Here is a 72,089-nt window from a genome sequence, read left to right on the forward strand (position 1 = left end):
CATCTGTACTTCTGAAATGTATAATTTATTATTTCCTATTATTTATTTATTTATTTCCTTGTTTAAATAATTGATGTACATTTTGAATTGCTATGGGGTAAAACAAAGTAGATGTGTAAATATTTGTGACGTGGGTCGATTATGTGTAAGCTTCTGACTTGTGGATAGGGGATTAAATACGTTTGTTTTTCTTCTTCCCACTCTTTTTCGAATATGTAATGGACAATGACAAGAGTTAGAAAGTCTATGGCTGTAACTATTGTCAATTAATTTGTGTTATTCTTATCCCTTTGATTTGTCTATTTGATTTTCATTTTTTTGTTGGATGTTCTTTTTTTACATAAATAAAAAAAATATATATAAAAAAATAATAATAATAATGAGAAACTTTCTCGTAATAATGACTTATTGCCAGTAATTTAGAGAATTTCAAGGCACTCCTCCTTTTTAATTGTTTTAAGGATTGAAATAAAAATGTAAAATCTTTTTTAAATGCCGCAAAACATAGAGAAACTTTAACAAATGAACATTTGTGTACGGCGTAATTATGAGAGATGAGCAGCAGAGCCTTTCGATGTCGATGACATTATAAAACTGTCAACTTGGTCAGTTTTATTGGAATAAAGCAAAAGTAACAGCAATTTTTGTATGATTTAAAAATGTGTGTGTGTTTGTGTGTGTGTGTGTGTGTGTTTGTGTGTGTGTGTGTGTGTGTTTGTGTGTGTGTCCACCAGAGGGCAGCATCCCCTCAGTCTCCTCATGCGTGTGTGTGTGTGTTTGTGTGTGTGTGTGTTTGTGTGTGTGTGTGTGTGTGTTTGTGTGTGTGTGTGTCCACCAGAGGGCAGCATGCCCTCAGTCTCCTCATGCGTGTGTGTGTGTTTGTGTGTGTGTGTGTGTCCACCAGAGGGCAGCATGCCCTCAGTCTCCTCATGCGTGTGTGTGTGTTTGTGTGTGTGTGTGTGTCCACCAGAGGGCAGCATGCCCTCAGTCTCCTCATGCGTGTGTGTGTGTGTTTGTGTGTGTGTGTGTTTGTGTGTGTGTGTGTTTGTGTGTGTGTGTGTGTGTGTGTGTTTGTGTGTGTGTGTGTGTGTGTGTTTGTGTGTGTGTGTGTGTCCACCAGAGGGCAGCATGCCCTCAGTCTCCTCATGCGTGTGTGTGTGTTTGTGTGTGTGTGTGTGTCCACCAGAGGGCAGCATGCCCTCAGTCTCCTCATGCGTGTGTGTGTTTGTGTGTGTGTGTGTGTCCACCAGAGGGCAGCATCCCCTCAGTCTCCTCATGCGTGTGTGTGTGTGTTTGTGTGTGTGTGTGTTTGTGTGTGTGTGTGTTTGTGTGTGTGTGTGTGTGTGTGTGTTTGTGTGTGTGTGTGTCCACCAGAGGGCAGCATCCCCTCAGTCTCCTCATGCGTGTGTGTGTGTTTGTGTGTGTGTGTGTTTGTGTGTGTGTGTGTGTGTGTTTGTGTGTGTGTGTGTGTCCACCAGAGGGCAGCATGCCCTCAGTCTCCTCATGCGTGTGTGTGTGTGTGTGTTTGTGTGTGTGTGTGTGTGTGTCCACCAGAGGGCAGCATCCCCTCAGTCTCCTCATGCGTGTGTGTGTGTGAGTTAGGGTTAGGTCAGTTTCATTGGAATACTTTGGAACACACACACACACATCTATATTACTAATAGGGGACTATCACTCTACACTGGCCAAGATGGGACTAGTGTCTAGTCATTTTGAAGAAACAAAAATAACATACAAAATTTTCTTTTAAAATGAACCCAGACTATTAAGACACAAAGGCCTAAATATGCTACAATTGCTCTCTCCTACAAAATATATAGTTAGAAATACATAATTTTTTTTTGTTATTTACAAAATCCTCACAGTGTTTACAGAATTTTGGACTACTAAGGCAGCCATTATTTTTGCGCGCGCAATGCATTCTGGGTCGATGACGTATATTGGTTGTGTCGGTTGTGTTCAGAACAGAGAGAGGTGAGCTAATGGCGCTGAGTTTAACTGTAGCTACATCCTAAAAGTGAATATAATGCCACATTGTGCAGCGTTTGGTTGTAATTTCCAGTCCAAGGTAAGCCTCCACTCCTTTCCAAAGGAGAAGAAAATAAGAAAAGAGCGGGAAGTTGCTGCGGACGAGTACAACTCCCTAAAGACCCACGGCTGTGTTCCCGTCACTCCAGCCCTGATGTGTTTGAGGCATTTAGTCGGCAAAAGAGCTTACAGGTGCAGCTAGTTACAAGCGAAGACTAAAACTAAACGCCGTGCCTTCAATTTTCCCCCACAAGAAGCATAAGCGTCCGCGCATAGCGAGTGAAAGCCGCGCTAACAAACGACAAAGGCAAGCGACTCTGGACACTCTCCTGCTAGGATGTAAACAACACGAATCATCGGACACTACGCCGATCATGGAGGTAACCGACAATCCACCAGATGCTGTTAATGGATCCACTGTAACGTTAGGCCTACAGTGTTCTCCAAGTATGGCTGATGCAGAAACGGAGCCGGATGCAGCGGTACAGTGCCCAGCTGATGTGGACTACCCGGTAAAAATGGACCATAGTTACACAGGTAAACATGAAATTGAGATGGGCAAACGTGTACAGGAGGATGACATTATTAACTCCCAGGATCTGTTCCTCTCAGATGATGAACTTGGCGAACAGAGTCAACTACAGTACAGTCACTTTGTTCCGGAATACATTGTAAGTTCATCTGAGTTTTCTCAAAGCACCCAGGAATCACAAGCTTCAACTAATGCCGGGCGTACACCAAAGGATTTTCACAGTCCCAGACTAAAGACCGGCAGTCTTTAGGAATCTTACTGGAGTCTCGGCGCGCTCCCGTCGTCTCGATCGTTAAATGCGAGGTGATAATCTCAGTGGCGGATCTAGAAAATTTTACATGGGGGGGCAAAGGGGTGGCAAGAGGTCTTGGCAGGGTGGCAGGGGCAGACGGTGGGAATCCCTATGTGAATTGCTTTAACAAAACAAATTATTATTGTTTAATCATGCCCTTACACACTACAAAGTTTTTTAATTCACAACAGGAATGAGCCCAGTGCAGTGTTCAAACAAAACAAAACCGTGCATCATTTAAAAAGTAAAATTATAACAAGCAAAATGAAAATATAAAAAAACAAAGTACAATAATCGTGTCCAAGGACTTTTAGCGTTAATGGTTAGGCTCCTGCTACTTTCTTCAACTACTCTTGCCTGCAAAAGTCAATATGTGAAAACCTCTGGTTATCCTTGGGTTAGGGGTGGAACGGTACACAGAAGTCACGGTTCGGTTCATACCTCGGTTCAGACGTCACGGTTCATACCTCGGTTCAGACGTCACGGTTCAGACGTCACGGTTCGGACATCACGGTTCAGACATCACGGTTCGGTTCATACCTCGGTTCGGACATCACGGTTCGGTTCATACCTCGGTTCGGACATCACGGTTCGGTTCATACCTCGGTTCGGACATCACGGTTCAGACATCACGGTTCGGTTCATACCTCGGTTCGGACATCACGGTTCAGACATCACGGTTCGGTTCATACCTCGGTTCGGACATCACGGTTCGGTTCATACCTCGGTTCGGACATCACGGTTCGGTTCATACCTCGGTTCGGACATCACGGTTCAGACATCACGGTTCGGTTCATACCTCGGTTCGGACATCACGGTTCAGACATCACGGTTCGGTTCATACCTCGGTTCGGACATCACGGTTCGGTTCATACCTCGGTTCAGACATCACGGTTCAGACATCACGGTTCGGTTCATACCTCGGTTCGGACATCACGGTTCGGTTCATACCTCGGTTCGGACATCACGGTTCAGACATCACGGTTCGGTTCATACCTCGGTTCGGACATCACGGTTCAGACATCACGGTTCAGTTCATACCTCCGTTCGGACATCACGGTTCAGTTCATACCTCCGTTCGGACATCACGGTTCAGACATCACGGTTCGGTTCATACCTCGGTTCGGACATCACGGTTCAGACATCACGGTTCGGTTCATACCTCGGTTCGGACATCACGGTTCATACCTCGGTTCGGACATCACGGTTCAGACATCACGGTTCGGTTCATACCTCGGTTCGGACATCACGGTTCGGTTCATACCTCGGTTCGGACATCACGGTTCATACCTCGGTTCAGACGTCACGGTTCAGACATCACGGTTCGGTTCATACCTCGGTTCGGACTTCACGGTTCGGTTCATACCTCGGTTCGGACATCACGGTTCGGTTCATACCTCGGTTCGGACATCACGGTTCGGTTCATACCTCGGTTCGGACATCACGGTTCATACCTCGGTTCGGACATCACGGTTCATACCTCGGTTCAGACGTCACGGTTCAGACATCACGGTTCGGTTCATACCTCGGTTCGGACATCACGGTTCATACCTCGGTTCGGACATCACGGTTCAGACATCACGGTTCGGTTCATACCTCGGTTCGGACATCACGGTTCGGTTCATACCTCGGTTCGGACATCACGGTTCATACCTCGGTTCAGACGTCACGGTTCGGTACGAGTTCGGTACGATGGAGTGAAAAGCAAAACAAAAATGCAGAAGGCATTTTTATAAATGTCTTAAGCCTTGTATTTTTTAAATAAGTTTTATTAATAAAGGCATAGAACCAGTTTATTTGTAGTGCACTGACAATAGTTTTATATAATTTAATTAGTTTATTAATTAAATTAATAAAAAGACAAAGACCTTGCGATATGTTTGGTATGTTTGAATGAATTTAAAATTACTTTGCCATATTTCAGATCAATATATTTGTTTTTCTTAATTTTAATTAATTTGAGTTTCTTTTTTTAATCAATGCAGAATGTGTAATTTAAAAGTACAACTGTGTGTGTGTGTGTGTGTGTTCGTCCGTGCGAGCGACTTTGGTTGGGTGATAGTTGTAGGTTACAGTTTGACAAGAGAGTGTGACAAAAGCACAATGTTGTGTTTAATTGCGAGTGTACACAAATGTAAACACTTTGCAGTTTGAATTATATGTTTACGGAGTATGTTTTTGTTTCCACTGTTCGATCGCGCTCGCGCCTCTCTCTCTCTCTTCTCTCTCTCACACACGCACACACACACAGTTCGATCGCGCCCGCGCCTCTCTCTCTCTCTCTCTCTCTCTCTCTCTCTCTCTCTCTCTCTCTCTCTCTCACACACACACACACGCACGCACACACACACACACACGCACACACACACACGCAGTTCGATCTCGCCCGCGCCTCTCTCTCTCGCTCTCTGTCTCTCTCACACACGCACACACACACACACAGTTCGATCGCGCCCGCGCCTCTCTCACTCTCTCTCTCTCTCGCTCTCTGTCTCTCACACACACACACACGCAGTTCGATCGCGCCCGCGCCTCTCTCTCTCTCCCGCTCTCTGTCTCTCACACACACGCACACACACACGCAGTTCGATCGCGCCCGCGCCTCTCTCTCTCTCCCGCTCTCTGTCTCTCTCTCACACACGCACGCACGCACACACACACAGTTCGATCGCGCCCGCGCCTCTCTCTCTCTCTCTCTCACACACGCACACACACACAGTTCGATCGCGCCCGCGCCTCTCTCTCTCTCTCTCTCTCTCTCTCACACACACGCACGCACACACACACAGTTCGATCGCGCCCGCGCCTCTCTCTCTCTCTCTCTCTCTCTCTCTCTCACACACACACACGCACGAACACACACACAGTTCAATCGCGCCCGCGCCTCTCTCTCTCTCTCTCTCTCTCTCTCTCTCTCTCACACACACGCACACACACAGTTCGATCGCGCCCGCGCCTCTCCCTCCCTCGCGCGCGTACACACACAGTTCAGCATTGCAATATTGACATCGCAGTCTGTTCAATATGCTGCCTTCAAACCAAACACGATTTGAGCGAATTTTATCGCTATTTAGAGTTTTATTTATTTTTATACCGTTTATTCTACGTGTAAATTCGTGCACCGAACAATTGGATTTGCTTAGCTAATCAAATGATCGATCTCCTAACTGGCACTGTATTGTGTGTTGTAACGTAACGGCGACCATCAGTAAACGTTATTGATACAAACAGAACGTTATTGATACAAACTCTATAAAATGCGGAAGCAGAAAACAGGAATAAAGCGAGCATTTGCTTTATAGGCCAAACCTGAAAAAATGGCACCATCTGATAAAAAAATACCTCGGTTCAGACGTCACGGTTCGGTACGAGTTCGGTACGATGGAGTGAAAAGCAAAACAAAAATGCAGAAGGCATTTTTATAAATGTCTTAAGCCTTGTATTTTTTAAATAAGTTTTATTAATAAAGGCATAGAACCAGTTTATTTGTAGTGCACTGACAATAGTTTTATATAATTTAATTAGTTTATTAATTAAATTAATAAAAAGACAAAGACCTTGCGATATGTTTGGTATGTTTGAATGAATTGGTATACCATCTGATAAAAAAATAGTAAAAATGTAAATTTTGAAGTCTTGCCAACAGAATGAAAGCCTCTTAACAAAGATTGCATCATTTTATAGTTAAATGGCACTGGGATTAAAAATCACAGTTTTAATGGGTTTCAATGGGGCCCATTTTTGGCAAAACGAGACTAAGAGTGGGTATTTTTTGTGTACCTAGTGCAAAATAGATTTTTTTTAAAGGAAATGGGGTGCAATATTAAAATTCAAATAAAAATTTTATGCAGTTAGCATTAACACAAATTTATCAAAAAAATAAAACCGAAAAAGCCAAAATGTCCACAAAGGGTTAATAAATATTCCATTCATTATGATTTGGCAAGATGTGACTCACATATTTTAATAGTTTATTTCAAATTCAAATTTGTTTCAGGTGTATCACTCCATGTTCCTGAAATACCTCCCAAAGAGAACACATTTTGGATATTATGAGATGATCCATGCCTCCATGCTTGATGCTCTGGATCATAACAACAATGTGAACTGTAATCAATCCTATCCCTTGCAAGCACTATGTGACACTGGATATTGCACATCAAACTGTTCCTAACACCTTCTATCTATTTTCCATATTTCTGTTTTTGAACAGGCAGTTTTTCAAGATGGGGAGAGTGTTGGTGAACCCAAGTTCAAAGTCTCATGGAGCAAAGTCCACAAGACATTCAGAGCAAGACCAGTGCCTGTTGAAAAGGACTATAGCTACATGACAGCTATGATTGTAGATGTTCTCTCCTCTGTGTTAGATTCAAAACAGGTCATGGACATGAGAGTTAATCCAACTTAATTGGATTTGGTAGACCAGCACTATGCCGGTCATGGAGGCTGACAAGGGCAGCCCATAAAACATCTTGATTGAGGCAAACTGCGTTAAAGTTTTCGTGTGCTGTGATACACGGAGTATCTGTAAATATAACCAAAGCATCTTGTTACAGCGTTTAACTATATATTCTCATCAGAATCACAATCAGCTTTATTGGCCATTTGACTCTGGTAATCTTTGCTCTCAAAGTACAATACTCACTTAAGAATAAAAACATAAAGGACAGTAAGAAATATTTTAAAAAATGACTGAAGTATGCAGTATAACAATACTATAGAATTTACAAATGTACAAAGAAATATACACTAACAATTGGAGAGGGAAAAAATAGTGCAAATCAGAATTATCTGAGATTTAAGATTTTAAATATGTAGTTCAAGGCAATTCAATTATTAATTAATAACTGCAGTTCATTATTAATAACAATTTTGTAATTGTAAGATTAAAAATGTAGAGGTAGATGAGCAGAACACTGTTGACTTTGTTCGGGGGGGGGGGGGGGGGGGGGTATTTCTGTGCGTAGTGACTGCTTGGGGAAAATAAAGCAAACGACGGCGGTAGATGACTTATTAAATTATTTATACCGCTAGTACGATCGTCTGCTCTTATACTTAGCCTACCCAGGACAGCTGCTGACAAAAAGTGGAGCTCTTTACAGCAAACGCTCTCGTTCTCGCTTGGCATTGGCAAGCAGTTACCGCACAGACACCATCTGTTTTGCCCTACTCTCGCATCCTCAACTCTCTGATAATCTTCATTTTCATGTAACTCTTGAGTGAGCCTATCGTCTTCCGCGTTATTCTCCTGATTTAAGCCTACGGTGCGCTCGGGTTCAAACTGAAAAGGCTGAACGGCAGACGTGTTCATCTCGCTACCTGTCAAAACGTAGCTTGCTAGCCGGTACGTTGGAAAAAGAATAACCGAAGCAGCTACAGCGGCTAGGCTACAACCAGGCAACAACCTATACATGTCACTACCTAGAATGCATTGAGCCGTAAATAACTATGGCGGCCTACGAGTGAACGGATTTTCGGCTTTTTTTAATAAAAACAAAAACATTTGGAGTGTTTTTGTATCACCTTTTTATAGCTGACGCCCACGTTAATCTTATAAGGCCAACATGCTGCACTAATCGGGGTACCCTTTAAGCTCTTTTTTCATAATATAACTTTAATTATGCTTTTTTTTATTTAAAAAAAAAACATTCCAAGTGGGGACCTGAACGATGTCTACCTATCGAACAGGGGACTCCCATAGCCTGCAATGGAACTGTGTGTGTGTGTTAAGAGTGAAGTCTGTCTTCATCATGTAACTTATTTATATATATATATATATATATATATATAATGTTTATATATTCAGAGATACATATATACCATATACAATTAAAAAAGAATGACCAACCTCATCCGTTAACAAAAATGAATTGCTTGAGGAGAGACAATTTAAATCTACAACGGGGTAAAAAATACAGACGGCAACAGTTCAAAAGCAGAGGCGAGAAGACGCCTCTTATCATTCATAATATTATTTTTCTTATTTAACGCTCTCTCTTCATAGATGCTTTCTATGCTTGGTTATGCAGTCCCTGACAATTTACTTGCCATTGTTATGTGCCATTGCACACACACACATTCATGTCTAATGTCACGAATCTGGTCCTTGCCCTTCCGGTTGGTCACCACCAGAGGTCACCCACTCACAGCATGGATTCTTGCACTTCACTACAATCCCCATCATGCATTGCATTGACGAAACACAGCTGATTCCAATAATCACGCTCACACCTGAGAACTATCTCACAATCTTCATAAGTCTTTAGCCCAGCCCCAATTCGCATACTATCCGTCCTAAATAGTATTCGAAAATAAAATTGGTACGTCCCAAATCGTAGTATGTTGAAATGAGTGTTCCAAAGATACCCGGATGGTTTACTATTTCCGGTCAGAATCCGAAGTGCAGATTGATGCACACTCTAACGGTTAACATTGCCCACAACCCATCGCGCAAAAAAAAGTGAAAAGTGTTAAAAAACTACAGACATGGAGGCAAGTCTGGCGGTTATGTAGAGAGGTTTAGGTAAAGGAGTTTGAGTGATTAATTATCAGTATCTAACCTGAAAAAAATGTATTTATTCAATGTTGTCTACATTATATTGCACCTGCAGCAGCATTGTGGGCTTTTGTTAAGATACGTTTAGCCATTACCTTTTAAATGCATCTTTATATTCAAATTGCAAACACATGAGGAGAGTCTCCACATGAAAGACCCACGACTGCAGAAGAACGTGCTCTCCGAAACGGTAGGAAATCAAATTAGATTGAATGAAGGATTTTAACTGTGACAAGATGATTGACAGGGCAGTTTACAGTGACAGGATGCACGCAAATGGTAAATGGACAGCATTTATATAGCGCTTTCACAGACCCAATGGCCACCAAAGCGCTTTACATATTTGCCTCTCATTCACCCATTCACTCAGTCATTCATACACCGACGGCGGTGTCAGCCATGCAAGGCGCCACTCAGCTCGTCGGGAGCAGCTGGGGTTAGGTATCTTGCTCATGGATACCTCGACACTTGGTCAGGTGGAACCGGGGATAGAACCACCAACCTTTCGGTTTGTAGACAACCTACATGAACCACTGAGCCACCACTGTCGCCCGCAACATATCTGTCTGTTAAAGATGACATGATAGTATGTCCCAAAGCTTGCCTACTCTTTTGCTACACACTCAAAAGTATGTACTTTTTCTTCACAAAAAGAGTACATACTTTTAGGTCATAGTATAAGTAAGCGAATTGGGACTGGGCCTTGGACTTTCTCTCCCTGGGGCCGAGTATTGTATTGCATTTAGCGCTCCCCTATTGTTCGCTACTCTACCGAGCCCATCCTGTGTCCATTGCCTTGCCTGTTTTCGGGTGTTCTGATTCTTGCCCTTCTTTCCTGGATTTACCCTTAGCCTAGCCCTTTGGACTCTGTTAGTGCCTCGTTTGGACTATTGCTACTTACCTGGATTATCTCTCTTTGCCTTGCCCCTGTTGGATATTGTTCGCTGACCGTCGACCCACGCTTGCCTTAGGATCATTCTGTGTTATACCTCCACCATTCCTGTTTGCTGTTTATTGACCTTGCCTGTAACATGTCTTGGAATAAAGCCCTGCATATGGATCGACACGTCTCTCGTCTTGTTCAGCCCGTTACAGCTATATTAGTAAAAGAGCACTATCGCTCTACACTGGCCAAGTGGGGACCTGAACGATATCTACCTATCGAACAGGGGACTCTCATAGCCTGCAATGAAACTGTGTGTGTGTGTGAAGAGTGAAGTCTGTCTTCATTTTGTAACTTTTTATATACATATATACACTCATCTAAAGGATTATTAGGAACACCTGTTCAATTTCTCATTAATGCAATTATCTAATCAACCAATCACATGGCAGTTTCTTCAATGCATTTAGGGGTGTGGTTACAACCGAGGTATGCAGCAAAGCATTTGTGAAGCCACAACACGCACAACCTTGAGGCGGATGGGCTACAACAGCAGAAGACCCCACCGGGTACCACTCATCTCCACTACAAATAGGAAAAAGAGGCTACAATTTGCAAGAGCTCACCAAAATTGGACAATTGAAGACTGGAAAAATGTTGCCTGGTCTGATGAGTCTCGATTTCTGTTGAGACATTCAGATGGTAGAGTCAGAATTTAGCGTAAACAGAATGAGAACATGGATCCATCATGCCTTGTTACCACTGTGCAGGCTGGTGGTGGTGGTGTAATGGTGTGGGGATGTTTTCTTGGCACACTTTAGACCCCTTAGTGCCAATTGTAAATGCTCATCAGTAAATGCTTTGAGAGACTAGTCAGAGATTACATCTGCTCTGTTCTACCTTCCTCACTGGACCCACTGCAGTTTGCATACCGCAATAACCGCTCCACTGATGATGCTATTGCATCTACAATACACACTGCTCTCTCCCACCTGGAAAAGAGGAACACATATGTGAGAATGCTATTTGTAGACTACAGCTCAGCATTCAATACCATAGTGCCCTCCTTGCTTGATGTGAAACTCCGGGCTCTGGGCTTAAACAGCTTGCTGTGCAGCTGGATCCTGGACTTCCTGTCAAACAGACGCCAGGTGGTTAGAATAGGCAGCAACATCTCCTCATCACTGACCCTCAACACTGGAGCCCCACAGGGCTGTGTTCTCAGCCCACTCTTGTACTCCTTGTACACATATGACTGCGTGGCAACTCACAGCTCTAATTCCATCATCAAGTTTGCTGATGATACTACGGTCGTAGGTCTGATCACCGACAACGATGAAACGGCCTACAGAGAGGAGGTGCTCACTCTGATGCACTGGTGTCAGAGGAACAACCTCTCCCTCAACATCAGCAAAACCAAGGAGCTAGTGGTCGACTTCAGGAAGAACGACAGAGAACACAGCCCCATCACCATCAATGGAGCACCGGTGGAGAGAGTCAGCAGCTTCAAGTTCCTCGGTGTCCACATCACAGAGGAACTCACATGGTCCGTCCACACTGAGGCCGTCGTGAAGAAGGCTCATCAGCGCCTCTTCTTCCTGAGACGGCTGAGGAAGTTTGGAATGAACCGCCACATCCTCACACAGTTCTACACCAGCACCGTCGAGAGCATCCTGACTGGCTGCATCACTGCCTGGTATGGCAATACTACCAGCCGTAACCACACAGCCTTGCGAAGGGTGGTGCGCACTGCCAGCCGTATCATCGGAGGTGAGCTTCCCTCCCTCCAGGATATTTATGCCAGGCGGTGTGTGAAGAAAGCTCGGAGGATCATCAGAGACTCTAGCCACCCGAGCCATGGGCTGCTCTCACTGCTACCCTCAGGCCGGCGGTACCGCAGCATCAGGACACACACCAGCCGACTCCATGACAGCTTCTTCCCACAAGCAATTAGATTTCTAAACTCTTGATCCCTCATGATCAATAACCATAAACATTCTAACTGTCAACACAGCACAACATAACCTACTGCATTTACATAATATATATATATATATATATATATATATATTTGCACCTTACGATTATCTACTCTATGTATAATTACCTCTTTTTGTATTTTTGTATACTGTTGTATATGTAAATTGTTGTATATTGTATATTGTTGTATATTGTAAACTGTTGTATATTGTACATTGTATATTATTTATTGTTCTGTTAGTGTATATGGTACTGTGAGTAATTGTGCGCACATTAGATGTGTAATCTATGTAAATCTGATGTTTGCTGTAATTGTTTTCGTCACATCGTGTCATACTGCTATGTTGCTCGGAACTGCACCTAAGAATTTCACCCACTGTTGCACTTGTGTATATGGTTGTGTGACAATAAAAGGATTTGATTTGATTTGATTTGAATTGGGCATCGTTTAAATGCCATGGCCTACCTGAGCATTGTTTCTGACCATGTCCATCCCTTTATGGCCACCATGTACTCATCCTCTGATTGCTACTTCCAGCAGGATAATGCACCATGTCACAAAGCTCGAATCATTTCAAATTGGTTTCTTGAACATGACAATGAGTTCACTGTACTAAAATGGCCCCCACAGTCACCAGATCTCAACCCAATAGAGCATCTTTGGGATGTGGTGGAATGGGAGCTTCGTGCCCTGGATGTGCATCCCACAAATCTCCATCAACTGCAAGATGCTATCCTATCAATATGGGCCAACATGTCTAAAGAATGCTTTCAGCACTTTTTTCAATCAATGCCACGTAGAATTAAGGCAGTTCTGAAGACGAAAGGGGGTCAAACACAGTATTAGTATGGTGTTCCTAATAATCCTTTAGGTGAGTGTATATATATATAGCATATTGTGATCTCTGATGATAGTGTGAACATTATATATATAATGTGTCTGTGTGTGTTCACACAGGCATCAGAGATCACAATATGCATAGATAGAAAAACATATTCAATATACAATTAAAAAAGAATGACCTAAACATCAGTTATCAAAAATTAAAAAATTAGAATTTTTTTGAGGAAAGACCATTTGAATCTGTTTTTCAACGGGGTAAAAAAAAATACCGGCGGCAACAGTTAAAAAGCAGAGGAAGGAAAACGCTTCTTATCATTCATAATATTATTTTTCTTATTTAATTCTCTCTCTTCATAGAAACTTTCTATTCTTGGTTATGCAGTCCCTGACGATTTACTTGCCATTGTTACCACTTTTCTTACTGATTTCTTCAGTATGTCATGTGGATAGCAGATGAACCCAAGCGCAGACGGTATGCAAACACACAACGTTTATTATAACACTGGAGTGGCGGGAAGGTCTGGGCCGGCCTGTTGGCGTTGCGGGGACCCTGGTTATTTTATCGATGAGGTGTGTGCACGGGGAAGTGGTGGATTATCCCTTAATGCCGGTCACGATCCAATTCAGGGGCCAAGAGCATAGGGTGGAGGCAGCCGTAAGTCAGCACCTTCGACACCCGCTAATTTTGGGGACCAATTGGCCGGGGTTTAAAGTTTTATTGGGACATTTATGTGCGGGTGTTTCTGGGCTTAAAAGGAAGCGGGGGAGGAGAGCGGTCGCTCAGGTGGGAGAGGCTGTACCGGGACCAGAGGATCGGAACGCTATTGAAAGACAAGATCTTTCTGAGCGTGATGACTTTCCTCTGGAGCAGTCCCGAGATGAAACGCTTAAAAATGCCTTTGATCAGGTCCGCACGATCGACGGGCAGCCTCTCCACCCCGACTGGCCTCTTTCATATCCTTATTTCGCAATTATAAAAGATAAGTTGTATCGGGTGACCCAGGACGCCCAGACAAAACAAGATACAACACAGTTATTAGTTCCGAAGAGCCGTCGGGAAATGCTTTTCCAAGCGGCTCATTGTAATCCGATGGCTGGGCATTTAGGGCAGACAGCAACACTAAATCGTCTAATGACCCGTTTTTTTTGGCCGGGCATTCACGAGAACGTGCGCAAGTGGTGCGCGTCTTGTCGCGAATGTCAGTTGGTAAACCCACCGGCCAACCCAAAAGCACCATTGTGCCCCCTTCCCTTAGTAGAGGTCCCCTTCGAGAGAATTGGCATGGACCTCATCGGGCCATTAGAACGATCCGCACGAGGGCATCGCTTTGCATTAGTCCTAGTGGATTATGCAACGCGATACCCAGAAGCAGTGCCGCTTCGCAATGTTTCCGCCAAGAGCGTAGCGAGCGCACTGTTTCAGTTAATCTCCCGGGTGGGAATCCCAAAGGAGATTCTCACCGACTAAGGCACGACGTTTATGTCACGTACTATTCGCGAACTTTACGAGTTATTGGGCATTAAATCGGTTCGCACCAGCGTCTATCACCCACAAACAGACGGACTGGTCGAACGCTTTAATCGCACGTTGAAGTCAATGATTCGGAAGTTCGTACAGGAAGACGGCAAAAATTGGGATAAGTGGCTAGAACCCCTCTTGTTCGCTGTACGCGAGGTCCCCCAAGCCTCCACGGGGTTTTCCCCCTTCGAGCTTCTTTATGGGCATCAGCCCCGCGGGGTGCTGGACGTGCTTAGAGAGACTTGGGAGGACGGACCTTCGAATAGCAAAAATGAAATTCAATATGTCATGGACCTGAGAGCAAAACTCCACACTTTGGGGCGGCTGTCAATGGAGAATTTGTTACAGGCCCAGGACAAACAATGTCGGCTGTACAACAGGGGGGCTAGACTACGCGAATTTGCACCGGGAGATAAAGTACTTGTATTACTTTTGCGCATGCGCGTGCGATGTTTGTGTTTGGAGCTCCGTCGAATTGATTCATTAATCCCTGATTTCTTCTTTACCACTCATTTATAAACAAGCACTTTCTATTTTTATATCATGTGAACTTATCCTCGACACTATTCCTTATAAAAAACAATCGGATTGCTTTGATATCGCTACTTAGATCCAACTTTCCGAATCTCGGCTACTAGCCTTTAGCCCGCTAGCATTTCACGCGTGGCCTCGCGCCTATCGACCCTCTCATTTTACACCCGTTTCACTGAAAGGATACGTGTTATATCCATCATTTCAGTCCTAAATTAGTAGTGATATTGGTGGTATCACTACTAATTTACTGTTCATCTGTTATAATGGCGAACATATCGGATATGTGTCTAACGTTACCTCTGAGTGCAGGTGAGGACACATTCGAGCTGTTTTCGGTACGATTGGAGCTGGAGTCGGTGGAGAAGCAGATCCGTGTTCTGCTGGTGAAGCAAGCCGAGCTGCGAGATCGGCGATCAGCGCTTGAAACATCACGCGCCGATGCTCACAAGTCAGTGGTTAGTAACTTTTTGACTCCGACTTCGTCTACTCCGTGCGTTTCTCTGCCCAGGAGGACGCGATCATCTCTGCCTTCATTCACTCCGGCACCGAGGCAACACCATGGACCCTGGGTGATCCCACAGCGGAAGACACGAGCCAGGACCAGACCAAGGACTTCCCCGCCCCTCCCGGTCTTCGAGATCTCCACCCGGAACCGCTTCTCCCCTCTTCGCGAGCCGGAACGTGACGCCGCCGTGATCATCGGCACTTCCATGGTCCGTCATGTCCGTGCTACCTCAGGTAAGCGTAAGGTGCGCACTCACTGCTTTCCTGGTGCTCGTGTTCTTGATGTCGCTGCACAGATTCCCGAGATCCTGAACGGTGACGAGCGCAGAATCGGAGCGGCTGTTCTGTCGGACAACATCTCCAAGACGTTACAGACCATATGACTAGTAAGTCAAAGTCCAAATCACAGTCTTTGCTGTCCCAACTTAATTGATATAAGTAGTGTAGAACATTATATGGAAACTGTGTCTATTCCTCGCTTAGTGAGGCCAAACAATAAATCTAGTGTAGGATCTAGCAAAAATCTTATTGTAATTAAACCAGAAAATCTAAATATCAGTGAACAAAAACAATTTCTAAAGCTAGGTCTTCTAAACATTAGATCGCTCACACCTAAGGCGGTTATTGTAAATGAAATGGTCACAGATAATAGTTTCGATGTACTTTGCCTTACTGAAACCTGGCTTAAACCAAATGATTATTTCGGTCTAAATGAGTCTACTCCACCAGGATACTCTTATAAGCATGAGCCCCGTCTGATCGGTCGTGGCGGCGGTGTTGCAACAATCTATAGAGATATTCTTAATGTTACTCAGGAAACAGGTCACAGGTTTAATTCGTTTGAAGTACTTATGCTAAATGTTACGCTCTTAGATGTAAGAAACAAATCTATATTATCTCTAGCCTTGGCTACCCTATATAGACCTCCAGGGCCCTATGCTGACTTCCTAAAAGAGTTTGCATACTTTCTCTCAGATCTATTGGTCAATGTCGATAAAGCAATAATTGTTGGAGACTTTAACATACACGTAGATAATACAAATGATGCGTTAGGGACTGCGTTTACAGATTTATTAAACTCCTTTGGGGTCACGCAAAACGTCAGTGGTCCCACTCATCGTCTAAATCATACACTAGATTTAATTATATCATATGGAACCAATCCAACTGATATAAATATTATACCGCAAAGTGATGATCTCACTGATCATTACATGGTATCTTGCGTAATACGTACTGCTGAAATTTGTCATGTTGCGCCACGTTATCGACCAGGCAGAACAATCCTTCCAACCACTATAGATAGATTCTCAAATAGCTTACCTGATCTATCTCAGCTGCGCAGTGCACCCAAACAAACAGATGAACTAGAGGAAATGACTAGCAGTTTGAGCACCATGTTCTCTAGTACACTAGATATTGTTGCACCAATTAGATTAAAAAAGGTTAGAGAGAAAACTAAAGCACCATGGTACAACAGTGCTACGCATGCAATCAAGAGAGAAACTCGTAACTTAGAGCGTAAATGGAAACAAACTAATTTAGAGGTCTTTAGAATCGCGTGGAAAGACAGTATGTCACGTTATAAAAAGGCTCTAAAAGCAGCCAGGGCTGAGCATCTCCGCAAACTAATAGAAAATAACCAAAATAATCCAAGGTTTTTATTCAACACCGTGGCTAGACTAACAAATAAACAAACATCACCAGAGCAAAATATTCTGTTACAATATAGTAGTAATGATTTTATGAATTACTTCAATGAGAAAATAGAAAGCATCCGAAACACAATTGTAAATATACAATCCTCTATGATGTCTTATGATTCAGCCTCAATTATGGCCCCTCTAGAACAACTACACCGCTTTACAACTATAGGACAGGAAGAGCTAAATAAACTTATCATTGCATCGAAACCAACAACATGTTTATTAGATCCAATACCCACTAAACTACTGAAAGAAGTGTTACCTGTAGTGGAGAGCCTCTTCTTAATATTATTAACTCGTCTTTATCTTTAGGTCATGTTCCAAAAATATTCAAGCTGGCAGTAATACAACCTCTCATTAAGAAACCGCAACTAGATCCAAATAACTTAGCAAATTACAGACCCATCTCAAATCTTCCATTTATGTCTAAAATACTAGAAAAAGTTGTGTCCGCTCAATTGTGCTCTTTCTTGCAAGAAAATGATATCTATGAAAAATTCCAGTCGGGATTCAGACCGCATCATAGCACAGAAACTGCGCTAGTTAAAATTACAAATGATTTACTTTTAGCTTCTGACCAAGGCTGTATCTCAATACTAGTTCTACTCGATCTTAGCGCTGCGTTCGACACTATCGATCATAAAATACTCTTGGATCGACTACAAAACTACACTGGTGTTCAGGGACAGGCATTAAGCTGGTTTAGATCGTACTTATCAGACCGTTACCATTTTGTCTGTTTAAATGGGGAAAAATCAAAGATAACGTCAGTAGACTATGGAGTGCCGCAAGGATCGGTGTTAGGCCCTCTGCTATTCTCAATATACATGCTGCCACTTGGTAATATTATAAGAAAACATGGAATTAATTTCCACTGTTATGCTGATGACACTCAATTATATATCTCATCACGACCAGATGAAAACACTAACTTATCTAAATTGACAGAGTGTCTAAATGATATAAAATGCTGGATGACGTGTAATTTTCTGCTATTAAATTCAGATAAAACGGAGGTACTACTTATTGGTCAAAAAACTACCCACAAAATCCCTTACAATACAACTTTAATTTAGAAGGATGTCCTGTAACTTTATCCACTACAGTAAAAGACCTGGGTGTTATACTAGACCGCAACTTGACTTTCGAAAATAATATTTCATATATTACAAGAACAGCCTTTTTCCACCTTAGAAACATTGCTAAGCTACGTAACATGCTATCTGTTTCTGATGCAGAAAAGTTAGTTCATGCATTCATGACCTCGAGACTAGATTACTGTAATGCTTTATTAGCTGGTTGTCCTGCATCCTCAATAAACAAGCTACAGTTAGTGCAAAATGCAGCCGCTAGAGTTCTTACTAGATCAAGAAAATATGATCATATAACACCTATTTTATCATCTCTACACTGGTTACCTATTAAGTTATGTATCAATTACAAAGTATTCCTACTGACCTATAAAGCCCTAAATGGTTTAGCTCCTGTGTATTTAACAGACCTTCTATCGCCATACAATCCATCACGCTCTTTAAGATCACTAAATTCGAGGCTTCTGGTAATTCCTAGGATATCTAAGTCCACTAAAGGAGGGAGGGCGTTCTCGCATTTAGCTCCAAAACTCTGGAATAGCCTTCCTGATATTGTACGAGACTCAGACTCGCTGTCCCAGTTTAAAACTAGATTAAAGACGCATCTCTTTAACCAAGCATTCACTTAATGCTTAACCTTTAATACTACTGCTGAATCAGTTCGAATGCATTAATATTATGAACATCAGCTATGCTAATTATTTCCCATCTGCCTTTCTGCTGTTATCTTGGGGCGCTAGTCCCGAGGTAAAAAGCGTTCGTCAGCTCCAGTTTGTATCCAGCCTCTCACGGAGACTTCAGATGCCCCAACGCCTGTGAAGAGACGACTCAACGCCTGTGAAGAGACGACTCAAAGCCGGCGATATGTTATGCCATAAATTAATACATGATTAACTAACTGTATTTTTCTATGTACATTTCCGAAATGCACTGTCTGTAAAGCTGCTTTGAGACAATGTGTATTGTGAAAAGCGCTATACAAATAAATTTGAATTGAATTGAATTGAATTACTCCCCACGTCCAGTTCGAAATTACTCGCGAAGTGGCAAGGACCCTTTGAGGTCACACGGCGAGTTGGGGATCTCAACTATGAAGTCGTTTGTACAGATAGGGGAGGGACACATCAGGTTTACCACCTCAATCTCCTTAAAAAATGGAGCGAGGCGGAGTCAGTCGGGTGTAGTAGTGCGCAGCCGGCCATATCGCTTACCTGAACATAAAAAGAAAGTAGTTCAGGAAGAATTGAAGGCTATGCTGGACATGGGAGTAATAGAAGAATCCAACAGTGACTGGGCAAGCCCGATAGTTTTGGTACCAAAACCTGACGGCTCGGTCCGGTTCTGTGTGGATTATCGCAAGGTGAATGCTGTGTCGAAATTCGACGCATATCCAATGCCTCGGGTTGACGCGTTGCTTGATCGGCTCGGCACCGCTCGATTTTATTCGACACTGGATTTAACGAAGGGATATTGGCAGATCCCCTTACTCCAATGTCTAAAGAAAAAACTGCCTTCACAACGCCGTTTGGATTACACTAATTTGTCACTCTTCCTTTCGGCTTGTTCGGGGCACCGGCAACCTTTCAGGGCCTGATGGACAGAATTCTCCGGCCGCATTCTGCATATGCCACTGCCTACTTGGATGATATTATCATCTATAGTAATGATTGGCAGCGTCATATGCAGCATTTGCGGGCTGTCCTCGGAGCGCTGAGAGGAGCTGGGCTCACGGCCAACCCAGAGAAATGTGCGATTGGGCGTGTGGAGGTTAGGTATCTGGGCTTCCACTTGGGTCATGGACAGGTGCGTCCCCAAATTGATAAGACGGCAGCAGTTGCGACCTGTCCGAGACCTAAGACCAAAAAGGAGGTTAGACAGTTCCTGGGGCTAGCGGGATATTACAGAAGGTTTGTGCCTAATTATTCAGACCTCGCTAGCCCGCTGACTGATCTAACTAAAAAGGATGCACCAGATACCGTCCAGTGGACGGAGCGGTGTCAGCAGGCCTTTACCCAGATAAAAGCTGCTCTGTGTGGCGGACCGCTCTTACAGGCTCCTAACTTTTCTCTCCCTTTTATTCTGCAGACAGACGCGTCGGACAGGGGGATGGGTGCAGTCCTGTCCCAGGAGATAGAGGGTGAGGAGCGGCGGTGCTGTACATTAGTCGTAAGCTCTCTAAGAGAGAGACTAAGTACAGCACCATTAAGAAAGAGTGTCTTGCCATCAGATGGGGCGTTCTCACTCTCCGCTATTATCTCTTGGGACGGGAATTCACCCTCTGTTCGGACCATGCTCCCCTCCAATGGCTCCACCGCATGAAAGATACCAACGCGCGGATCACCCGTTGGTATCTGGCGTTACAACCTTTTAAGTTTCAGGTGGTCCACAGGCCGGGGGCGCAGATGGCTGTGGCGGACTTCCTCTCCAGGAGAAGGAGGGGGGGGGGGGGAGGCTGCAGGCCGGATGGCTCCCTGGCCAGAGTCGGGCGGTGGGGGTATGTGATGAGGGGGGCGTGGTTTTGCGGAGTCTGTAGCGAGAGAGTGAGGGAGGAGCCGAGGGGTAAGTAAGTGGGTCAAGTGCAAAATGACGAACACCTGTCTCTGATTGCAGTAATTGGCGTGGGGAGACCGCATATAAGCTGGCTGGTGCAAGAGAGCGAGAGAGAGAAGGACTCGGGGACTCGTACGAACACTCACGACCTGCTGGCTGACAAAAGGACTGAGTTTGCACATCGGAAAGAGTTTTATTAATGGACTGAGTTTACACATCGGGAAGAGTTTTGATAAAAGTGAACTGAGAGCTGAGTCCAGTGGGAAAGAGTGTCTTTATATTGTGCTGTAGTTTTACTACGGTGAACGCGCATGTGGCGCACCTTTTCTTTGTTTCGTTTATTTATTAATAAATTGTACGAGTCCCCGTTACGCCGACCCTTGTCTTCTTTCATCCCTCACAAGAACCTTCATTACAAGGTCGTAGTATAAGTAGGCGAATTGGGACTGGGCCTTGGACTTTCTCTCCCTGGGGCCGAGTATTGTATTGCGTTTAGCGCTCCCCTAGTGTTAGCTACTCTACCGAGCCCATCCTGTGTTCATTGCCTTGCCTGTTTTCCTGTGTTCTGATTCTTGCACGTGTTTCCTGGATTTACCCTTAGCCTAGCCCTTTGGACTCTGTTAGTGCCTCGTTTGGACTATTGCTGCTTACCTGGATTATCTCTCTTTGCCTTGCCCCTGTTGGATATGGTTCGCTGATCGTCGACCCATGCTTGCCCTAGGATCATTCTGTGTTATACCTCCACCGTTCCTGTGTGCTGTTTATTGACCTTGCCTGTATTACGACCATGTCTTGGAATAAAGCCCTGCATATGAACGTGTTCTTCCCGAAGTTTGTGTAAGACTGGAAAAACTGGGGGAACCACCCCCCCCCCACACACACACACATTCACACACACAAACACACACACTCCATCTCCCTCATGCTGAGATCACCTGGAATACACCCAATAATCTATAGAGTTTAATGTGAATACTTATCATATAGTATCACACATGTTTGATATCATTTGAAATGTCTCAGTGCGACTGGTACAAAGGTCTCATTCTCAAAGAAGTAAACCAGAAGGTAATAAGGTATTTAAGAGTTTAGAAATAACCCACATTCATAGGAGGGTGTGACTTCCAAGCAAATGATCTCACGCTCTCAGAAGGTGTAAACTCCACCAAATTCCCATTGTTAGCAAATGGTTCCATGTAAATAAACTTACGGTGACAGGATGCACGCAACAGATCTGTCCGTTAAAGACTGTGTTATGACTGTGTGAACATTATATATATATATATATATATATATATATATATACATATATATATATATCCCATATATATATATGTATATGTATATGTGTGTGTGTGTGTGTGTGTGTGTGTGTGTGTTCACACAGGCATCAGAGATCACAATATGCATAGATAGAAAAACATATTCAATATACAATTAAAAAAGAATGACCAAACCATCAGTTATCAAAAATTAAAAAATTAGATTTTTTTTGAGGAAAGACCATTTGAATCTGTTTTTCAACGGGGTAAAAAAATACCGGTGGCAACAGTTAAAAAGCAGAGGAAGGAAGAAGCTTCTTCTTATCATTCATAATATTATTTTTCTTATTTAATTCTCTCTCTTCATAGAAACTTTCTATTCTTGGTTATGCAGTCCCAGACGATTTACTTGCCATTGTTACCACTTTACTTACTGATTTCTTCAGTACCTCAGTAGCAGTTCCATACCAACAAATAATGCAGAATATCATAACACTTTCAATGAAAGCACTATAAAACATCAGAAGATTTATGTTGTGGACATTACAGGAACATTATTGCTTTAAGAAATTCATTCTCTGTTGTGGCTTTATACTTTATATGAGCGTTCCACATTTAAGCTTATTATAAAGAACACCAAGATATTACAGTTTTTTACAATCATTTTGTTACTATTTTCAGAACCTTGATGTCATTTTTCACAACTCTAGACACAAAACTCACAACCAATGATCAAAATGCACATTTTTCAAAACTCTAACCCTTTTCTCAATTGCTTGGATACAATACACATAAAACTTAGATCATTTGTTCATTCAACAAAAATCACCTGTTCAATATGACACAACTTAACATCACAGTACTACTATTTCAAAAGGCAATTCACACATTACATTTCAAATGAGTGTCTATTCATTTCCGTACAATGATCTAACTATCAATTGATACAACTGCTCAAAATGATAAGTAACTGTTGCATTACTCTTAATGCATAGTTGTATGGAAACACACGCAATCTTCCATGTTTACAGTAAATCATGAAAGTTTCAAGATAACGAGATTCATTGTCACCAATTAGCGTGGAGCATGAACCAATTAGACTACAATATCCATGGATGTAGCCTAATATTTTATATTTTTGCTTTGATTCCAATAAACCTATGTTGTGATTGTACTGTAGTGTTTTGCATCAATATATTACAAACTTTCTTCGCTGATTCCACTATTTGTGTATTCTCTCTACGACTGCAGTGCTTTTACAGAGATGTATATTTACTGTACATGTAGTACCATAATGAAACCTGGATCACCTATTTTGTTCTACAATATTTAATGATTGTACGAACAATGACACAGTGAAACTAACGGTTGCTTGTGTGTGGGTGATCTATGTTTCAATGGTATTTCACAGTAAATTTGTTCTTTGAACCAATGATTGTGCAAGTGCAAGATTTCTTTAAAGATGTGAATGCACAATGCAATGCTTTGAACATTAGACAACCTGTGTTACAAGTGATAACCGTTTTGAGTTTTGTGTCTAGAGTTTTGAAAAATGACATCAAGGTTCTGAAAATAGTAGCAAAGTGATTGTAAAAAACTGTAATAATGTGACTGACAGTATTGCCTGCCTTTTAATTAAAACAATTCCTACTTTAATAAAATCAATAGACATGTCCTTTTTTGGACTTTTTTGAGTGAAGTGTATCTTTCAGTACCAGTCGAATTTCTGTTGAACCCCCTCAGGGTAACACCTAAAAAGAAAAGGGGGTGTTACAACGTGATGATTGGGTCGATCATATGAACGTGTTCTTCCCGAAGTTTGTGTAAGACTGGAAAAACTGGAAGAACCCCCCCCCCCCCCACACACACACACACACACAAACACACACACTCCATCTCCCTCATGCTGAGATCACCTGGAATACACCCAAGAATCTATAGAGTTTAATGTGAATAATTATGATATAGTATCACACATGTTTGATATCATTTGAAATGTCTCAGTGCGACTGGTACAAAGGTCTCATTCTCAAAGAAGTAAACCAGAAGGTAATAAGGTATTTAAGAGTTTAGAAATAATTCACATTCATAGGAGGGTGTGACTTCCAGGCAAATTATCTCATGCTCTCAGAAGGTGTAAACTCTATTCAAATTCCCATTGTTAGCAAATGGTTCCATGTAAATAAACTTACGGTGACAGGATGCACGCAACAGATCTGTCCGTTAAAGATGACGTGATAGTATGTCCCAAAGCTTGCCTACTCTTTTGCTACACACTCAAAAGTATGTACTTTTTTCACAAAAAGAGTACATAATTTTAGGTCGTAGTATAAGTAAGCAAATTGGGACTGGGCCTTGGACTTTCTCTCCCTGGGGCCGAGTATTGTATTGCGTTTTGGATATTGGATATTGTATTGCGCCCTGCATATGGATCGACAAGTCTCTCGTCTTGTTCAGCCCATTACAGCTATATTGGTAAAAGAGCACTATCGCTCTACACTGGCCAAGTGGGGACCTGAACGATATCTACCTATCGAACAGGGGACTCTCATAGCCTGCAATGAAACTGTGTGTGTGTGTGAAGAGTGAAGTCTGTCTTCATTTTGTAACTTTTTATATACATATATATATATATAGCATATTGTGATCTCTGATGACTGTGTGAACATTATATATATATATATATACATATATATATATATATATATATATATATATATATACATATATATATATATATATATACATATATATATATATATATATGTATATGTGTGTGTGTGTGTGTGTGTGTGTGTGTGTTCACACAGGCATCAGAGATCACAATATGCATAGATAGAAAAACATATTTAATATACAATTTAAAAAGAATGACCAAACCATCAGTTATCAAAAATTAAAAAATTAGAATTTTTTTAAGGAAAGACCATTTGAATCTGTTTTTCAACGGGGTAAAAAAAAAATACCGGCGGCAACAGTTAAAAAGCAGAGGAAGGAAGAAGCTTCTTCTTATCATTCATAACATTATTTTTCTTATTTAATTCTCTCTCTTCATAGAAACTTTCTATTCTTGGTTATGCAGTCCCTGACGATTTACTTGCCATTGTTACCACTTTTCTTACTGATTTCTTCAGTACCTCAGTAGCAGTTCCATACCAACAAATAATGCAGATTATCATAACACTTTCGATGAAAGCACTATAAAACATCAGAAGATTTATGTTGTGGACATTACAGGAACGTTATTGCTTTAAGAAATTCATTCTCTGTTGTGGCTTTATGCTTTATATGAGCGTTCCACATTTAAGCTTATTATAAAGAACACCAAGATATTAATGATGTGACTGACAGTATTGCCTGCCTTTTAATTAAAACAATTTCTACTTTAATAAAATCAATAGACATGTCCTTTTTTGGACTTTTTTGAGTGAAGTGTATCTTTCAGTACCAGTCGAATTTCTGTTGAACCCCCTCAGGGTAACACCTAAAAAGAAAAGGGGGTGTTACAACGTGATGATTGGGTCGATCATATGAACGTGTTCTTCCCGAAGTTTGTGTAAGACTGGAAAAACTGGAAGAACCCCCCCCCCCCCCACACACACACACACAAACACACACACTCCATCTCCCTCATGCTGAGATCACCTGGAATACACCCAATAATCTATAGAGTTTAATGTGAATAATTATGATATAGTATCACACATGTTTGATATCATTTTAAATGTCTCAGTGCGACTGGTACAAAGGTCTCATTCTCAAAGAAGTAAACCAGAAGGTAATAAGGTATTTAAGAGTTTAGAAATAATTCACATTCATAGGAGGGTGTGACTTCCAGGTAAATTATCTCATGCTCTCAGAAGGTGTAAACTCTATACAAATTCCCATTGTTAGCGAATGGTTCCATGTAAATCAACTTACGGTGACAGGATGCACGCAACAGATCTGTCCGTTAAAGACTGTGCTATGACTGTGTGAACATTATATATATACATTGTATATATACCAAGATATTAATAATGTGACTGACAGTATTGCCTGCCTTCTAATTAAAACAATTTCTACTTTAATAAAATCAATTGACATGTCCTTTTTTGTTTTCTTTTGTTTCTGAGATACTGAATTTGGGATTTTCATTAGTTGTCAGTTTTAATCATCACAATTAAATGAAATAAACATTTGAAATATATCAGTCTGTGTGTAATGAATGAATATAATATCCAAATTTCACTTTTTGAATGGAATTACTGAAATAGATCAACTTTTTGATGATATTCTAATTATATGACGAGCACCTGTATATATACAGTATATATATCACTTCACTATTGGACCATACCAACTCTGGTTGTGCTATTTCACTGTGGTCATTTTATGAGCATTGTTGAGATGATCCTCTACACGTCTCCGAGGAAGCGAGAAGTAGGGATCTGGGTGTTACCACGCTGTGGCGAGGCAACAAACACCTTTGGCTATCTTCACTTCACACTCATACTGGATTATGGGATTAAATCATTGCTTCGCTCTCAAATAACCTTCACCATCATCAGTGAACCCATCTAAAGACTGGACATTGACGATAAGTTTAATTCCTTATATTGTCACATTCACACAGAGACAAAGACTGCTAGTTTTCATATGTTGGTTTTTGTTGGGGCAATCATATATATGCACGTGTGGAATAAAATAGAGAAAAAATTATATTTGTTGAGTGAAGTTTATCTTTCAGTACCAGTGGAATTTCTGTTGAACCCCCTCAGGGTAACACCTAAAAAGAAAAGGGGGTGTCACAACGTGATGATTGGGTAGATCATTTGAACGTGTTCTTCCCGAAGTTTGTGTAAGACTGGAAAAACTGGAAGAACCCCCCCCCACACACACAAACACACACACTCCATCTCCCTCATGCTGAGATCACCTGGAATACACCCAATAATCTATAGAGTTTAATGTGAACAATTATCATATAGTATTACACATGTTTGATATCATTTGAAATGTCTCAGTGCGACTGGTACAAAGGTCTCATTCTCAAAGAAGTAAACCAGAAGGTAATAAGGTATTTAAGAGTTTAGAAATAATTCACATTCATAGGAGGTTGTGACTTCCAGGCAAATGATCTCATGCTCTCAGAAGGTGTAAACTCTATTCAAATTCCCATTGTTAGCAAATGGTTCCATGTAAATCAACTTACGGTGACAGGATGCACGCAACAGATCTGTCCGTTAAAGATGACATGATAGTATGTCCCAAAGCTTGCCTACTCTTTTGCTACACACTCAAAAGTATGTACTTTTTCTTCACAAAAAGAGTACATACTTTTAGGTCATAGTATAAGTAAGCGAATTGGGACTGGGCCTTGGACTTTCTCTCCCTGGGGCCGAGTATTGTATTGCGTTTAGCGCTCCCCTATTGTTCGCTACTCTACCGAGCCCATCCTGTGTCCATTGCCTTGCCTGTTTTCCTGTGTTCTGATTCTTGCCCGTCTTTCCTGGATTTACCCTTAGCCTAGCCCTTTGGACTCTGTTAGTGCCTCGTTTGGACTATTGCTGCTTACCTGGATTATCTCTCTTTGCCTTGCCCCTGTTGGATATTGTTCGCTGATCGTCGACCCACGCTTGCCCTAGGATCATTCTGTGTTATACCTCCACCGTTCCTGTTTGCCGTTTATTGACCTTGCCTGTATTACGACCATGTCTTGGATTAAAGCCCTGCATATGAACGTGTTCTTCCCGAAGTTTGTGTAAGACTGGAAAAACTGGAAGAAACCCCCCCCAAGAGGGTGTGATTTCCAGGCAAATGATCTCATGCTCTCAGAAGGTGTAAACTCTATTCAAATTCCCATTGTTAGCAAACGGTTCCATGTAAATCAACTTCTGCCTCCAGTAAGTCTGGGGCGGTGATTAATGTGAATTCCAACTGTGAACTGATTATGCAACTGGCGTGATATATGTACTTGACATAATAAATTGTAAACATTTTATTTTATTCTAATCGACTCGGATATTATGTTCAATAAAGAGTTAAAAAGAATAGTCAAACATTCGCTCACACTTAATGATGCCCAGATATTACTGTATTAAAAACCTTTTTTTTTTGAGTCAGATGAAATAACGAGTTGATACATATAAAAAAAATTATTTCATTTAATCAAATTACTTTGCCACGCGGAAAAACGGGAACGCGCAGAGACCTTCACCCTCTGATCAGAAAATCTTCTTAGGCCCTCTCACTGACCCAGGGTTAGGCTTAGGCCTTCTCACTGACCCAGGGTTAGGCTTAGGCCCTCTCACTGACCCAGGGTTAGGCTTAGGCCCTCTCACTAACCCAGGTTTAGGCTTAGGCCCTCTCACTGACCCAGGGTTAGGCTTAGGCCCTCTCACTAACCCAGGGTTAGACTTAGGCCCTCTCACTGACCCAGGGTTAGACTTAGGCCCTCTCACTGACCCAGGGTTAGGCTTAGGCCCTCTCACTAACCCAGGGTTAGGCTTAGGCCCTCTCACTGACCCAGGGTTAGACTTAGGCCCTCTCACTGACCCAGGGTTAGGCTTAGGCCCTCTCACTGACCCAGGGTTAGGCTTAGGTCCTCTCACTGACCCAGGGTTAGGCTTAGGTCCTCTCACTGACCCAGGGTTAGGCTTAGGTCCTCTCACTGTCCCAGGGTTAGGCTTAGGTCCTCTCACTGACCCAGGGTTAGGCTTAGGCCCTCTCACTGACCCAGGGTTAGGCTTAGGTCCTCTCACTGTCCCAGGGTTAGGCTTAGGCCCTCTCACTGTCCCAGGGACCCAGCACTTCTGGGGTGTTTTTGGGGGCAGGTTATCTCCAACTCACACACTTTTCCCATCCTGCACTGCAATTGAAGAAACATTTGGTTGTTTTGTGTGTCATTTTTACTGTACAATTGACAAATCAAACGATACGATCAGAGATTATTATTCTTATCTGTGAATGTGTTGAGAAAGGTTTATTGATGATTTCTGCTGTTCAGCATTATTATTCCTGACCTAAAAAAAATCACATTTCTGGTTAGTGATTTTTGGAGGTAAACTTGAAAGCAAGATTGATACCAAACTTCATTTTTTTACTGTAAGCGTTTGTGGTTGTGAATACAGTATTACACAGTCCGAAAAACCCATAACTCGACCTTTGACCTTTTATAGGCCTGGTGTTCAGTAAAGTGATGAGTGTTTGCACATGTGTGTGTGTGTGTGTGTGTGTGTGTGTGTGTTTGTGTGTGTGTGTGTGTGTGTGTGTGTGTGTGTGTGTGTGTGTGTGTGTGTGTGTGTGTGTGTGTGTGTGTGTGTGTGTGTGTGTGTGTGTGTGGCTGGCTCTGATGAATTACTGTGGCATTTTAAAAGATTGTGTTTGAAAAAGGAAATCAAGAGACTTCCTGTTAGATTTTTGTGTGTTAAATAGAGATTTGTGTGTTGTGGTTTGCAAAAAAAGTTTTATGCTCCTCCACAGAAGTATCCACCATCACAAAAACACACACACACACACACACACACACACACACACACACACACACACACACACACACACACACACACACACACACACACACACACACACACACACACACACACACACACACACACACACACACACACACACACACACACACACTCTGAGTTTGCTGTGTTTGCTCCCCCATTGCAGATTCGGTGTGTGTTTCTGGTGTTTGAGTGTCAGCTTTCAGGATTTGTGTGACAAGTGTGAATTTTGTGTGTGAGCAGTTGAAAAAAACTGTAAAATATGAGTACAATGTAAAAACTTGTAAGTGCATTGTGTCAAATTATAAATTTTAATGTCAGTACATAGTAGTTAAAGACACCTAATAAAGTGGGACTAAACACTTTTATTTATACTGCACATATTTGTAGAAATGTGGCACATGTAAACTGAACATTCACAGTTGTTTGTTGCACATATAAGCTAATGCTTTCTAACTTCATTAGTGATATTGTTATTGCTATTTCATTACAATGGCAGGCAGACATTACAAATATTCCATAACGGCATTATGAAAGGCAGTTACTGTGAATGAAACATTTATATTAGATAAAACACTTACTTTGTGATTTTGTGTATTGTACTAACACAACTGAAAATATGCTAAAATGTTTTGAAAGTGCACTTGTGATGATCTGTTGTGATATTACAGTTTTTTACAATCACTTTGCTACTATTTTCAGAACCTTGATGTCATTTTTCAAAACTCTAGACACAAAACTCAAAACGGTTATCACTTGTAACACAGGTTGTCTAATGTTCAAAGCATTGCATTGTGCATTCACATCTTTAAAGAAATCTTGCACTTGCACAATCATTGGTTCAAAAAACAAATTTACTGTGAAATACCATTGAAACACAACTATAGATCACCCACACACAAGCAACCGATAGTTTCACTCTGTCATTGTTCGTACAATCATTAACTATTGTAGAACAAAATAGGTGATACAGGTTTCATTATGGTACTACATGTACAGTAAATACCTCTGTTACTGTAAAGTACTGCAGTAGTAGAGAGAATACAGACAAAGTGGAATCATTGAACAAAGTTTGTAATATATTGATGCAAAACACTACAGTACAATCACAACATTGGTTTATTTTAATCAAAGCAAAAATACAGTAATTAGCTATGAAATAGAAAAGAAAAGACAGTACTGTAAACAATCAAATGCAATGAAATAGAAAAGAAAAGACAGTACTGTAAACCATCAAATGCAGTGTTCCTCAACTTGCTTGCACTGTAAGAAATAAAACAGCAGTGATTACTGTACTTCTACATTGTCATCAACTCTGTGTTGTGGATTTGGCCACAGGTTCTCATCTACATCACAATGGATGTTTTCATTAGCCAAACATCTTGGAAAAAACCTTCGGGCATGGCGAATCCAGGCCTGACGCTGGTCTGCTGTGATGTCATTGCAGGCGTCATCCATGGCCTGGAGAAGAGTGACTTGTTCATGAGGGTGCCTATCATGAACCTTCCATCTCCATGCGGAGAAAAATTCCTCAATCGGGTTAAGGAAGGGGGAGTATGGGGGTAAATACAGGGTGGTAAATTGTGCATGGGCCTGAAACCATGCTTGCACCACATGAGCATGATGGAACCTGACATTGTCCCAGACAATGACATAGGTCACACCTTCAGCTCTACAAACCTGTTCGAGCTCATCAAGAAAGGTGACAAGGAGAGCTGCATTATATGGTCCAATATGAGGTCTGCGTCCCACCACACCATCTTCTGATATAGCCGCACACATGGTAATGTTGGCCCCACGTTGTCCAGGTACTTGGATGGTTGCCCGCTGGCCAATGAAATTACGACCTCTCCTCCTTGTCTTGGCCAGATTAAAACCTGCCTCATCCAAATATATGAATTTGTGATGGTCGTCATCAGCATCCAGCTCCATCACCCTCTAAAAATACATTTTGGAAAGAGATTTAGAGATTACCGTACAATGTAGAATTTTTGGGAATGTTTTTACAACAGCCGTCTTGAAACTGAACTTACCTGAACATACTCAGTCCTCATTTGTTTCACTCTGTCTGCATTTCTTTCGAAAGGCACATGGTATAGTTGTTTTATAGATACCTGGTGCCTTTTCAGTATGCGTGCAATAGTCGGCAAACTTATGGATCCCACATTGTTGAACATGTCTTCATTGTCCAAGATATGCTGGCGAATTTCTGTAAGGCGAATATCATTTCTGGCCCGAACCAAATCGACCACAGCCTGCTCTTGCTGGTCAGTTAGAATTTTGCCTCTGCCTCCACTATTTGGCCTAGTCACAATTCTACAGGGAACATTAGAGTAAGAAGACACTTGGTCACATCACCTATTCTGTGATACACATTGGTATGCAGTCATTTGACAATTGAGAGTAGCATAATGTTTAGTGCATGCTGATAACTTACCGGTTCTCATTGCGGAAAGTTCTGATTATTGAGGCCACGGTTGACCTTCTCAGGTTTGGTTGTATCATTGTAGCCGCCTCAGTCATTGTCATGCCATGATTTATGACATGGTCTACAACTATTGCCCGAATTTCATTGGACACTCTATGCTGTTGCTGCCGCTGTCTTGGTCCGTGGCCTTGTCCTCTACCACGTTCCTCCACACCTCTCAAACGAGGCCCACGACCACCTCTCAGAAGGGCTGCCTGTCCCCTACCACGTTCCCCCACACCTCTCAAACGAGGCCCACGACCACCTCTCAGAAGGGCTGCCTGTCCTCTACCATTCCTTTGACCAACACGTCTTCCTCGTCTTCCTCGTCTTCCTCGTCTTCCTCGTCTTCCTCGTCTTCCTCGTCTTCCTCCCACCACTGCTTGACCTCCATTGTGACCTGGATCACCTGCTGGCTCCATGTTACGTATCACTATGCTCTTGCAATTGGATCCCAATCAACTCTTTATATACTCATTCCACAATGTGCCCTCAATCATCAGTAACGAGTTGGCAGAATTGGACAAGCAATTCCAAGGGCCTGCATCTCTACAGTGCAGTACTGTCAATACTTTAAATAGTCTGAAAAGGTGGTACAGTATTTGGGACCATAGACACAGTGTCTGATGAAGCATTACAGTATGATATAAAATATTAGGCTACATCCATGGATATTGTAGCCTAATTGGTTCATGCTCCACGCTGATTGGTGACAATGAATCTCGTTATCTTGAAACTTTCATGATTTACTGTAAACATGGAAGATTGTTTGTCTGTTTCCATACAACTATGCATTAAGAGTAACGCAACAGTTACTTATCATTTTGAGCAGTTGTATCAATTGATAGTTAGATCAGTGTAAGGAAATGAATAGACATTCATTTGAAATGTAATGTGTGAATTGCCTTTTGAAATAGTAGTACTGTGATGTTAAGTTGTGTCATATTGAACAAGTGATTTTTGTTGAATGAACAAATGATCTAAGTTTTATGTGTATTGTATCCAAACAATTGAGAAAAGGGTTAGAGTTTTGAAAAATGTGCATTTTGATAATTGGTTGTGAGTTTTGTGTCTAGAGTTGTGAAAAATGACATCAAGGTTCTGAAAATAGTAACAAAGTGATTGTAAAAAACTGTAGCTCTAAGAGTTTTGAAAATGTACACCTTGTGACAATAGTACCACAGCGAATAAAGACACTGTAATTAAACCTGATTTGTCCTGATCGGCCACATGATGGCGCAAGATCACACACTAATAAACGCAAACGATCGACTTTACTACAGAATAGCATGCTGTAGTTTTAAAACAAACAAATAATTAAATATTCCCTCATTATTTATTGATTTACTTATTTTCCGTCAGTTCATCAGTTGGTATTCCTTTCTATTAAAGATTCTATAACATCTCTAAAGAATCTGCATTATTATTTCTAAACAATATTGGCACGTGGAAAAATCGACCCTTTTTGCATCAAAAAATGTATTCAATATGACGCTTTTATCTTTTTACTGTATGTGTGAAGGTACCAATTTAGAAATATCAGTGTAACAAATATAAATGACAGTAATAACATAATTCAACTTATTGAATAAAAAACCGTATCGATCCAAATTGTGACAGGGGTGGTCGTTTGGTAAAGACCGATAAAGAAACAACAATATATTTATTTGCTCTGATATGTTGGTTAGCTGAAGCAGTGGCAGTGTGTGTAATAACTCCTTCACGGCTGGGAGTGTGTGTTCACACACGGTTAGTGCAGTAAAGCTGTGGGTTCGGCCGCGGACCCCCCTCCCGCTCGCAGTGGTTCAGTCCATTAAAAATCATTATAAAAACTCCATCCGCGAGACTCAAACCGCAGAAGAACCGCTAAGATGGAGCAGACCAAAGTAATCAAGCCAGAAACCCTGGATGATCTGATTAAAACTCTGCGCAAGATTTATGAAAGAGGCCGTGATAAGGTTAATGTGAAGGAAGTGCAGAGCATCATGGAAGCCTATGAAAGTAAACCTCAGGAGTGGGAGAAATTCGCCTACTTTACAGAGGGCAGGTAATTATTATTAATGCTGTTGTTATTAACGATATATTACTTGTCATTTATTACTAAATAATGTTTAGGCAGTTATTTTGCTATACTCTGCTAATATTACGCTTTTATGCGTACAATCACCAGGATATATATATATATATATATATATATATATATATATATATATATATATATATATATACACTGCCGTTCAAAAGTTTGGGGTCGGTAAGATTTTTAATGTTTTTAAAAGAAGTCTCTTCTGCTCACCAAGGCTGCATTTATTTGATTAAAAATACAAAACAAACCCAGTAATATTGTGAAATATTATTCTAACTTAAATCAGCTGTTTTCCATGTGAATATATAATAAAGTGTAATTTATTCCTGTGATCAAAGCTGAATTTTCAGCATCATTACTCCAGTCTTCAGTGTCACATGATCCTGCAGAAATCACTATAATATGATGATTTGATGCTCAAGAAACATTTATGATTATTATCAATGTTGGAAACAGCTGTGTACCATTTTTTTAGGAGTCTTTGATGAACAGAAAGTTAAAAACAACAGCATTTATTTGAAATAGAATCTTTTGTAACATTATAAATGTCTTTACTGTCACTTTTGATCAATTTAATTCCTCCTTAATGAATAAAAGTATTGATTTATTTTATTTATTTCCCCCAAAAAATAAAATAAAAATTCTTACTGGTCCCAAAGTTTTGAAGTGTTTAATGTTAAAAAAGATTATATTTCAGATAAATGCTGTTCTTTTGAACTTTCTATTTATCAAAGAATCCAGAAATAAAAATGTAAAAAACTGTTTTCAACACTGATAATAATCATAAATTTGCTCCTTGGCCTCTGTCCATCATGGCCTCCTAATCATCCCCATATATACTGATTGGCTTCATCACGGTCTCCTCTCCACCAGTAAGCTGGTGTGTGTGTGTGTGTGTGTGGTGGGCGTTCTGCCGTTCTGCCGTCGCATCATCCAGGTGGAGCTGCACATTGCTGGTGGTTGAGGAGATTCCCGTTCTATGTAAAGCGCTTTGAGGTCCCAGAAAAAGCGCTATATAAATGTAACAAATTATTATTATTAATCATAAATGTTTCTTGATCATCAAATCATCATATTATAGTGATTTCTGCAGGATCATGTGACACTGAAGACTGGAGTAATGATGCTGAAAATTCAGCTTTGATCACAGGAATAAATTACACTTTATTATATATTCACATAGAAACAGCTGATTTACACTCAATTTACTGGAATCAGTATGCGTAGGGAGTAGCCTAACCTAACCCTATCTGATTCCTGCAGTGTGTGAGGGTTCATTCATTCACCAGCAGCAACAACAAACAGTGATTTTATTAATAAATCATCATTAATCAACTAAATCAACTAAATCAACTCGTATAGGAAGGAATTTTTTTAAACTGTCTGAAAGCCCATTTCTGCCACATAAGAAATATTCATGCTTTTGTTAATCATAATAATTATGACAAAAGTCGAAATGATGATTAAAAAAGTCATAACTACGATGTGCTAAGTCCATAGCTGTCAACATTGAACGTTGAAAATAAGGGAGATTTCCCGGAATCCATCCCCAAAAAACATTCATTCCCCACTAATCATTAACAGTCTAAAGAGTTTATAACTACATATAGGATTACATGTGAGAGAGACAAAGCGTTTACATGGACACTTATAATCGGATTGACGGCTCAATCGGACTAAAAAACCTTCATGTAAACGCCTTAATTGATCCGATTGAGCTCGATCCGATTGAAATTTCGATCGGATTGAAAGGGGTGGTTTACTCCTTTTGTAATCCGATCGAGAGAACATGTAAACACTTGATCGGATTGAAAACCGAAACTTAAAGGACTGCGAATGATTAGATGATTATGATTAGAAAAGGTTAAATGATCCTGAAAAGACACTTGTGCTGCTCGAGGTTCAAAATGAGCAACGCGTTCTCATCCCAATGAGTCATATACGCATATCCTACGCACATGGCACCCTTTAGCGTAAATATAACACGCACAGAGTATGGGTAGGTTTAGGTCTGGGGTAGGGTTGGGGTTAGACCACTAGGAGGCGCCTTCTGCCCCATATATATCTGCGTGTTATATTTACGCTAAAGGGTGCCATGTGCGTAGGATATGTACGCTTTGGCAAAAGAGTCGTATATGACGCAAACTTGGAAACCAAAACTCGTTTGATTCATGGCTTTTCTCAGAGGTTTAGATCAAGACATGTTTTGATATAGTTCATATAAACATTGAAAATAGTTTTTTTGTGCATTTTTCATAACAATAAACGTAATACACATCTATAACTTTTTTTTCTTCGCTTCATCAATAATCTGTCCGTGTCTCCGTTAGAAAGAGAGAAACTTCAGTCTGTGCTTCAAAACATTCGAGGTTTTCCACAGTTTAACACATTTCATTTCACATCGTCTGTGACTGTGCTCAAAAAGTGAATAACAGGTAATAAATGGATCATAACTATTCCATAAATGGAATTTAGTACAGTAAAATCTCCTCAAAATAAAAAATAAAAATATGAAAAAATATTATATAAAAAATATCTAAAATATAGTACAATCATTTCATTTAAATAAAAAAAATCTGGTCATTTTTGACGTGAGGAACAGCAGAGGGTTAATTTCAACTTTTTATTTAGTTATTACTTTTTAATCTCATTTTTATGACTTAGTCTGTCATAGTTCTGATCTCCAGAGACATGTCTGATAAAACAGTGTCTTACAGGTACACCAGGAATCTGGTGGATGAGGGAAACGGAAAGTTCAACCTGATGATCCTGTGCTGGGGTAAAGGATACTGCAGGTAAACACACACACACACACACACACACACACACACACACACACACACACACACACACACACACACACACACACACACACACACACACACACACACACACACACACACACACACACACACTCTCACACACACACACACACACACACACACACACACACACACACACACACACACACACTAACACACACACACACACACACACACACACACTCTCACACACACACACACACACACACACACACACACACACACACACACACACACACACACACACACACTCTCACACACACACACACACACACACACACACACACACACACACACACACACACACACACACACACACACACACACACACTCACACACACACACACACTCACATACACACTCACACACACACACACACACACACACACACACACACACACACACACACACACACACACACACACTCACACACACACACACACACACACACACACACACTCTGAGTTTGCTGTGTTTGCTCCTCACAGCAGTATCCACGATCACACAGACGCGAGCTGCTTCATGAAGATCCTGCAGGGTCAGATGAAGGAGACGCTGTTCGAGTGGCCGGATCCCAAACTTCCGGCCGGGATGGTGCAGAAATCCCAGCGGGTCCTGCTGGAGAACCAGTGCGCTTACATCGAAGGTGAGAAAACCACATCACATTACACTCTTAAACATAAAGGATCTGTGCACAGCAAAATCCCAGAGTTAAATTAACTCTGCTCTGAGTACATATGGACTGGTAAATGGACTTTATATAGCGCTTTAACAGACCCATGGCCACCAAAGCACTTTACATATTGCCTCACATTCACCCTTTCACTCACTCATTCATACACCAACGGCGGTGTCAGCCATGCAAGGCGCATCCAGCTCGTCGGGAGCAGCGTGTGTGTGTGTGAGTAAGTGAGTGTGAGTGAGTGTGAGCAGCTGAGGTTAGGAGTCCTGCTCATGGACACTTCGACACTTGGTCAGGGGGAACCGGGTATCGAACCACCAACCTTCCGGTTTGTAGACAACCTACATGAACTACTGAGCCACTGCCGCCCCATAACCCTAACTCATATGGTCACACTCTAAAGAGTGTTAAAGCATAATTGAGTATAAATGATGAACACCTGCTGTCAACAATAAACTGAAGTAAAGAGAAACAACAAGATCAGAAAAGAGAAACACTGTAACATTTAGTCCACTGATGGCAAGTTGTTGAACCGAAGTGCAGTTTATTAATACTCAAAATAAGATCAAATGTAAAACAAAGGCATGGCGTGAAACTCAAAACGTGAACATGGATGTGACGCTTCCCAACAGTGGTTACACGTAACAATACATTTACAAGGACTAATGACAAGACAAGGGACACCTGTGCACAATGATACAATGAACCAATAAGAAATTGACACATAAAAGGGAACACATGATAGGATCACATGACTAAGACATGAAACAAGACATGACAAACACAAGAACTACAACTGACTTTAGCCACAGCCTTAGATGAAATCAACTGAAGATAAAAGAAGACATTAAATCTCTCCACAAACAGCATTACCAGCTTTACTTATTAATAACCAGTTTGACTTTATTTCTGCCTTTCTTTTTGAGAATTAACAGAGGTTTAGATATTGCTGTTTTATTAAAAATGTTTGGTCACTATTATGGTGATCAGTGCAACGAATCGATAAAATCGATAAAAATCGATTATTAAAAGAGTTGGCAACGAATTTCACGCGATAATCACGCGATTATTACGCCAGTCAATAATTCGCAGAGATGTTTGAGTATAAATAAAAAAAGTTGAGTTGAGCGTGGAGTGGAGCAGATCTATGAGGCGCCGGACTGGACAAAAGCGAAGCGAACTCCGCGAGCGCGCGAGAGAGATCGAGTGTGTCTGAGCATTGGTAAATTGGTACATACTACATAGTAATGTATAATTACTATACGCACAACCGGCGCAACGTCATAGAATGTCTCTGAACAGATTCACACCCACTTTTAGGGTAAAATAAAAAGACTTCCCATAGACTTCAGTACAAAATAGCGTCACAAAACAACGTCCGTACACTGTCGACAGGCGTGAATAACTTAAGAAATCAGTAATATAAAACATGTCAAGTAATTATATACCATAGAGCAAATATACCATAGAGCTTGAAAGATACATCAACAAACTTAATTTAGTCAATTTAAAAACATGTCCTTTCATTCTACCAGCGTCAAATTGGTGTAACAACCCCACCCAGTGGCCAGAGGTGTAACTACCCCACCCAGTGGCCAGAGGTGTGACTACCCCACCCAGTGGCCAGAGGTGTAACTACCCCACCCAGTGGCCAGAGGTGTAACTACCCCACCCAGTGGCCAAAGGTTTAACAACCCCACCCAGTGGGCAGAGGTGTAACTACCCCACCCAGTGGCCAGAGGTGTAACTACCCCACCCAGTGGCCAGAGGTGTAACTACCCCACTCAGTGGACAAAGGTGTAACTACCCCACCCAGTGGCCAGAGGTGTAACTACCGCACCCAGTGGCCAGAGGTGTAACTACCCCACCCAGTGGCCAGAGGTGTTTTACCCGGACATTTACTAGTAGTCGTACCGCATCGAGTAACCATGGTAAGCCAGTGAATGATTTTACTTCGTTTTTTAAAGTAAACACCTTTAAATATATATATTATGTCTTATAATATACATTACAATATATCTTATAATATATATAACCCCACTGGGTGGGGCTGTTACACCAATTTGACGCTGGGAGAATGAAGGGACATGTTTCTAAATTGACCAAATTGAGTTTGTTGATGTATTTTTCAAGCTCTATGGCAGGCAGGGTGGACATATAATTACTTGACATGTTTTATATTAGTGATTTCTTAAGTTATTCACGGCTGCCGGCTGTGTGCGGACGTTGGTTTGTGCCGTTATTTTGTATTGAAGTCTATGGGAAGTCTAGTTTGTTTTCCCCTAAAAAGGGGCGGGGACGAAATTGACAGTTAAGTTCACGGATGTGCCGGTAGTGCGTATATAAGAGACATGGAAGTTCGATAAATGGACAACAATATAAATAAAAACAATAATTAAATTTTGAACTGCATGAGCTGAAACTCTTCCCTGTTCCAGACTCCATCGGGCTTCACCGCATGGAGAACGTGAGTTACACTGAGAACGCGGTCAGTCTTCACCTCTATAGTCCCATGTTCAAGACCTGCCAGACCTTCGACCAGCACACCGGATACCGCAAAGAGGCCGATATGACCTTCTGGAGCCGATACGGGGAGAGGACACCTTCTGTAAGTGTGCGAGAGTCCTTCATCCTCGTTTCATCATTCAAATGTGTGTTTGCTTTAAAGTCATCATGAAACGGAGGTCTTTTCTATTCTATTGTCTATTCGGTGTCGAATATCCGAGTGAAACGCTTCAGGAACAAGAACACATGTGGGTGGGGCTTGATTGTGTTTGTGGGGAATTGATTGGATGGTTGTGGTTTGCTATTGGCTGATCTCATGTGAGTGACAGGTTGCCCCATTCTCATCATCAGAGAAGAGAACTTATTCTGATTCAAGATTATTAACACAATAATGATGTGTTTATGATAAACACTATAATATTCCATAAAACACTGTTAGTTTTTATTTCATGGTGACTTTAAAGTGTCATGAAACCCCCCTGTTTTATCTTGGTCGTTCACACCTCAGAGTTGTAAAAGGTCTCTAGAAATGTGTGTATAAAGCTGTGGAAAAGTGGGAGAGTAGAGGGGGGAAGAGGGGAGACAACAACCAATAAAACACAGACATGCAACACTTATTATACAGACACATGAATATTAAAATATGACCTCCGAGAGAAAAAAACAGAGTTGAGGGTTAAAAATCGAACCCTATATTACAAACTGCCAAAACGAGGGAGAAACACGGAAGAACATTTAAAAGGTCTAATAATAATATTTTCAGTACATTTATGAGCACTGCAGTCTCTGAACAAACGACGCGTCAGTTTAACAGAAAGAATACAGGCATAGTTACTTCTTTGACCATTGTTTTTTGATTTTTCAGGTCTACATCATTGTATTCTGTGTATCAGAATAATCCATTGTGTCATCGCGTTCATAATCAGACGTACAGCTGTATCAGTGTCCTTATTTGCACTTATATTTCATTTGAAGACATGATTAAAAATGTGCGCATACACGGTGCTGTTTCACGTTTAGATAACTAGAGTATATGAAATATGTCCATAAAAGCTTGAAACGCGCTCGCTCCGGTCCGTATATGAAAGATATGATCCACGTTGCAAGCGTTCACGCTCCGAAAGTTGTTTGAATTCTCCTGTAATGCAATGATCTCATGCATAATACAGCGCAGTGATTGGATAGATTAAGCTCTTTCTCATGAATAAACGCAGAGAGTAGCTCGAGGGTCAGCTGACGTAGAATCGTGCCGCAGCCAATCACACACTCCGACTCGCTTCTACTTCACATTCAGACAATTTTTAGAACATATTTTTGTTGGCTGTGTTTCACTGCAGAAGTTCTTATACTGGATCATATTTTCAGGAATGAACTCGAAGCTACAGAGGAAAATTATCATTCAATGAAAATCAAGGGCAGTTTCCAATAACAACTGAAGTGCTATTATTATTCACAGCATCACTCACTTCCTGTTGAGGGGTTTAAACAACAACACTTAATATCCAGTAATAATACCCAGCAAACAATAGCCGTAATTTCACCGGTTAACTACTGACCCGATATAGTATGAGTGTGTTAATATGAGTTACACACTTCTAGACAAAATAACCTTGAATTTGGTTACATGTCGTTTTTGCCAAAATAACGTGCAAGATGTTTGATATATTTCCATCATGTAAGTAAAGTCAACAGTGATTACAAGGTTTTTGGTTTAATTTCTTCACTCATTTCATTTCTTTGTTATCTAATTGATGACTAGTCTATTCTTGGGCGATGGTTTAGACGTCTATTACATTTTCACTGACAGCCCAAATTTTTCCTTGTTTTAGCCTCAACATCAGGGCTGTGTGTGGACGGATATTAGACGGTTTTTAAATGCAGCATGCATTGTTTGCTGGGTAATGATCTGACTGCACTGACACAAACGAGGACAAAACTTGAGCTGAATAATGACTCTATTTTCTTCTGTCTCATATTTGATGAAGTTTGCATCATTAGTTCGCTTTATTATGACCGAAGCTGAGCCTGGAAGCTTCTGATCCAGTGTGACTCTGTTCTCTCGTGTGCTGGAAAAGGGTTTTCTTGATGCACTCTTGTGCCAAATGTCGAGAGGGCGTAACCCTAACCCTGGGTCAGTGAAAGGGCCTAAGCCTAACCCTGGGTCAGTGAGAGGGCCTAAGTCTAACCCACCTTAACAACTGTAAGCCCGGCTGGATCGGCCCAAAGAAGATTTTCTGATCAGAGGGTGAAGGTCTCTGCGCGTTCCTGTCTTTCCGCGTGGCAAAGTAATTTGATTAAATTAAATAATTTTTTTTTATATGTATCAACTCATTATTTCATCTGACTCCATAAAAGAAAAAGGTTTTAATGATATCTGGGCATCATTAAGTGTGAGCGAATGTTTGACTATTCCTTTTAACTCTTTATTGAACATAATATCCGAGTCGGTTAGAATAAATTAAAATGTTTACAATTTATTATGTCAAGTACATATATCATGCCAGTTGCATAATCAGTTCATAGTTGGAATTCACATTAATCACCACCCCAGACTTACTGGAGGCAGAAGTTGATTTACATGGAACCATTTGCTAACAATGGGAATTTGAATAGAGTTTACACCTTATGAGAGCATGAGATCATTTACCTGGAAGTCACACCCTCCTATGAATGTGAATTATTTCTAAACTCTTAAATACCTTATTACCTTCTGGTTTACTTCTTTGAGAATGAGACCTTTGTACCAGTCGCACTGAGACATTTCAAATGATATCAAACCTGTTTAATACTATATGATAATTATTCACATTAAACTCTATAGATTATTGGGTGTATTCCAGGTGATCTCAGCATGAGGGAGATGGAGTGTGTGTGTGTGTGTGTGTGTGTGTGAGGGGGGGGGGTTCTTCCAGTTTTTCCAGTCTTACACAAACTTCGGGAAGAACACGTTCAAATGATCTACCCAATCATCACGTCATTCCGACCAACTGTCAACAATCAGTGATCAACATGTCTACCCAGGGCCGTGGGAAGTAGTGGTGCTAACCCTGTTGGAAAATGCAGACATTACAGCACTCTCTGACAGATGCAAAACATTAATTATTAATTATTAAAATAACGCAAAGCATCATTGTCAACTGACGTCACGTAGCCTACTGTAGCTTAGCTAGTGTACCCGCTGTGCCCTGTCAGCCTGTGGACCTTTTAATTATGTGCAGGGCCGGCGCGTCCATATAGGCGATCTAGGCAATTGCCTAAAGCGGCACTATTGTAAGGGCGGCAAAATGTGTGCCAACCGGGAATGAACAATTCACAACATAGGCTATGCCTAGCTAATAAGGAGAGCTAAGTTATTGTTAGAATACAGCTGGATTTTCACTGGAACCAGTGCTCTTACACACTCCTCACCTGAGTCCCCAGTGCTCTTACACACTCCTCACCTGAGTCCCCAGCGCTCTTACACACTCCTCACCTGAGTCCCCAGCGCACTTACACACTCCTCACCTGAGTCCCCAGCATTCTTACACACCTCTCACCTGAGTCCCCAGCGCTCTTACACACTCCTCACCTGAGTCCCCAGCGCTCTTACACACTCCTCACCTGAGTCCCCAGTGCTCTTACATACTCCTCACCTGAGTCCCCAGAGCTCTTACACACTCCTCACCTGAGTCCCCAGCGCTCTAACACACTCCTCACCTGAGTCCCCAGCGCTCTAACACACTCCTCACCTGAGTCCCCAGCGCTCTTACACACTCCTCACCTGAGTCCCCAGCGCTCTAACACACTCCTCACCTGAGTCCCTCAGCGCTCTTACACACTCCTCACCTGAGTCCCCAGCGCTCTTACACACTCCTCACCTGAGTCCCTCAGCGCTCTAATACACTCCTCACCTGAGTCCCCAGCGCTCTTACACACTCCTCACCTGAGTCCCCAGCGCTCTTACACACTCCTCTCCTGAGTCCCCAGCGCTCTTACACACTCCTCACCTGAGTCCCCAGCGCTCTAACACACTCCTCACCTGAGTCCCCAGCGCTCTTACACACTCCTCACCTGAGTCCCCAGAGCTCTTACACACTCCTCACCTGAGTCCCCAGCGCTCTTACACACTCCTCACCTGAGTCCAGAGCGCTCTTACACACTCCTCACCTGAGTCCCCAGCGCTCTTACACACTCCTCACCTGAGTCCCCAGCGCTCTTACACACTCCTCACCTGAGTCCCCAGCGCTCTTACACACTCCTCACCTGAGTCCCCAGCGCTCTTACACACTCCTCACCTGAGTCCCCAGTGCTCTTACACACTCCTCACCTGAGTCCCCAGCGCTCTTACACACTCCTCACCTGAGTCCCCAGCGCTCTTACACACTCCTCACCTGAGTCCCTAGCGCTCTTACACACTCCTCACCTGAGTCCCCAGCGCTCTTACACACTCCTCACCTGAGTCCCTAGCGCTCTTACACACTCCTCACCTGAGTCCCCAGCGCTCTTACACACTCCTCACCTGAGTCCCCAGTGCTCTTACACACTCCTCTCCTGAGTCCCCAGCACTCTTACACACTCCTCACCTGAGTCCCCATCGGTCTTACACACTCCTCACCTGAGTCCCCAGCGGTCTTACACACTCCTCACCTGAGTCCCCAGCATTCTTACACACCTCTCACCTGAGTCCCCAGCGCTCTTACACACTCCTCACCTGAGTCCCCAGCGCTCTTACACACTCCTCACCTGAGTCCCCAGTGCTCTTACACACTCTTCACCTGAGTCCCCAGCGCTCTAACACACTCCTCACCTGAGTCCCCAGCGCTCTTACACACTCTTCACCTGAGTCCCCAGCGCTCTAACACACTCCTCACCTGAGTCCCCAGTGCTCTTACACACTCCTGACCTGAGTCCCCAGCGCTCTTACACACTCCTCACCTGAGTCCTCTCTTGTTTAATTTCTCACATGATCCCTTCTTTCTCTGCCAGTGTGTTTTTTCTGTCATTCTCCAGTCATTCAAATATGGTTATGTTTAGTCTTGTCAAGTTTTCTGATCATGTTTTGTTTCTCCTAGTCCTGTATCTTAGTTTTCCTCAACCATTTTATAATCTGCCTCTGTTATTGGACCTTTGCCTGTACCTGGATTATTCTCTGCCCTGTTCCTTGGACTGTGTTTGCTGGTTCTGACCCTGCCTCTTGACACTCTCCTGTCTCCTTGGACTATGAGATCGTCTCTTCCCCCTAATGCTCGGTGGCTCGACTGCCTGATCTTATATTGATTCCTTTTACTTTGATGTTTGTCCAGTAAACACTGTTGGATCTGCTCTTGGGTTCCAGGGGTTTCAGAGATGCTGCTGCCGCCGTCTTTAGCCTCTTGCTGGAGCGCCTGACTCTCACGCCGGAGACCCGGGTTCGAGGCCCGCGCAGAGCGAGTCGGCCCCGGGCGGAGGGGTTACACACTTATGATGGACTTCAAAAAATATACAGCCATTCACTGCCATTATAAAGCTCGGAAGAGCTAGGACATTTTTTAATATAACTCTGATTGTATTTGTCTGAAAAAGAAATTCATACACCTAGGATGACTTGAGGGAGAGTAAATCATGGGCTAATTGAAATTTTTGGGTGAACTATCCCTTTAATTCGAAGGGAAACAAGATTATTTCTCTGACTCCACTGACAGATATTTTTTCTTGTATTAAACACAAACAAAAATTTTCAGTCTTACTGTATTATTTATTTATTTTTTACTAATTTGCAATTAATGGCAGGATGCACAATTTCTCCACTGGTTTTACCATGGCAATGGAAGTAATCATTAGGGCATCAAAATGGGTAGTAGGAGGAGAGCGCTTGGCTTCTGGGATGCGACAACCACCAATCAGAGCATACATGAATGAGATGACAACCATGACTACAACAGTAGCCTGCACTAATCGGTTATTGGGCAAGTTAACCGATAACTTTGAATGGGCACAAATGCAATTTAAGCCCTCTAAATCAAGGAGCATCTCGATAATTAAAGGCAAGGTGGTAGATAAAACATTCTTCATTAATGTTGAGGCAATACCAACAGTTTCTGAGAAGCCAGTGAAGAGTCTTGGGAGATGGTACGATGAGGATCTAAAGGACACAGTTCGAGTGGGAGAAGTTAGACGACAAGCAGTGGAAGGGTTGAAGAGCATAAACAGCTGCGCTCTACCAGGGAAACTAAAACTCTGGTGCTTTCAGTTTGGTCTACTGCCAAGGTTGCTGTGGCCACTGACTGTGTACAAGGTTTCTTTGACAACAGTGGATAAGCTGGAAGCGTTACAGCAGTTTTTTTCAATTGTTTACACGCAATTTTGAAAACCGGGTTCTTCTTTTCAAAATTTAATCACAATTATCCAAACACCACACTCAATTGGCATAATTCCTAGATTGTTTGCAAAATGACACACTTCTGTCAAAACATACACACTTCAGTCAAAAGATATACACATATTTGTGAAAATGCTATTAGTTTTCATTTAACCAACACAGTCCTCAATGATCAGACACTATTGCAACCAGTTTCACACTGCTGTGATAAATAAAAAACACATTTGTAAAAAAAACTATTTTTAGGAAATAGCATGTGCTAGATTTTTGGACAGACATTGTTATGTAAGGGATAATTTAGATGAAAAAAAAATTGTGACAAACAAACAACATTCTTCATGATTAGTTCGAGATATAGAGAGAATGTACACAAATAGGCCTACTATAAACTTACCAAGCACTGCACAACACTGATTTCTGCAGACTCATATTTCAAGTATTTATTTACAGTATTTCTTACCATAATCAGTTACATTAATCAACCAACAATGAAATCAATGAAAAAAATAAAATCTGTAGACAAATAAAAATTACTGCATGAAGTACATACAGTTTGACTCGGAAAGACAAGAATACTGTAACTATTCAGTTACAGTATCAACCAGAGATTTGGTTGAACTCTTTGTCCAGCTTCCATCGGTGTCAGTCCATGGTTGATAACATGGTCAATAAGTTTTGCACGGATTTCTTGAGTCAAATTTGGTCCTCGTCTTCTTTGTTCAGGTTCTATCAACTCTACAAGTCCTTCTCTACCTCTTCCTCTACCTAGGCCACTTCCTCTATCCCCTTCTTCTCCTCTTCCTCTACCTCTTTCTCCTCTTCCTCTACCTCCTTCATCTCCTCTTTGAGCTCCCCCTCTTATTCTCACTCTTCTTCTTCTTCTTCTTCTTCTTCTAGCTCCTTCCATTTTTGTTGAAGACAGGTGAACTCACCTGCTGCCTTTTATAGCACAATTGAGTGCTGCGTTTTCAAATTAGAACATGTGTGCTTCCACGCCTGATGGATGTGCATATCCAATTCATTCATTAGTGTGGTCAATGGCAAACCGGGGCTTTGTAATGACAAGGAAGTAACCTCACAATCCTTATCTGTGTCTAAGGTGAGAAAATGTGTGTAGAGTTTTACAAATCACTGTGTGTACTGTTTTGCAAAAAGGGTGAAGCTGACAACTTGCTTACAATTGTGCAAATCTAGGCTGGTGTTTTGCTCCTTGAGTGTAAGATTTTGCTAATAGTGGGAAAGTTTTAATTTTAGTGTGTAAGCAATTGAAAAAAACTGTAATAAGTTCATATATCAGGAAATGGTTGGGAGTTCCACGCTGCCTCAGCAGAGTGGGACTTTGTAGTAAAGGAATATTGCAGCTGCCAGTCTCTGCTTTAACTGAGGAGTTTAAGTGCGCCAAGGTCAGGCTGGAAATGACCTTAGTAGAGTCACGCGACAAATGTGTAAGGAAGGCAGCACCTGTGTTAAAAACTGGTAGAAAGTGGTCAGCAAAGAAATCTGTGGAAGAGGCAAAGGCTGCCCTTCAAATTGGTGATATCGTGGGGCAGGTACAGCATGGAAGAGGGGGTTTTGGGCTCAGTTTAGCTCCTCCTAAATGGCACAAGGCAGCCCCTGCTCAAAGGAGGAAGCTGGTAGTCAACGAGGTGCGAAAGCAGGAGGAGAGGATGAGGTGTATAAAGGCCATTTCCCAGGCCAAGCAGGGAGAGTGGATGAGATGGGAGAGTGTGGAACAACGCAAGATGGGCTGGCAAGACCTTTGGTCAATGGAAGAGAGTAGGATCAGTTTCCTTATCAGGTCAACTTATGATGTTCTCCCATCACCGCATAACCTAAACCTCTGGGTAGGAGAGGATCCCTCTTGTCCTTTGTGTTCATCACCTGCCACATTAAGGCACATTTTGACAGGATGTAAGGTGGCTCTTAGCCAAGGTCGGTTTACTTGGCACCATGACCAAGTACTCCGATGTTTGGCTTTAGCATTGGAAGATAAGCGTAACATGACCAATAAGTTGCCACCTGTTCTAGCAAAACATTACACACACAAGACAATATTCCTCCGCCCAGGCGAGCGACCACCAAGAAAAGGTGTTAAAACCAATTCTTGCCCAGGACAACTGGAAGCTGCTAGGGACTGGAATATGCTGGCTGATCTTGATCAACGACTTATTTTTCCACCTGATATTGCCACCACTAACCTTCGACCAGATATTGTTTTGTGGTCTGGATAAGCACGCATTGTTCAACTGATAGAGTTAACAGTGCCATGGGAGGATGCAGTAGATGAGGCATATGAGAGGAAGAAACTGCGGGATGCTCAGCTGGCCACTGAAGTAGAACAGCGAGGATGGAGAGTCCAGGTTCATCCAGTGGAAATGGGTTGTCGAGGATTTGTGGCACACTCCACAACCCGGTTCTTCAGAGACGTCGGATTCAGTGGCCAAGAGTTGCGTCGCACAGTAAAGAACTTATCTGAAGCAGCAGAAAGGAGCAGCAACTGGCTGTGGTTGAGACGGAAAGAGTCTGGCTGGCTGTGTACAGGCCGCCACGCTACGGTTTTGAAAAATTCTTGAAAATTTGATGAGTCTGTTGGTTTATTTGTATAGTTTGCATAGTAATTACAGTTATTACGTTCCTGTGTATTTTGCGTGAATGAGGATTGGTGTTTGGACAGATATTGTGTTTTGCGGTAGTATGCCATACGGAACCGTTGCCACTGACCGTTTAACGTCCGCAGTGGGGCTCGACAGCCTTAGTCAAACGGGTTGGCGCGTATGGTTGGGTTGTGGAGAGGTTGTGAGAGATTGTGGTTAGGTCAGAGGAGCAGAGGGATGTAAAAGTCAGTAAGCTGGGCTGAGTTGAGTGGGGGACGGAGGGGGGGACTCTGCAACGCCAGAGTCACTGTCGAGCCCTCTTGAGGTGTCGTGGGCTAGTCGACGAAACACTGAGGACGGAAGGTGCCCACTTGAAGACCCTAGAGATGTCCCCTACTCAGCTCAATCCAGACGGTTGTCATGAGGGGACCGCACTGTGGTTGCAGCCGTTGTGTGTGCAAATACACTGCAGCTATCAACACCAGACAGAAGGAGATTCACATCACCATTTGGAAAGAAGCGTAAATGGATGGAGGAGCATAGGTTACTGTAAAGCTACGTCTTAGTTGGTGCTTATCTTGGCGAAAGCCGAGTACAAATCAGCATGAAGTTTTAACATCTACTCTCGTGAAATGGAAATCATTATAAATCAATTCGTTTAAATTATTTAGTTCATTCTTTCTTTTCATTTTTTCTATTATTGACAGTAGACTAACCAAATAAATGCAATACAAAGCCCTTTTTAACAAGTAGGCCTATCTATAATTATTTATTTTTTATATTATCTGGAATAATTACGAAAACCCGTACAGCAGGACTATCAATTTATTGATATATTCTGTATAATTTTCTATTGATTATATTAGGGGTGACCCCGAACAGTCGAAGATTCGATGCATCGATAGGAGGAGCCTGATTCGACTACCAATCTCACAGTCGATTCTTTGCAGAGGTTATAAGTGTGCTCAATGTCTGATGTCACATAGAACTACTGGTTTTCTGTCAATATGTTAATAGGAGCCTATTATGATAATGCTGTAAATACAAATGTGCAAAGGAAGAAGCTTTAAATAAATATTTTTAACGTGCATGAATAAAACACCCCGTGACAGATTTAAGTTTCACTTTTTGATACGTGACCGATAGAGGAGCGTTTTGGCGGCAGGGATTTAAATCTTTAAAAATGTCTGGGTAAGAAAATCTAAAGAGTGGATGCACACCATCAGGAAGGATATATTCCCAGACTGGATTTAGCATCAGGAAAACCATGATCGCACTTCTGCAGGCCAACGTTAACAAGTTGGTTTTCCTTTAACGCAACGTGTTCCTCCAATAGAAAGTCACGTAAAGCGTTTTCTTTATAATAACGGTTTTCAATGGGAGGAAAATTAGCGTTTAATTAAACGCGTTGCGTTCATATTCTGGGCTCATCTGCTTTTCTGTAGGCTATACAGTATGCTTTATTAATAAGGTGTGTATATGTAGTAGAGCCCGAAGCCATTTGTTTTGAGAATAATGGCTGGCTGATGAAGTTATTGGCTGGCTAGCCGGCTCAGCCAAAACCTAAATGGCTGCTGCAGCCGCCAAACTTTTCATAGCTGCAAATGGCTGAAGCTGCCACTTCATGTCTACAGATGTCTATGTTATACTGATTTACTAGATCTCAATATTTCCAAGCAATGCATGGCTTACACTATATTTCTACAAAATGCAATACAATGTAATAAAGAAAACACCAGATTTTACTTTCACAACGTATGTACATATTTATTTTGTAGTCTGATCGCGGAGAAGTAACGTTATGTTGATTAAGAACGCAAACTTTTGTTGAATTTATGAGAAATCTACAGACGCAAACAGACGAAGTGTAGTAAAATAAAGACCTAAATGTGTATTTCGGACTTTTTTTCACCACAAGTCTTTAAGAAGACATGGAAGACAAATATCCAAAAATCTCAAAATTGACCAGTAAAAAAAAAACGATGTTTTTGCCTGCCGTGTCTCGCCTTAATATAAACACACACTGTTATCAGTATTATTTTGGACAAAGTTTTGCACATTTCACTTCAATGTACACTGAAGCATGCGTCGTGAATTAGCAATGTGGAAACGGTGGTTTGTTACTGCAGTAATATCACGTTCAGTGCTATAAATCTCTCCGTTCCAGAATATTTGGTTCATAACATCATATCTTTGATTCAGGTGTTTGTGCAACCGTGCCCTGAAGATTTAACAAAAGTCTGGCTAGGCCTAAGTTAAAAAAAAAGTAAGTAGGAATTAGCAAAGTATGTGAGAAGTGAGATCAAAATTACCTTGCTTGCTTCTTTCCGCCATTTCACCTCAGTGCGAGAAAAAAATGCATCGCTTCTTCTGTACGGAAAACGAGCAATTTTAATTGGTCGTCAATTCACTGTGAGTCTGTGTATCGTAGCAACGAGCACAAGACTGTGCTGTTATGAATCCAGTGGGAAAATAGATCTCGTGTATTGTTTATATATTCGTGTCGTGTGTGTATGTCTCTATGTGATAGAATTATTATTTGATGCAAATAATTCTAGCCAGCTCAGCCAAACTTTATCAGATGGCGGCTCAATTTGGCTTACGAAATTATTGGCTGGCGGCGGCTGAAATTCTAAATGGCGCAAATGGCGGCGCCTGGCGGCGGCTTCGGGGTCTAATATGTAGCAGTTGTTAGTAATTGCAGTTGGCATAATGACGGGGCGGGTTTATTTCGCATGATTTAGTAGACTATAAAAGCGGCGCGGTAGTGTCTTTGGGATGTGCGTCCCATCGTCACGAATGACGTTATCCAGTTCCGGCGTGTCACGGAATTGTCTGTCTGGTAAGGAGTTGATCTACGTGTTGATCTTGAGTAAAGTTTTTATTTACGTATCTGGCTCCTTTCCCTATAGTGTGGACTGAGGACTCCGGTGATACATTATAGCGACGTGCGTTGCAATAGGATGTTTTAGTGCCGCAAGTTCAAACCGGTTGGTTGGTTTATTATTACTCGTGTTGTTATGGGGTGGGTTAATTAATCTTTTCCTTATCTTTCCGTGATATGACAGAGTGCGGGACGTTGCAGTGGGCTTTCTGTTGGCTGTTCCCTTTTGCTGGTGCAGCTTTCTTTGTTGCTGTTCGTATGGTTGGGATTTGGGCGGATAAATCATCGCATGACGACGCTTGAAGCGTGCTGAATCTCCTTCAGCAGGGTGCTGCAGTATAGACCGTCGGATCGACTGCACCTTGCCGGTGATCAGTGCTCACGTGCTGTTGCGTGGCGTTTTGCCGATATTATGTGTGAGTTCCGAAGCTGGACAATCTAAACGTCTGCTGGAGTGGCCGCCTGGTGTGTCGCAGATTCGGCAACGTAACTCGCTCTCTCTTCCTCCACAATTCCTCGAAACGGTTTGACCATTACTAGCCATTACTAGCCAATGTCGAGATGGAAAGTGCTTTTGTGTTTTAATGTTTCCCTTTAATTGGTTTATTTCTTTATTCTGTTTCTTTATGATATCTGTGAATGAGACCTGGTATAATTTAAATGGTTGATTCATTCTGGCAAATTATTTTTCTTTATTTGTGCTAGTTACGTCTCTGTGAATTTGTTTATTTAACATCCTGAGCCTGGTTGGCTCGTGTAGTATTTCCCTTCTATGTATGTGCGAGAAGGAAGGAGACCGGGGTCGGCTGGCTGAGGCTCGTGGTTATTTTTATTTAATAAACTCAGATCACTCGCGCCACATGCGCTCGTCAACATAAAACTCATTCACAGTATAAAGTACTCAGTAGCTTTTCAAATACAGTCCTCTTTCCTCCGCGATCCCACGAGTCCTCAGCCCTCTCTTCCCGAATGCTGGTTTCCGTCTGACTTTATACGGTCTCCCCACGCCAATTACTGCAACGAGACACAGGTGTTAGTCATTTTGCACTTGACCCACTTACCGCCGCTCGTCTCGCCACTCTCTCTCTCGTCGCAGACCTCGCTGAACCACGCCTCCCCCGCCACAGCTCGGCTTTGTGTATTTTCTTTTTTTGTATCTTCTTTTGGTCAATACGTCTGTGTATTTTTTTACTATTATTTTCTTGTGGGATAGTTGAGTTTTTTTTTTGTGATCTGGTTAATTGCCTACCCAGTACTTTAACTCAGTCATTAAGCAATCTCTCTTCGACCCAGTTTGTGAATTTACTTAGTTGTGCATTTCCTATTTAATTTTGTTTGTTAAGGTTTTGTGTGTGTTTATGATTGCATGTTCTTTTCTTTTCGAGTACCAAGCTTTAGGAGAATAAGTGTATGTTTAATTGGAACTTTCGCTCTCTCTCCAGGGGGGTCGGGGACCCAGACCCGTGTGTGTGGACGAGCCTTCCTCTCTGTTTGGTGGCGGTTTCCTCTTCCGTGTGCGGCGGTTCACATTTGAGGTGCAGTGTGAGTGCACGTGTGGTTGCCGTGGTTTCTTGAGGATAGGCAGTGGTTCTCAGCCCTGGAGCAGGTGTAGCAGTGTGTCTGTGATATCCTTTTTTTTACTTGACTATTGGTACATGCTGTTTAATGGTTGTTAATAAAATTATATATTTTTGTACTACACCTGTTTCTGATCTTGACTCAGCCGTAACCGAACTTGTGTGCTTTAAATCATTCTGAAAGGCGATTCCCTGGTAATGTAGCCTCTGGGGTGGCGTAGTCGAGCATTTTAGAGGTGTAAATTTGTGTTTCAGTTTACACTCCCCCTATCAAATCATAGAGCTGCCACAATCTGGCGTAGTCGGCAGGATTGCGGCTGTTGTTTAGGATATTGAGACGTTGGTGTTTTTTTTTCTCCCTTTCTTTTTTTTCCCCTCTCTTCAGAACAGTGGTGGCTGTTTTATTGGTCATTCCATTTAGGTAAGTGATATTTTTTTGTATTGTTTCATCATGGAGGAGGAGCTGCGGGAAATGCAAGATTTAGTGGCTCAATTGCGGGCAGATAATGAGAGGCTGCGGCAGGAGCAGGTTTCGATTGATTCCTCGTGACCCTGGCGCTGCCTCTACTAGTGCGACACAACCGGTTACGCCTCAGTTGGCTGATAGGAGTGACGGCGCATCGGAACGATTCGTGTTTGTTCCAAGAGAACGACGCTGTCCAAGATTTAATGGTAGGACTGGTGTTAGCATCGATGAGTGGGTCGAAGAGGCCCAAGCGTGTATGCGCACTCGTAATATGTCACGTACTGAACGGGCCTTCTTCCTATATGATAATCTGGAAGGAGAGGCCCGTGACGAAATTAAGTACCGTTCTCTTGCGGACAGGAGTGATCCTGACAAGATAATTTCTGCTCTTCGCGAAGTGTATGGGTGTGCGGATTCATACGTTGCGCTGCTAGAGGCGTTCTTTTCTCGCAGGGAACGTGAGGGGGAAACATTACTAGAGTTCTCCCTGGGCCTGATGAGCTTGTTGGATAAAGTGAAAAGTCAAGCTCCACACGCCATTCCCAATGCTGATATCGTCGTACGTGATCAATTTGTTGAATATGTGTCTGATAATACACTCCGTCGAGAACTGAAACAATTGGTTCGACGACAGCCCACTGCAACGTTGTTGGAGATGCGAGCGGAGGCCATTCGCTGGGAACGGGAGGGGACGCCGGTTGGTACGAGGGGTAGGAGTCAATCGGTACCGTTGGTAAGTGGCATTCAATATGGTGTTCGGGGAGGGTCCGATTTTGATCATGGGGTTCGGTTGGGTGAGTTTGCCGAACTGCGGGAATTGCTGCATCAGCAGCAATGTCAGATTGATCAGCTCACTCGAACTGTGTCCCGTAATCAAAATCTGCACGTACGCGATCGCTCTCCTCGTTCAAATACCGTAATCTGTAGGAGATGCCAACGATCCGGTCATATTGCCCGAAATTGTGATAGTGAACGACATCCCCCTCGCCCTCTGACACCGGCATTTGCTTCCGATTCTGGTGGATTTAGGCCAGCGTCCAGCAATCAACCGCCGGAAAACTAATTCCCACCGGGCTGCGAAGCCACAGTCCGGTAGGGGAAACTCGTGGCTTGCGTGTTTTTAATGATAAGCAACTTGTGTCCCGTTTGGTGTCCTCATGTCCACACTTAGTCGCTAATATTGGGGGGATTCCTGTGCCTTGTCTGGTCGATACTGGGTCCATGGTGTCCACCATTACCGAGAGCTGTTTTCGGCTTAGGTTTGAACCATGGGGCCAGGATCGTTTACAGTCGTGCCATTGGCTGCAGCTCAGAGCGGCTAATGGGCTGGAGATTCCCTATATTGGCTACTGGGAAGTGGATATTGAACTCTGCTGTAATCTTGTCCAGGGATGCGGCGTGCTAGTGGTCCGAGATCCCCCCGGGGGTAGCTCCGACACCCCGGGTATTCTAGGAATGAATGTGCTCAGTCGTTGTTACCAGGGCCTTTTCGGACACTATGGGTCGATGTTATATACCCTCCCGTCAGTAAAGCAGGATGCTAAGATTATCCATGCCTTTCAAGAATGCCAACGGGTCATTCGCACTGCTGAACAGGGCAGTAAGGTGAGAGTACGAGGACGTAGTACATGTCGTGTTACAGCTGGCACTATCAAATTCGTAGCAGCTACGTGTTCTACCCAGTATACGGGTAGTACAGTACTTTTTGAGCCTCCAGAGATAGGCTTGCCTGCAGGCTTATTGGCCTTTTCTTCGCTGGTGCGAGTAACTGGGGGTACTGTTTATGTACCGGTGGTGAATGTGGGGACTGTTGATGTAGTGCTTTTCCCCGCTACTATAGTAGGTACATTGCGAGAGGTGTATTTGGTGGACCTACCCGACGGGTTAACGGAGGTTCCTATAGCAGGCACCCAGGCAGCATCGTGTAGCGTCTCTGCCACAGTAATACCAGAACAGATTGAATCTGTTGAGTTTGGTGCATTAACTGCAGAGGCACGAGAGCAGGTCAGAGCTTTACTCCGGGAGTTTCAAGATGTGTTTTCTACCCATGAAGGAGACGTAGGTTGCACTAATCTCTTGTCACATGAGATCCCTCTTAGCGATGATATTCCGGTCCGACAGCGGTACAGGCGTATTCCACCATCAGAATATGAGCTGGTAAAAACTCATATCAGTCAGTTGCTCGACGCACAGATTATTCGGGAGAGTTGTAGCCCCTACGCCTCTCCAATCGTACTAGTTAGGAAAAAGGACGGCAGCCTCCGTATGTGTGTTGGCTACCGCCAACTTAACGCCAAGACCCGCAAAGATGCTTTCCCGTTACCTCGGATCGAAGAGACATTGGACTCCTTAGCCGGGGCCCGTTGGTTTTCTACGTTAGATCTGACTAGCGGTTACAACCGGGTTCCAGTGTCCGAGTTTGATCGTCCTAAGACTGCCTTTTGTACGCCATTCGGGCTCTTTGAATGGAATCGAATGCCGTTTGGCCTATGCAATGCGCCCAGTACGTTCCAGCGTTTGATGGAACGACTTTTTGGGGACCAAAGGCATCAGTCGGTTTTGTTTTATCTCGACGACATTATCGTATTCTCATCGTCCGTGCAGCAACATCTGCAGCGACTCAGGGTAGTGTTGTGTCGGTTGAAAGCAGAGGGACTTAAGGTAAAGTTGGAGAAGTGCGCGTTCTTTCAAGAGGAAGTGAGTTACTTAGGTCATGTGATTTCTTCTCGTGGGGTGGCAACGGACCCAAAGAAGATTGAAGCTGTAGCCCAATGGCCTCACCCTACGACCGTGTTAGAACTACAAACGTTTTTGGGTTTTGTCAGCTATTACAGGCGTTTCGTAGAGGGGTTTGCCAAGTTGGCAGCCCCGTTACACAAAGTGGTGGCTATGTTAACGGGAGGTAAGTCCAGTAAGCGAGGTCAGGAAATAACCACAGCGTGGTCAGAGCAGTGCGAGGAAGCGTTCCAAGCTTTGAAACAGGTTCTCACTACAGCGCCAGTGTTGGCTTATGCAGATTTTACCCGGCCCTTTATCTTGGAGGTCGATGCCAGTCACGTGGGACAGGGAGCAGTACTTTCACAGAAATTTGATGGTAAAGTTAGACCCATCGCTTATGCGAGCCGAAGCCTCAGGCCATCTGAGCGTAATTCCGCTACTTACAGTTCCATGCGTTTGGAGTTTTTGGCCCTTAAGTGGGCTATGGGTGAGAAATTCAGGGAGTATTTGCTCGGCCATAAGTGCCTGGTACGTACTGACAACAACCCGCTTAGTCACCTGGCGACAGCTAAGCTTGGGGCCACAGAGCAAAGGTGGGCCGCTGAGTTAGCAGCATTCGATTTTGAGATTCACTACCGGTCAGGTAAGACCAATCAGAATGCCGATGCTCTTTCCCGGTTACGTGGGGTTGGATCGGAAGGAAAAGGTAGCTACTCATTGGGGTCTGACGTTCCAGAGCTGTTAAGGCGAGTTGCGGTCTTAGAGTCAGGAGGGGCCGCAACGCAGGGGGCTATACAGGCGTGGCCTAGCCGTTCCATATCCGACCTTATTGCTTTGCAGGCGGCAGACCCGGTCATAGGGGAAGTGAGGAGGTTCTGGCAGCGAGGGCAACGTCCAGAGCCTAGAGAGTGGCGACAGGGCCTATTACATCGCAAAATCTTCCGTCCAGATGGAGGAGAGGTAATATTCCAATTGGTGTTGCCGGTGGCACTGCAATCAGAAGTGCTGGTTCAGTTGCACCAACACCATGGTCATCAGGGGACGGAACGCACCCTCGAGCTGGTTCGGCAGGGGTGCTACTGGCCCGGTATGACGGCCGATGTAGCTCGTTGGGTGCAAGAGTGTGAGCGGTGTCAACTGGCCAAGGATGTGGCACCGATTGCAAGGAGTTACATGGGGCATCTGCTGGCTTCCCGCTCGAACGAGATTGTGGCTATTGATTTTACCATCTTAGAGCCGTCTCGTTCAGGACAAGAGAATGTGATGGTGATGACTGACGTGTTCAGTAAATTCACTGTGGCTGTGCCCACTGAGGACCAGCAGGCTGAGACCGTGGCCCGTGTTCTGGTAAATGAGTGGTTTTTCAGATTTGGGGTCCCTGGCCGGATTCATTCCGACCAGGGCCGAAAATTTGAATCTCAGTTAATACAGCAGTTGTGTAGTCTCTATCAGGTGAGTAAGTCTCGCAGCACTCCCTATCATCCGGCCGGCAACGGTCAATGTGAGAGGTTCAATCGAACATTACACAATTTGCTGCAAACTTTGTCCCCTGAGAGAAAGAGAGATTGGGCATCCTGTTTACTACAAGTTCTGTTTTGTTATAATACTACTCCGCATCAGGCCACGGGAGAGTCCCCATATTTCCTCATGTTTGGGCAGGAGCCCAGGTTGCCCATTGACTTTTTGCTCGGTAGAGTACAAGAGCCAGTTGCAGGTAGAGTGCATCAGTGGGTTGAGGAGCACCAGGCACGTTTAAGGGTTGCTTTTGAGGGTGCACGGGATAGGCTGCAGGTGGCCGCAAACCGGCGTAGGGTTGAACATGATCGGCGGGTCAAGGAACTGCCGTTGTATGAAGGTCAGTTGGTTTACCTGCGTGATCACGGGGTCCGGGGTCGTCATAAGATACATGATCTGTGGTGTTCAACTTTATATCGGGTTGTTAAGGCCCCACCGGTGGGTGGATCTGGGTATACAATAGCTCCAGAGCAGGATCGGGAGAAGGTACGGCACGTCCATCGTTCATCTTTGAAACCCAGAGCCCAGGGAGAGGTGGTACTCGACCTCCCTGAGGTTCGGGTTGAATCGCCAGTTGCGGTTGCAATTGAGGCGGAGGAACCAATAGAAGGAGACCTGGTTTATGTGGTATCAGGAGTTCCCACAGTAGAGCAGGGGGTTACTTTGAGTAGGTCTCCTTTGAGGCTGGTAGATGTTCCCGGTTCCGGTACAGTTGATTCAGCAGAGGTTGAGGTCAGTGATGGTGGCACGAGTCCTTTACCGGTACCTGGACCTACTGAAGGAGGTCCAGATGACCAGCTTGAGGTAACCCTGCGTAGAACAAGACGAATTGGGGCAGGACTACATTCTAATGTGCATCACTTGCCGCAAGCGGTAGGAAGGGAGGCAAGATCTAGTAGTCCTCTTGCATCAGCATCCAACTCCATCGGAGCCGTATTTAGACCTTGGTGTTAGATTTGTCATCAGATGGTACACTTGGAAGGATGGATCCTGGTCGGGACGACGACGACAAAAGGGGGGGTAGATTGTAGCAGTGGTTAGTAATTGCCGTTGGCATAATGACGGGGCGGGTTTATTTCGCATGATTTAGTAGACTATAAAAGCGGCGCGGTAGTGTCTTTGGGATGTGCGTCCCATCGTCACGAATGACGTTATCCAGTTCCGGCGTGTCACGGAATTGTCTGTCTGGTAAGGAGCTGCAGTTGTGGCTGTACTTCTACGTGTTGATCTTGAGTAAAGTTTTTATTTACATATCTGGCTCCTTTCCCTATAGTGTGGACTGAGGACTCCGGTGATACATTATAGCGACGTGCGTTGCAATAGGATGTTTTAGTGCCGCAAGTTCAAACCGGTTGGTTGGTTTATTATTACTCGTGTTGTTATGGGGTGGGTTAATTAATCTTTTCCTTATCTTTCCGTGATATGACAGAGTGCGGGACGTTGCAGTGGGCTTTCTGTTGGCTGTTCCCTTTTGCTGGTGCAGCTTTCTTTGTTGCTGTTCGTATGGTTGGGATTTGGGCGGATAAATCCTCGCATGACGACGCTTGAAGCGTGCTGAATCTCCTTCAGCAGGGTGCTGCAGTATAGACCGTCGGATCGACTGCACCTTGCCGGTGATCAGTGCTCACGTGCTGTTGCATGGCGTTTTGCCGATATTATGTGTGAGTTCCGAAGCTGGACAATCTAAACGTCTGCTGGAGTGGCCGCCTGGTGTGTCGCAGATTCGGCAACGTAACTCGCTCTCTCTTCCTCCACAATTCCTCGAAACGGTTTGACCATTACTAGCCATTACTAGCCAATGTCGAGATGGAAAGTGCTTTTGTGTTTTAATGTTTCCCTTTAATTGGTTTATTTCTTTATTCTGTTTCTTTATGATATCTGTGAATGAGACCTGGTATAATTTAAATGGTTGATTCATTCTGGCAAATTATTTTTCTTTATTTGTGCTAGTTACGTCTCTGTGAATTTGTTTATTTAACATCCTGAGCCTGGTTGGCTCGGCTTTGTGTATTTTCTTTTTTTGTATCTTCTTTTGGTCAATACGTCTGTGTATTTTTTTACTATTATTTTCTTGTGGGATAGTTGAGGGTTTTTTTTGTGATCTGGTTAATTGCCTACCCAGTACTTTAACTGAGTCATTAAGCAATCTCTCTTCGACCCAGTTTGTGAATTTACTTAGTTGTGCATTTCCTATTTAATTTTGTTTGTTAAGGTTTTGTGTGTGTTTATGATTGCATGTTCTTTTCTTTTCGAGTACCAAGTTTTAGGAGAATAAGTGTATGTTTAATTGGAACTTTCGCTCTCTCTCCAGGGGGGTCGGGGACCCAGACCCGTGTGTGTGTGTGTGTGGACGAGCCTTCCTCTCTGTTTGGTGGCGGTTTCCTCTTCCGTGTGCGGCGGTTCACATTTGAGGTGCAGTGTGAGTGCACGTGTGGTTGCCGTGGTTTCTTGAGGATAGGCAGTGGTTCTCAGCCCTGGAGCAGGTGTAGCAGTGTGTCTGTGATATCCTTTTTTTTACTTGACTATTGGTACATGCTGTTTAATGGTTGTTAATAAAATTATATATTTTTGTTCTACACCTGTTTCTGATCTTGACTCAGCCGTAACCGAACTTGTGTGCTTTAAATCATTCTGAAAGGCGATTCCCTGGTAATGTAGCCTCTGGGGTGGCGTAGTCGAGCATTTTAGAGGTGTAAATTTGTGTTTCAGTTTACACTCCCCCTATCAAATCATAGAGCTGCCACATATAGAATTTGATCTTTTAATATAACTGTCTTAGGACATTAAGCCGTTAAACGTTTTTCATGTTAAGCATTTTAGAATGTATTTTATCCGCGCACACAATTTGAAAAGACTCAAATGGACACAGAGACACAGACAGAGTGAAAGACTAGATTTTTTTCTCTCTCGATCAGGTAACGTTACGGTACAAGTGATTTCAAAACATTTCAGCCGGTTCTAATTTGATTTTTGGATGCCGTGAACATGTTTAGATAAACTGTCACTCGAGTTCAGCGTTTATTGTTGTTTCTGCAGTTAAAAAGACAAAGTTGACCATTCTGGCTATACTTTTGATATTTTAATAATATCTTTTTTATTTATTATTTATTGATCACTCAGGGTAATCTAATTTAACTATTTGTGGCTTGTGTTTTGAATATATGTTCCCCTGGACTTTAGGCACTTTGCACACATTTGTTCTGCATCTTGTGACTTGATTCAGACTTATTTCGTTTTTTGTTTTTTTGTGTTTTTTAGAAAGGTATATTCTGTTCTAATTTAATTCTGTAAATTAATTGTTGATTATTTTTCAGTGCATAGATGTTGCGCTCTGTAGGTACTTAGAGCCTGCTCGCACAGGCAATTTAGCCGATTTAATTTGATTTGCATGTGAAATTTAAATCCTGTCTGCAGTGTGGCCTTTCTGCAGTTATGTTATTTCTTAGTTGTATTGATCCAAAATGTTTTTCAAAAATTTCTTCTATATCTTTGTTTGATGTTCTGTACATCGCGGCTTTAAAATGATAAATCCCCGCCCACTCCCTAACCCCACACACACGATTCGACTATTAGTCGACTATAGGGAAGACTTGACGGTTCTGATTCGACTATGAAAATCCTTATTCGGGGACACCCCTAGATTATATATAGGACTATATACTTTATTTATTAAAATTAAACTGCATGTGTCCATTGATTGTGAAGTTAGACATCGAAAATTGCAGATCAAGCGCATGGGGCTTCATGTTTTTCCTTGTTATGAATTGTATCCTATTTTCAGTTATTATAGTTAACTACACGCAGTGATATGGAACTGTAATGCGGTCAAACTTGCCTGGAACTACTTTAGCAGAGCGCTTCCCTGAAAATAATTGCAGACCTTAGACGTTCTCAACCAATCAGAATCAAGCATTCAACAGCCATGTAGTATAAGTAGAGAATAAAACATCTAACTTACTGTACATTTTTTTTTATGTATCAACTCGTTATTTCATCTGACTCCATAAATGAAAAAGGTTTTTAATAATATCTGGGCATCATTAAGTGTGAGCGAATGTTTGACTATTCCTTTTAACTCTTTATTGAACATAATATCCACATCGATTAGAACAAAATCAAATATTTACAATTTATTATGTCAAGTACATATATCACGCCAGTTGCATAATCAGTTCACAGTTGGAATTCACATTAATCACCGCCCCAGACTTACTGGAGGCAGAAGTTGATTTACATGGAACCATTTGCTAACAATGGGAATTTGAATAGAGTTTACACCTTCTGAGAGCATGAGATCATTTGCCTGGAAGTCACACCCTCCTATGAATGTGAATTATTTCTAAACTCTTAAATACCTTATTACCTTCTGGTTTACTTCTTTGAGAATGAAACCTTTGTACCAGTCGCACTGAGACATTTAAAATGATATTAAACGTGTGATACTATATGATAATTATTCACATTAAACTATAGATTATTGGGTGTATTCCAGGTGATCTCAGCATGAGGGAGATGGAGTGTGTGTGTGCGTGTGTGTGTGTGTGTGTGTGTGTGTGTGTGTGTGTGTGTGTGTGTGTGTGAGGGGGGGGGGGGGGTTCTTCCAGTTTTTCCAGTCTTACACAAACTTCGGGAAGAACACGTTCAAATGATCTACCCAATCATCACGTCATTCCGACCAACTGTCAACAATCAGTGATCAACATGTCTACCCAGGGCCGTGGGAAGTAGTGGTGCTAACCCTGTTGGAAAATGCAGACATTACAGCACTCTCTGACAGATGCAAAACATTAATTATTAATTATTAAAATAACGCAAAGCATCATTGTCAACTGACGTCACGTAGCCTACTGTAGCTTAGCTAGTGTACCTGCTGTGCCCTGTCAGCCTGTGGACCTTTTAATTATGTGCAGGGCCGGCGCGTCCATATAGGCGATCTAGGCAATTGCCTAAAGCGGCACTATTGTAAGGGCGGCAAAATGTGTGCCAACCGGGAATGAACAATTCACAACATAGGCTATGCCTAGCTAATAAGGAGAGCTAAGTTATTGTTAGAATACAGCTGGATTTTTGAGTTTAGCACGCTGTATATAGCTGGTAGTCAATATCGATGCACGCGCGCACCAATCACCCAAACCCTAACAGGGGGGGGGGGCCCCGTCCTGCACCTGACACGCAAAAAATGCACCCCCACTAGCACCCCCAACTTAAAACCTCTTCCCAAGGCCATGCTTATAAAGGTCTTTACAGTGTTTGATAACACACTAGACAGATACTATTACAAACATTATGGATTCGTTAGGTATTGCAAGTGTATTTTCTAATGTGGCATTTGTTACTGTAATCATTTCATAGATATATAGATAGATAGATAAATATACAGACATACATGTGTGTGTGTATATATATATATATATATATGTTTAGATAGATACTGTATATAGATGAATTAAATGTTATACTGTTAATGACAAACTCTTTCTAAAGAGGCGTAAATGAAATCACATAATTAAGCATATACAGTCGGCACAGAATTAATGGCATCCCTGGTAAATATGATCAAAACTGGCTGACCAAAAATTTCCAAAAATCAAACCTTTTATTGAAGTAAAAGAATTGAAAGTGGAGGGAAAATCACATTATGAAATAAATGTTTTTCTCCAAAACACGTTGGCCACAATTATTGGCACCCTTTTATTAGATACTTTTTGCAATCTCCTTTTGCCAAGAGAACAGCTCTGAGTTTTCTTCTATAATGCCGGATGAGTTTGGAGAACACCTGACCTGAGATCAGAGACCGTTCCTCAAGACAGAAGCTCTCCAGATCTGCAGATTCCCAGATCCATGTTCACGCTTCTCCTCTTCAGTTCACTCCACTCATCAGGTCAGGGAACTGGGACGGTCATGGCAGAAGCTTCATTTTGTGCTCCGTAACACATTTTTGTGTTGATTTTGATGTTTGTTTTGGATAGTTGTCCGGATGGAAGATCCAAACATGGTTCATTATAAGATTTCTAGCAGAAGCCGTCAGGTTTTGATTTTTTATCTGTTGATATTTGATAGAATCCACAATGCCATGTATCTGAACAAGAAGTCCAGGACCTCCAGCAGAAAAATATGGCCACAACATTAAAGATCCAACGGTACAATAAATTGTACACATGGGGTACTTTTTATCCTTGTGTGCATCAAACCCATCTAGCGTGTTTGCTGCCAAAAAGCTCTTTTTTTAGTTTCATCTGACCACAGAAGCCTGTGCCGTGTAACGGTAACTTTGTGTTTTATGGCAATCTGAGTTAAACTGAGAGCTGCGCATGTGCGTAGAGTGTCAGTTAGATTTTGACAAGTGAGTGAGGAGAGGAGATAACCGCTCTGCCGACTTTCTTTGTATTCTTTCTTTTATTTCCTTTTTCTATTGTGACCAGAGTTGGATGTTTGTTTTTGTGTACTTTTTCTCGCTCGATCCCCATGTATGCGGACGAGTGTGACGTTTGAGTGGTTTTATTAAACGCGGGGAAAATACGACAACTCTCGTCTCTCGTGCATCTTTTCTTCCGACATCTAATGTTTTTCTCTCTGGGCAACATCTCAACTTTGCGTTTCAGCCGTTTGAAGATCCAGTCGTGTCTGACAACTGAATATGCTGAGTTTGTTTTTGGACGAGCGAGGAGGATTGTTCTGCAAACCCTCCCAAACAACATGTGCTGATGTAGGGGCTGTTTGATTTTTTATTTTTAGGCTTTTTGACCCCAAGATGTCAGATGAGTGAACAGAGAACCCAAACGCAAAGGTGAGCTGATATTCTTTAATCTCACTTCAGGAGAAACAACACAAGTGGCCGCTTTGGCAAAACTTGAACAGAAGACAGTATTTGGTAAATGTAACAAAAGTCTCTCAATTAATGAAACAGAAATTCTTGGCTACAGCCGAAACAGGGATCCCAGACGACTGAGACAGGCTGGGTCTGTTGAGAGAGAGTACGGGAACGCCAAACCGAAGACCGCTCACGTTTACCGAGGCTTTGGATAAGCAGAGGCGAAGCACAGTGTCATCAGAATAATTCTGCCAGCAGACGAGACGAGCCAAGACAGGACAGAGTACAAAACCACTGGATCAATGAGCAGGTAGATACACAGCATTTGGCAATAATCTGACAAAGAACAAAGGAAAAGGAGAGTAGAATCAGAGAAAGTGGGAAACAGGTGCGGAGAAGAGGAACAGATGGGATAATGAGAAACGGCTGGAGATGAATGGGATAATGAGTGTGAATGAGAGTGTGTACGAGGATGCAATAACAAATATGACCAGCAGAGATAGAGTAAAGGATAAGGATACCAGGATCATGACACAAGACTCAACTAATCTTTGCAATTCTCCATCTGTGATCCTTGAAGAGTGTTTGGACAGTCAAACTCTCCTCCTCACCATCCTTTAAGACAATATCGACACACGTCCTCTTCCTGGCAGATTCACAACATCTTTAGTTGATTGGAACTTCTTAGTTGTTGTCCTGATGGTCAAAATGGGGATTTTCAATTCTTTAGCTATTTTCTTACGGCCACTTTCTATTTTGTGATGCTCAACAATCTTTTGCTGCACATCAGAACTATATTCTTTGGTTTTACTCACTGTGATGGATAATTAAGGGAATTTGGCCTTTGTGTTTCCTCGTATTTAAACTCCTGTGAAACAAGAAGTCATTGCTTGACACTTTCATGTTCCTAGACTAGAAATATTGATGGAATATACGTCAGTGATATATTACTCATAAAAAATTCTAGGGGTGCCAATAATTGTGGCCAATGCGTTTTGGAGAAAAACATTTATTTCATAATGTGATTCCCCCAATCCCCCCCCCCCCCCCCCCCTTTACAAATTCTTTTACTTCAATTAAAGGTTAGATTTTTAGCCATTTTTTAAATGAAAGATCAAAAGAATAAACAATGCAGATTTTTTTTTTTTGCAGACAGTTTTGATCATATTTACCAGGGGTGCCATTAATTCTGAGCACGACTGTATGTTTTTTACCCAATCATTTTACAATCAAATCACAATCAAATCGCTTACAGCTTATGAAAACCCCAAATTCAGAATCTCAGAAAATTAGAATATTACATGAAATCAATGAAAAAAAAAGGATTTTAATGTCGGCTCTCTAAAAAGTATAATCCTGCATATGTATATAGTTATATATACTAAATATATTAGTTTCACCTTTCAATTTGAATTACTGAAATTCCCGTAGTTTGAACAGCTATTTTGTATTCTATATTTTTTGTATTCTATATTTTAATTATATTAATTATTTGTAACTTATAATTATATTTAGTTTAAAGAGATGTTTATCTGTAAAACGGAATCCGCCGTTTTCCACTGGACCAGATTTTCATGACTTTTATTTTGACAGTGTTGCCACGTCACTGAAGCTTCGCACTGACCGGAAGTCACGCTGATGCGTACGCTCACAGCTTCCGCTCTTCCGTTCTGCTGTGCGCGTGAGTGTCAGATTCCGATTATTAGTAATCTTATTGATTATTGTAATATCAGTCTGTAACATCGACGCCTTCAGCCGCAGCTGGACACGAGCACAGCGCTGAACATGATAAAAGCCATTCTGATATTTAATAATCATGGCAAACCACGACTGTCAAAATTCTACGAGCATTACGTGAGTGAATAATGTCCTATTATTATTGTTATAATATTAGTTAATTATGTCTTTGTTTGCATTATACGTCACTGTGTATTGTGTGTTGGTGTGAATGACTCAACAGCTGATCTGTCAGATACTTAAATTATTTGGCAAGTTGTTGTTACAGAATTATTAACTATATATTAATTAGCTTTACCTTTAATCATTTAGCAGATGCTTTTATCCAGAGCGACTTACAAATGAGAGCCCGGTGTAATCTAACAGCGCATGTTCTTTATTTTTATTTTCTATATAGAATAGACGAGAAAGTGTTAATGATCAAGTGTTGCCGATAAAGAATATTCGATCAATTCGATTTATTGATTAGACTAATAATTTTGTATGTGTGTGTGTGTGTGTGTGTTTAAGTTAGTGAATGTGTGTGTGTGTGTGTGTAAGTTAGTGAATGTGTGTGTGTGTGTGTTTAAGTTAGTGACTGTGTGTGTGTGTGTTTAAGTTAGTGAATGTGTGTGTGTGTGTTTAAGTTAGTGACTGTGTGTGTGTGTGTTTAAGTTAGTGACTGTGTGTGTGTGTGTGTTTAAGTTAGTGACTGTGTGTGTGTGTGTTTAAGTTAGTGACTGTGTGTGTGTGTGTTTAAGTTAGTGACTGTGTGTGTGTGTGTGTGTGTTTAAGTTAGTGACTGTGTGTATGTGTGTGTGTGTGTTTAAGTTAGTGACTGTGTGTGTGTGTGTGTGTGTGTGTCTGTGCAGTGACTGTAGCCTGTGAAATATTAAAGAGAGAGCCCTCTTTGTCTGTTGACATGTGATCGGGGTCAGAGGTCGCGCTAGAGTTACACTATCATTTTCATGAGCTCTTGTGACCCGCTGGTGTTTGTTTCACTGTCAGCCACACACTCACAAACACACAAACACACACACACACACACACACACACACTCATTCACTACCACACAGATACACACTCACATACACACACTTCCTGCTGCTCACACTGAGGAACACACAAACACACACACACTCATTCACTAACACACACACACACTCTCTGCTGCTCAATCAGTAGGTCATGAGGTCATGGGTTTGATTCCAGTGCATCAACTAATCAAATGCAGTTTAAATGCATGAAAGTGAAGTTGCGCTAGTCGTTTCTCCTCGATACATGTTTCATGTTAACTCTAAGTGCAGGTGAGAGTGTGACGTGTGTTTCTCTGTTTTATTCCCTCAGACTGAAGACACAGAGCAGCAGATCATCAGAGAAACCTTTCATCTGGTGTCCAAGCGAGACGAGAACGTGTGCAACTTCCTGGAGGGTGGATTGTAAGTCTCACACACACGTTTCTCCAGCGATGTGACGTGTGTCACGGCTCATGCGTGTGTGTGTGTGTGTGTGTGTGTGCGCAGGCTAATCGGCGGCTCGGAGAACAAGCTGATCTACCGACACTACGCCACCCTGTACTTCGTGTTCTGCGTGGACTCGTCGGAGAGCGAGCTGGGCATTCTGGACCTGATCCAGGTGTTGATGCGACGCTGATGCTGATTGGTCAGTGTGATGTTGATGAGGATGTGATCATGTGACTGGCGTCACTCTCTCTGTGTCCTCAGGTGTTCGTGGAGACGCTGGACAAATGCTTTGAGAACGTGTGTGAGCTCGACCTGATCTTCCACATGGATAAGGTGACGAAACCAGCACTAAAGTCCCGATACACTCAAAATCGCTTCCGCCCGTATCCAGACTCTGCGAAATCCAGACCCCTCCCACATCCCCGACTCCGCTCACATCCAGACTCCTCCCACATCCAGACTCCACTCACATCCAGACTCCTCCCACATCCCCAACTCCACTCACATCCAGACTCCACTCACATCCAAGGCTTGTTCGACTTGAACCGGCGCTGCGCAGACCGATCGGTTGATGACATCAAAGTACCGCGAGAGCGATTCAAAAGCATAAGGAGCCGTCCGCTCTCTAATCGCTCTCGCGGTACTTTGATGTCATCAACCGATCGGTCTGTGCAGCGCCGGTTCAAGTCGAACAAGCCTCCAGACTCCACTCACATCCAGACTCCTCCCACATCCCCGACTCCGCTCACATCCAGACTCCTCCCACATCCAGACTCCGCTCACATCCAGACTCCTCCCACATCCAGACTCCTCCCACATCCAGACTCCGCTCACATCCAGACTCCTCCCACATCCAGACTCCTCCCACATCCAGACTCCGCTCACATCCAGACTCCTCCCACATCCAGACTCCGCTCACATCCAGACTCCTCCCACATCCAGACTCCGCTCACATCCAGACTCCTCCCACATCCAGACTCCTCCCACATCCAGACCCTGCTCACATCCAGACTCCTCCCACATCCCCGACTCCGCTCACATCCAGACTCCACCCACATCCGGACTCCTCCCAGATCCCCAACTCTGCTCTCATCCAGACTCCTCCCACATCCAGACTCCACCCACATCCCTAACTCTGCTCACATCCAGACTCCTCCCACATCCAGACTCATCCCACATCCAGACCCTGCTCACATCCAGACTCCTCCCACATCCCCGACTCTGCTCACATCCAGACTCCTCCCCCACACCCAGACTCCGCTCACATCCAGATTCCTCCCACATCCAGACTCCGCTCACATCCAGACTCCTCCCACATCCAGACTCCGCTCACATCCAGACTCCTCCCACATCCAGATTCCTCCCACATCCAGACTCCGCTCACATCCAGACTCCTCCCACATCCAGACTCCGCTCACATCCAGACTCCTCCCAGATCCCCAACTCTGCTCTCATCCAGACTCCTCCCACATCCAGACTCCACCCACATCCCTAACTCTGCTCACATCCAGACTCCTCCCACATCCAGACTCATCCCACATCCAGACCCTGCTCACATCCAGACTCCTCCCACATCCCCGACTCTGCTCACATCCAGACTCCTCCCCCACACCCAGACTCCGCTCACATCCAGACTCCGCTCACATCCAGACTCCGCTCACATCCAGATTCCTCCCACATCCAGACTCCGCTCACATCCAGACTCCTCCCACATCCAGACTCCGCTCACATCCAGACTCCGCTCACATCCAGATTCCTCCCACATCCAGACTCCGCTCACATCCAGACTCCTCCCACATCCAGACTCCGCTCACATCCAGATTCCTCCCACATCCAGACTCCGCTCACATCCAGACTCCTCCCACATCCAGACTCCGCTCACATCCAGACTCCTCCCACATCCAGACTCCGCTCACATCCAGACTCCACCCACATCCAGACTCCGCTCACATCCAGACTCCTCCCACATCCAGACTCCTCCCACATCCCCAACTCCACTCACATCCAGACTCCTCCCACATCCCCAACTCTGCTCACATCCAGACTCCACCCACATCCAGACTCCTCCCACATCCAGACTCCTCCCACATCCAGACCCTGCTCACATCCAGACTCCTCCCACATCCAGACTCCTCCCACATCCAGACTCCTCCCACATCCAGACCCTGCTCACATCCAGACTCCTCCCACATCCAGACTCCTCCCACATCCAGACTCCTCCCACATCCAGACCCTGCTCACATCCAGACTCCACCCACATCCCCGACTCCGCTCACATCCAGACTCCGCTCACATCCAGATTCCTCCCACATCCAGACTCCGCTCACATCCAGACTCCTCCCACATCCAGACTCCACCCACATCCGGACTCCTCCCAGATCCCCAACTCTGCTCTCATCCAGACTCCTCCCACATCCAGACTCCTCAGACATCCCCGACTCTGCTCACATCCAGACTCCACCCCCACATCCAGACTCCTCCCACATCCAGACTCCTCAGACATCCCCGACTCTGCTCACATCCAGACTCCACCCCCACACCCAGACTCCACCCACATCCAGACTCTGCTCACATCCAGACTCCACCCACATCCAGACTCCTCCCACATCCAGACTCCGCTCACATCCAGACTCCTCCCACATCCAGACTCCTCCCACATCCAGACTCCTCCCACTTCCCACGTCTCCGCTCACATCCAGACTCCTCCCACATCCCCGACTCCGCTCACATCCAGGCTCCACCCACATCCGGACTCCTCCCACATCCCCAACTCTGCTCACATCCAGACTCCTCCCACATCCAGACTCCACCCACATCCCCAACTCTGCTCACATCCAGACTCCTCCCACATCCAGACTCCTCCCACTTCCCACGTCTCCGCTCATATTCGGACTGTTTTCTGTTAGAACGGTGTGTGTTAGCGGCCGCTAAGTTAATAACTAATGATCTTTACAACGGAAGTGAATCAATCAAAACTAACTTTATCTGCACAATAACTTTATTCTAGATCTGCTGTAAAGCCTAAACAATCTCTGTTACTGTAATCTCCTGTTAACACTGTAAAGCTGCTGTGAAACTCTATATTGTTAAAGCGCTGTATAAATGAAGACTCTCCTGCAGGTTCACAACATTCTGGCTGAGATGGTGATGGGAGGGATGGTGCTGGAGACCAACATGAGCGAAATCATCACGCAGGCGGAAGCGCAAACCAAGATGGAGAAATCTGAGGTGAGGCGACACGTGTCCGTCCGTGCGCAGGCATGTGTGTGTGTGTGTGTGTGGAACGCATGTCCCAGAATGCCGTTCTGTGATGCCATGGTTCTGAACGTCTGCTGCTGAAACTGAAGACTGTCTGTGGGATTCCTTGCTTTTCCATTGAGAGGAAACAAACAGAACTGCGTTGCATCATCTCACGAGGCTCCGATCATCTTCATCTCTCTCACACACACACACACACACCACGAGAGAAGCAGCGTGTGTTTGTGTGACAGTGAAATCAGGATGTGTATTTGTGCTCGTTTATAACGCTGCGTTTATCCTGATGTTATTCAGCTCTCGACTCATAGAGGAAATGTCACAGACAAACGCCACATTTCAAACTCAATTTATGCATTGTTTAAGATTTATTTAATATTGATGAAGATTTTTTGCATTGCGGTTTGAGCTGATGAC

At 43.0% G+C, this 72,089-nt stretch overlaps 3 protein-coding genes across 4 annotated transcripts in view; 2 read left to right on the top strand and 1 right to left on the bottom strand.

Moving 5' to 3' along the window:
• Positions 1 to 30,968: 30,968 nt before the first annotated feature.
• On the bottom strand, positions 30,969 to 32,404 carry LOC143747564 (uncharacterized). Its single transcript, XM_077240390.1, has 3 exons — positions 32,212 to 32,404; positions 31,808 to 32,090; positions 30,969 to 31,712 (listed from the first exon to the last, which is right to left on the bottom strand). Exons 1-3 carry the CDS (start codon positions 32,301 to 32,303, stop codon positions 31,062 to 31,064), a joined length of 1,026 nt encoding a protein of 341 aa, XP_077096505.1. The 5' UTR covers positions 32,304 to 32,404; the 3' UTR covers positions 30,969 to 31,061.
• Positions 32,405 to 34,109: 1,705 nt separating this feature from the next.
• Positions 34,110 to 45,952, top strand: LOC143747563 (cysteine dioxygenase type 1-like). Its single transcript, XM_077240389.1, has 5 exons — positions 34,110 to 34,288; positions 37,045 to 37,122; positions 37,638 to 37,795; positions 40,270 to 40,439; positions 45,651 to 45,952. Exons 1-5 carry the CDS (start codon positions 34,113 to 34,115, stop codon positions 45,681 to 45,683), a joined length of 615 nt encoding a protein of 204 aa, XP_077096504.1. The 5' UTR covers positions 34,110 to 34,112; the 3' UTR covers positions 45,684 to 45,952.
• A 20,902-nt stretch (positions 45,953 to 66,854) lies between these two features.
• ap3s1 (adaptor related protein complex 3 subunit sigma 1) overlaps positions 66,855 to 72,089 on the top strand; it is a 9,171-nt gene continuing 3,936 nt past the window's right edge. The window contains exons 1-5 of one of the 2 annotated variants that reach the window (XM_077240400.1): positions 66,855 to 67,092; positions 68,302 to 68,393; positions 68,478 to 68,589; positions 68,679 to 68,750; positions 71,538 to 71,645. In XM_077240400.1, the coding sequence (XP_077096515.1) occupies positions 67,024 to 67,092; positions 68,302 to 68,393; positions 68,478 to 68,589; positions 68,679 to 68,750; positions 71,538 to 71,645 (453 nt within the window). In that variant the 5' untranslated portion in view covers positions 66,855 to 67,023. The remainder of the gene's footprint in view (positions 67,093 to 68,301; positions 68,394 to 68,477; positions 68,590 to 68,678; positions 68,751 to 71,537; positions 71,646 to 72,089) is intronic. The other variant, XM_077240401.1, reaches the window with a different exon arrangement.

This window comes from Siphateles boraxobius, unplaced genomic scaffold (assembly GCF_051911475.1).
Source record: "Siphateles boraxobius isolate OS27281-9 unplaced genomic scaffold, OSU_SipBor_1 228, whole genome shotgun sequence".
Lineage (NCBI taxonomy): Eukaryota > Metazoa > Chordata > Actinopteri > Cypriniformes > Leuciscidae > Siphateles > Siphateles boraxobius.

What these genes read in the sequence shown, in the direction of transcription:
- LOC143747564 (XM_077240390.1), bottom strand. Translation starts at nt 32,303, where the DNA reads ATGACAATGACTGAGGCGGCTACAATGATACAACCAAACCTGAGAAGG. An exon ending in ACTTTCCGCAATGAGAACCG is followed by an intron (nt 32,091 to 32,211) that starts GTAAGTTATCAG and finishes TGTTCCCTGTAG; the next exon opens with AATTGTGACTAGGCCAAATA. An exon ending in TGAGGACTGAGTATGTTCAG is followed by an intron (nt 31,713 to 31,807) that starts GTAAGTTCAGTT and finishes ATGTATTTTTAG; the next exon opens with AGGGTGATGGAGCTGGATGC.
- LOC143747563 (XM_077240389.1), top strand. Translation starts at nt 34,113, where the DNA reads ATGGAGCAGACCAAAGTAATCAAGCCAGAAACCCTGGATGATCTGATT. An exon ending in CCAGTGCGCTTACATCGAAG is followed by an intron (nt 37,796 to 40,269) that starts GTGAGAAAACCA and finishes TCCCTGTTCCAG; the next exon opens with ACTCCATCGGGCTTCACCGC. An exon ending in ACGGGGAGAGGACACCTTCT is followed by an intron (nt 40,440 to 45,650) that starts GTAAGTGTGCGA and finishes CTTGGGTTCCAG; the next exon opens with GGGTTTCAGAGATGCTGCTG.